The sequence below is a fragment of the Populus alba genome, chromosome 6 (genome assembly GCF_005239225.2).
Source record: "Populus alba chromosome 6, ASM523922v2, whole genome shotgun sequence".
NCBI lineage: Eukaryota > Viridiplantae > Streptophyta > Magnoliopsida > Malpighiales > Salicaceae > Populus > Populus alba.
Window position 1 is genome coordinate 24,008,629 of NC_133289.1, and position 70,441 is coordinate 24,079,069.

The window sequence follows — 70,441 nt, forward strand, 5'->3', positions numbered from 1 at the left end:
CAAGACACTTCCAGCAAGCAAATTGGAATTCCTAAAATAGAAAATTGGAATTTTTAATTCCTGAATCTAGGAGTCCTGTTTTTTCTATTTTGCTATCATCAAATAAATGTTGATCTAGTCTATAGGTATTTTGTTATCATCAAATAAATGTTGAGCTAGTCTACAGGAACAAGTTAGTTGGTTAAGAAATTATTTGCTAATTTGATGCTTTATTATGGCATTTTGATTGTTTGTTTTTCCTATAAATGTAATGAAGTTTTAATGAATAAAATAGTAATTCAAGTCTGTACAACAATAGCATACTATTATCGTAAAATTCTCTCATGTTTTCTTTTCTTTCCTTCCATTTAAAATCATCACCTAGGAAAAATGTCAAAATCATCTTGGAGAAGGGAAAAAGTAATGCCATGGATCTATACAACTTCTACTGAGATCTACTAATGGCTGCAAAGAACATGTTACATTGGTTACAAAACTTTCCTAGCATTTTTTGTACACAAATTTACAGCAGAAATCATGGTAGATATTGTTCCAAGCACTCTTTTATTTTTTGAAAAGTCACGGGCTTTGAAACAAATGAGTCCATGCCATTTGCATAGCATTCCTCTGCACTCTCTGATAATGCATTTGCTGTCATCTGCACATTCACCAGCAGACTCTGTTAGCGTACGCGGACAGAAAAAAATATGACATCTTTCAGTGGTTCTGGCGTAAATCGGCTAGTATAGAAACCAAGACACATTGCTGTGTTTTGATTGATAATAATTAACAAGTAGCTAATAATATTCAGGGTAGTAAGATTACAAGTGAATCAAGGGAGGAAATGGGGTATCAAGATTTTAAGGGTTTTTGATAGTGAAGTGCTTACTGCAATTATAGGAATCCGCTTATGATAATGAATTGAACTCTGACCATCTAGTACTGAAGCTGAAGATGGTGCACATGGCTCTATTCCAGCCTTAAAAGCAGCATCCCAATTGCCAGTTTCTTCGAAAGAACGAATCAATTGTGTAGCTTGAAGGCCATTCATAACAGGCATGCAGACATCCTGCAAAATTTGTATAATACATGGTTACTGCAACTTAAGAATCAAAGTATTTAGCTTAATCGAAATTGCATTCACACCTAAACTCATCGGAAGAAGCATGAACAAAGAAAAGGAGGTGGTGGAAATTATTTGAATCTAGAAATTACCATCAAAATGAGATCATAAGAACAGGACTGAACTGCACGCACTGCTTCTACTCCGTTATTTACGACAACCATGGTGTGGCCTAACTGCTTCATCATTGATTTCGTCACCATTACGTTGATCTTGTTGTCTTCTACTAGAAGGATCTTAGGCTTTGGTTTTGATTCTGGTTCTTGTGGAATGCTGCTAGAAGTGCACTGAGAGCTTGTGGCAGATTTCTCTTGTTCCTGACACGACCCCGGTGGGTCACCCGACACTTCTTTGTGATTATTGCAGTTTTTAGTACCATTAGGGATTTTACTCTTTGTGTCATCTAGACATTGTTTTCTTCTACAAACTACATTCTCGTTGTCACGGTCTGGACTATGACTAAATGAGCTTTCAGGTTCAGATAATGTCTCGGCAACTTCAACCATAGAACAGGCATCCTCAACAGAAGTCGTCTCTTTCAATCTAACGTTACCAGAAGGAAATGAGCAAGAATCCTCAGAGAATCCATTGAGTATAGGGGAATTACTGAAACCAATACTATGTGGCAATAATTTTTGAGTCCTGGTGGATCCATTAGAAGAGAATAGAGAGCCCAAAGTGCGTGGTTGGAACTGAAAGAAGCCAGCAGTTTCATCCTCTAGTGGAGCATCATTATCAGCCATCTCTGAAAGATCATCAGGATCATCGGAAGAATCACAGGTTGATGATACCTTATACGGTAGCACAAACGTAAACGTAGATCCACATTTCACTTTGCTAGACACAGTGAGACGGCCTCCCATCAGCTCAACCTAACCCAAATGCATAGAAATGTAAGAAGGCTGTCTCAAAATCTGTATTCACACGATGTTCTGTTTCCCATCAATTTAAGCTATCAAAGCATGTTTGTATCAAAGTTTCAGAATACAAATTTCAGTTTATTACAGACAAAGTACAGATCACAAATGGCTTGGGTGGTCAGAAAACTCACCAGCTGTTTGCATATCGCAAGGCCTAGCCCTGTCCCGCCATATTTTCGAGCATGATCCGCACTAACTTGCATGTATTTTTTGAATAGAGTAGGTAAAGCATTATCTGACATGAAAAAGAAATGTAATGAGTGCTTCTACAATAGAAATTAACTTGGAATGTAATAGACAGCTAGAGTATTGATAAACAGAGAAAAGAAGAAAAGAAAATACTCAATTCTTCGACTAGGCAGATGATTTTAGAATATAGTTAAGCATATTGATAATGTACCTGGGATTCCAATGCCGGTGTCATAAACATCACAGCAAAGCCACACTGTTGTTCCAGGTACTTCAGGTTCCTCCCCTTGATCTCCGTCCATTGTGTTTCCATTCTTAACCGGTGTTTGAGGTTCATTGCTAGGCAAATGATTAGGATATGGACCTTCACTGTATTTTGTACTGTGGAAGCTTTTCCGATCGCTGCTACTTCGAGACGAGGATGTAGGCTTGCCTTCCTTTGGCTCATTTGTGGTTGACTGATCTGCAGATGACTTCTGATGTTTTCTTTCAGCTTTTCCATAACATGGATCCGATACGACATAAAGTTTTATCCCTACTTTCCCTTCATGAGTAAACTTGATTGCATTGCTTATCAAGTTGGTGAGGATTTGCCGGATCCTAAGAACATCTCCAATGACCTAAAACTAAAGCATGATCAGTATTTTTTAATTTGACACAGTAACAGATGTTACCTTCAGACAGAGCTAAATGGCACAAAAATATTGATATTGCAGATTCAATTTATATAAAAACAATATTCATGAGCAATGCTGCATCTAAAGTTTTTTCTTAAAAGTTAGTCTATCGACTTTGTGTTATGAAACTTTTACCTCAATGGGAACATCATCGGCTACACGTCCTTCCAAGGTCAGAATCTTTTGCAATGATGCCGCAGCAGTCTGCAGCACATGTTTTACTACCTCTCGTGGTCGGAATTTCGTAGCCTCCAACTTCATAACACCTGACTCAACCTTGGAAAGGTCGAGTATGTCATTTATAAGTTGAAGAACCAAATCTCCTGAAGATATCATGACATTCAATAGCTGTCTTTGCTCGCGATCAAGGTTTGTGGTGGAAAGAATCTCAGCCATGCTAACAACTCCAGAGAGAGGTGATCTTATTTCATGAGACATGGTTGCTAGCATTTGTTTTGCACGCATTGTTTCCTCTGCAAAAGTACAGAGGTACAAAGTCAGATTGAACTTCTCAAGTCACCACAACCGAAATTGTCGACGAAAAAACAAACCTGTTATATGGATTGTTTTGTTAAGTTCTGTTTCCTTAGCTTTCTGTACTGCTATCTCTTCTCGAAGCCTTGCCATTTTCTCTCTTTTCCTTACCTGTTTTGCAACCAGGAACATGAATGTCTATTCTTTTGCAAGATCAAGAAGATTCTAAATAACCACGAAAAAGAATGATTTACCTGATCAGTTACATCCATTCCCATATAGTTTATACCGATTGTCTCCCCGGACTTGCTAAAAACGGGTTCTACATAGATCAAAAATGTCTTTGAACCAAATAATTCTGTCTCAAATGTGATTTCCCTCTTTGCAGGCAATCCTTTATCCAAAACTTCTTTCTTGAAATCTTGAGATTCCTTAACTCCTGCGCCTGAAAAAATTTCGACATCTGTTTTTCCTATAATTTCCTGAAAATGGAATGGACAATATAGAATTATAGATAGGTAATTCAGTGACTCGAGCTAGCCAGCAATACTTTGAAGAGGAACAATGAAAATGAAAAAGAAATCCTGCCTCGATCACAATTTCTTACCTCCTCTTGCAAACGCGGAAAATGATTATAGATAAAGCGATATCTTAAATCTTTATCCTGAAAGAAATAATCAACAAATCAGACCTTTTAGCAAGAAATTGGGCGCAGGCAGGCAGAAAGAATAGGATTATGTCTGCTTTACTCATAATACCTGATGGCCTATAACAACAGGAGCATTTTGAAGTACAAAATGTAAGAAATTATCAGCCCTTTTCAGAATCTGTGTCAACTCTTCAACTGGGGAGGATTGCTTTTCCAAGTTCTGTATGCTTTCTTGTAACTTCTCTGTCAGTAACTCCTCTCTGTGGACACTAGCCTCCAACAATTTCTCTAAATGCACTACTCGCTGTTTCCAGTATGCGACAGTGTCGAATTCAGCATCTATGTCTACTCTCTTGCTTTGAACAATGATATCACTTTTTCTCCGAGGAATATCTTGATATATATCAAATATTTCATCCAAAATAGAAATCTGTCGCTTATCACCACTGTATCTTTCTTCCTCAAACCGAAAATCCTCCAATATCTCCAATTTCTTGAGCTCAACTTCCTCTCTTTGTTTGTTTAAGATGTCAAGCTCTTCTCTGAGAAGGCGGACTGCATATGCCTGTTTATACTCCCAATGCTGTACAAGATGTGCCAGCTGAGAAGAGCCCCTATCAGTGTAATTCGTCAGCTCGACAAGATGATGGAAATCAACTATAGTTGGCCCCTCAACTATGGTAACCTCCTCTAACATGTCTTGATCCCCTACCGGCTTCTCTACATATGGCTTTGAACTGTCAATATCTTCAGGCCACATTGAAGAGAGGGCTTCAATGTCCATGTCCTCCATTTGATCATTCTCCATTTCGCAGACCATTAAACCACTTACATCAAATTTATGCGTCCATTATTCAAAGGCTACTGAACCACTGTACTCGCGCCACTCTACGCACCAGAAACAATGAAAAACTTCAACCTTCTTAAACCCTTTATTTGCATAAGAAAATCTTCAAACGGCAGTGGTAGAAAATCCAAAACCATGAAATCTGATGCACTTTGTTTTGACAGGAAAATTGTGCTTTCCTATTGGAACCAACAGAGCAAAAATGAATTACTGGAGAAAACTCACATCCTACACTTCAGAAATGGAGAATCACATATACATTTACAAACATATCATGCATCAAAATCTTGAACATAAGGGAGCAGAAGCAGCAGCAAGAGCAACAAATAACAGCAAAATTGGATTGCAATACAATAAAAGCAGAGTTGATTGGCTATAGTAGTTTTATCTATTAAACAAAATTCTCTGATAAATATTGAACCAATGATTCAAGACTTGAACAGCACTCAGGCTATTTCACTTTGACAATCACAACAAACTTGAAATTAAAGAAAAATAATCATTAAAATTAAAGAAAAAATATTTCAAAAAATGCAAATAGTATGGCCCAATTCAGAATTTTTTCAACAACTTCTGAAAATCGCTTAATTTGCTGAATTATGCAAGGAATAAGAGAGAAGAATACCACTTTCCAGGAAAACAAACAAAGTATAGAACTGAAAAGCTGACACACAAAAGCCAGAACAGCCTATACAAGACAAAATGGCAACAAAAATTTCTACAGAGAAAGGGGGATTCTTTGAGTTAAATCAGTTAACCAAAGCAAAAGAATTTGGTCTACGTTTTCTCATTTATAAGAACATAAAGGACCTCTTGTGTTGCATCATTTTCCACCTCAAACAACATTAAAGGACAAGAAGCGCAAACTCATGCCATTGTCAAAAACTTTTCACGTACAAAGCAAAGGATCCATCAAACAAAACAATTCAAGAAACACTTCCAATCAAACCCAAAACATTGAATTCAAGAAACACAAAGAAACAACTAACCTTGGTGAGTGGTGATTGAATCAAAGCTCATGCAACCAAGAAGCAAAGAAGATCAAGAAAGTAACATGGGCAGACAAGAAAATGAAAGTTTAAGGGGGAAAAACTTTTTCACTGTAGATCTAATGATGAGGAATCTAGATCCTGGTTTTAACTACTGAGTCAATTTTTTTCAATGGATAATTAGCCACTAACAGCGAGAGGGAGAGAGAGGGAGAGAGAGAGCAAGGAGAGCATGTGAAAGGCAAAAAACAAAAACAAAACGTGGAGAGAACAGAAGGTATAATACTAATACTATAGCTAGGCAGCTAGCTACTAACACCAAGAAGCCATGTGCATTAGGAAGTCAAAAATATTAGAAAAATTCTTCAAATTTAGCCTTTTTTTCACTCTTTTTAATTTATATAATATTCTATAAATCTTTTTCTCTCTTTCTGTGTTTTTAAAGTGACATTCGTAGTCTCTTCTCTGCAACAAAAAAAAAAAAAAGATTGGAAATCACCACTTTGGTCTCTTATACTTATGTTTTCTCTGTCTTCATGCTTTTACTACAGAGAAAGAGAGGTTTTTTTTTTAGTATTTTTTAAAAGGGAAAGGAGTTCTCCTGATTTTCCCGCCTTTTATTATTTTTAGGGAAGTGTTTGATTATTGGTTAGAGACAGAATAGATGGAGATAAAAAAAAACAAGATGGAGATATAATTGTGTTCGGATATATAAAATAAAGTAATTGGTTTTAAATCTTGCTTGGTTATGCTAAATAAAATAGAATAAAATATAAAAATATATATTTTATTCTTAATATATATTGTTGTAAAAAATAATTAGATATTATTTGTTTCATTTTAGTTTATATTAAGTATTGAAATTAATAGTATTATAATAACCATAATTCTAAAATTAAGACTGACTTGAGTTTTTGAACTGGTCCGAGTTTAAGAAAAAGATGAATGATTGACTTGACCGGAAAATAAAAAAATCAAGGACTTTAAAAAAAAAAACAATTTGTTAAAAAACAAGGTCGCTTTGATTTTTTTTTTTTTTTTTTGGTTTGTCGGATTGACCCTCTCTACCAGTGACTTGAACCTTGCATCGAGTTAACTCTCAGGTCGAGTTTTAAAACTATAATAATAATCATTTTTATTCATGTATTAACTCAGGTCACCTTATGCTAACCCTCTCGACTTGTGACCTAGGCCTTGCCCTAGTTAACCTTCGAGTTGACCCAGGTCAACCCAAGTTGATCTCAATGATCCGTGACCCAGGCCTTATCCTTGGTTAACCTATGAATCAAGTTTTGAAATTTGATAATAACCATTTTTATTTTATAATGACTCGAGTCAATTCGGATTGACCCTTCTAACACATGACTCGAGCCTTACCTTAAGTCGACTTCTAAGTTGGATTTTTAAATTATAATAATAACTATTTTTATCATTATGTTGATCAGGGTCAATTGTCAACCCCACTTATTACTCAGGTCTTGTCCCAGGTCAACTCCCGAATCAGGTTTCAAATTATAATAACAATCATTTTTATTCTTATGCTAACTTAGATCAACACAACCTATGACTCGAGCATTCGACCAATGACCCGGGCTATGCCTTGAATCGACCCCCCAAGTTGTGTTTAAAAACTGTAATAATAATTATTTTTATCTTTATATGTTTTAGTTGGATAATTTTGAAATTGAGAGCTTTTTACAAGGATATTTTAATAATAAAAAAATAATAAATATTATCTTTGAAAAAATAATTTTTTTTTTTTACCTCCTACTTTGAAAGTATAAAAATTTAGAAACAAATTTAATTTTATGTCTTTATCTCGGATGATAAGTCGTAGTTTTAAAACTCGATATAAAATCAACTTAGAACAAGGTCTAGATCACAAGTTGAGAAGATCGATCCCAAAAATTAATAAAAAAATAATAACAAAAAAATTGTTTTGATAAAAAATCAATAAAAAAAAAGTCAACATGTTTGTCAAGCGAGGTTTTTTCCTTTTTATTTTTATTTTTTTCAATCCAAACCTTATGTTCTGAATTTACTTCACAAGCCAGTCCGATGGATGAGTGTTGAGAATTTACACTGTAATTGGTGCAGGAAGCAGGTGAAAAGTTTTGATTAAGATTAATTAAGTTTTAAAAATAGATCATTTTATCTAATGCATTTAAATTTGGGTTATGCTTAAGATTATGTTCTCTTCAATGCTAAAATTTTTGTGTATGATGGTATGACATGACTGAATAAAACTGAAGTAAATTGATTCAAATATATATTTATTGTTAATAAAAAAAAATTCAGTAATATAATCTCTCGTTACAACACTTACATCATATGTGTAAAAAAATATTTTTTTAATTTTTTTTTTCTTAAAAAAAAGATTTGAACTCGAGATTTCAGAACTTGTAGTCTTTCTTTTTTGTCTCTTTTACAAACTAATGATGATGTATTTTCATCATGGATCTTTTTATTTTCACATATCCCATGTTGACGGGGGTGGTTGATTTATGTTATTCCTCTTTTCTTACAAGCCTTGAGCATGCTATTCCTAAGTAATAAGTATACATTTATATGGGAAAATATGTAAGAAGTCCGACCGATTTATATTATCAGAAAATTAAAAAACATCAATAAAATATTTCTACTGACCAATTTTATTATTGTTTTAATTTTGTGGTAATGACATAAGCAATGGAGCTCATTGCAATTAGGACCCGTTTAGAAATTTGGTTCAAACATCATTCCATCCAAAAAATTTAAAAAAATTAATTTAAATTTTTTTTATATTTTCAGATTTTTTTGATATATTAATGTTAAAAATTATTTAAAAAAAATTATTTTAATATATTTCTAAATAAAAAAAATATTTTACCATATTCTCAAATATGCACATACTTATTTCAGCATTATAGTGCCCGAGTGAAAAAACACTAAAATATACATTAACTTAAAAAATAGTTCGAATAATTTATATGAACAACAGCACATTAAATTCGATTTGTTGGAAGGATATGGTGACAAGTAGGTTTATTCTATAAAAAGGCAATGCCTATATATATATATATAGTTTATGCAACCATAACAACAAAGCCACTTCCTCGTCTCTTCCTTTGGCATTTGGACCTAGCTAGCCTCCATAGCAATTCCTCGTTAATTGATATCCTCCTTGTCGATAAAGGCAGAGAAAATAAAATATGTCATAGCTATTAAACTATTGATCAAAGCGTAAATAGTTATATATATTCATTTTATTAAGAGTATATTGTCCTTGAAGAAGATTAAGAGTAATAATTAGTCCTTCTGTTAGGTTATGTTACTTTTCCTCCATCAAGTTAGGATTAGTATTTATCAAGTGATTAGCATGTGATATAAAAATCACAAGAGAAACACGTGTGTTTAGGGCTATGTAATGAGAGATTACATGCGAGGTGCGTTTCATATTAACAAAGGTACTGTCACATGACAAGTATATATTAACTCCAATTTGGACAGAAACCTAACTTCGTTTAATACAATGATTAATCTTTTAGGAGCCTTGGCACATTTTACTTTTAGTATAAGCTACTTGGAATATTGCATTTTGTGGCAGCAAGTGATCACTAGGTAACCTCAAGGGATGGATATGATTAACAAGGTATGTTATTATTATCAAATAAATAAAGATAATGAAGATTCGAATTCATGACTGCTTGATTATAAGTTATGATATCATGTTAAAGAACCATCTCAACTTAATAGTTTAAATTGTTAGGTAATGTCTCAAAACATTATTTATATTATTCTTTAACATTGCCAAAGAACCATCTCAACCCAATAGCTTAAATTGTTAAGTGAGGTCCCAAAATATAATTTATATTATTCTCTAACATACTCTCTCAAGTGAAAGTCTTTTGGGGTTGAACTTGTACAAGTCAACGCTACCTTGTGCTTAATTTTTATCAAATAAATAGGGATGATGAGATTCAAACTCGTGATTGTTTAATTATTAAAGCTCTGATACTATGTCAAATAATCATCTCAACCTAATACCTTAAGTTGTTAGGTGAAGTTTCAAGATATGATTTATATTATTTTCTAACAAGTTCATCTAAAAAAAAAAAAAAAAAGTTTTGATTGTATATAAGTTCTACCTCTTGCATTAATTTTAGGATAAAATATAATATAATGAACGAATTGAACTATTTTTTTTATGAATAGACATGCAAACAAATGATTAAAAGGTTGGCTAATATTAAGACTCCAAATGTTAAGACTATAATTATCATACTCCACAGTAGAAAAAAGGGTATGATACACAATTAAACAACCATCTAGATTTTATAAATATAACATTGAGTTAGACTTTCTTGTTCTCAGTGCAATTTCTTTATATAGATCTATTATATATAGATCTATTAGTCATTTCTTTTATGTAATTCAAATCCTCATAATCAACTGATGTAGAATGGAGGGCATCATTATCATCCCCATCGCACCATAATTATAGTCCAAGATCAAGTTATAAACGGTGTAGGTAGTTCTTACACTTGTTAAGAAATATAGAGTTATTTTATTTTATTTATTAAAATTAGAATAATATTTTTATTTTCTTTTCAATTTATCATATATATATATATATATATATATATATATATATATATATATATATATCTTTGTATTTAGGTTAAATATGTTCCTTTAGATTATTGTGATCATTCAATATTAATGAAACTTTAGCCTCTTCCTCTCTTATTTTTGTATTTCTATTTATTTATTTGGATTGTTTTACATGGTATTAGAGTATGGTTTCATGGAACGAGACTTATCTCAAACACATCTTTCGTGGATCCAACTTTGAGAAGATATTTGTTCAGTTTCTACAATCTAGTATTTCGTTTTTCTTTGTTTGTTGATTATGGCTATTTAAAGAGATGATTCGCTTCAATCTGTAAGTGTGAGGTTGGATGAAAAGAATTATTCATATTAAAGTTGTGTGATGAGAAATATTTTTAAGGGTAAGAAGATGTGGGGATATATTAGTCTATTAAGGTGCAACAATGAATATTTGGAGCAAAGTAGGCTTTAATAACAGGCTTTGGTTTGGGTGCAATAATTCAACATATTAGGTTATGGTTTTTGCTTCTTCCCTGGATGCTCATTTGTTCTTGTGTCCTTTTTGGTGGATATGGCATCAGAAAAATATTATCTCCTTTAGGGAAGTTTATGATGGCGATGAATGGCTTTTTAGGAACATTTACAACTTCATAGATGATTATAGTTTGACCTAGAAAGTTATCGATGATAATCCGTATACTCCTCTTCAAATTTCATGGAAACATCCAAATGAAGATTTTGTTAAGCTATATATGGATGTTAGTTCCCTAGGTAACCCAAAGAGAACTGTTTTTGGTGGCCTTATTAGTTCGGCAATGGGTTTCTTTATGATAGGGTTTTTTGACTTTGCTGGGATTGAAGGCAATCTTTTGTTAAGTTGATTTTTTTTTTCACAACCATATCATTCGTCTTAAAAAGAAAAATTCATGAACAAGAAATTATGGATATTAGTACTTTTATTTTTTGGTTTAGACAATCTATTAAATCTAGCTTTTTCTTGTAGAAAAAAAAAAAAACTCATTTATCATGGTATTTTTTTAATTTGATCCCACGATAATAATATCAAAAAACATATTCATAATCGAGAACCAAACTTAGGTAACTTTATATTAATGATTTGTATATATATTCTTAATTGAATTAGGAATTAATTAGTTCTACCACATTATGTAACACAAAAAGGAATAACATAAAAAATTGTTTTTTTTAATGAAAATGGACATGTAATTAAAAGAGATCTATTATTTAATCTACATTTGTATAAATGTTTTGCTATTTTATTGAGGTGATTTTCCAAAATTTAGGGTATATAAATAATTAGTTATTTAGTTTTTAAGATGGTGGTTAATCAACATGTCCAAATAATTGGCTTTTTTTCTCTTTATATCAGGGAATTTCAAACCAATAGTGAAAGTTTAAGTATCTACAAAAACAATCTCAATCGGGGGATTTAAAGACTCTCCAATAATAAATTCAGTATTTTTATAGGAAAAATAATAAATGACTTAAAATAGCCTTCAATTTAAGAAATAAAGATATTTGTTATTGAGTTTTAAGATAGTTAATACTCTGAAATATATGTAAGTTTTTTTTAAGTGATAAAAGTTCTGAACTCTTACCTGAATGATTAAGGTGGTATTTATATCCCTTGCACCTTGTCATTGGATTGAAAAGTCATTTGCTTTCAGTGGCATTAATGAGGGATAAATACTCCTCACATATCATTAATGAGATAATAAGTATGGTAGGTCTCTTAATATATCTTGTATACACCTATAAATGTAGGGGAATCATTATCCCAAATATGAATGACTCATATAATTATTCTAGATGAAGAGGCCTGGCAGTTTATCATGTTTAAAATACTTTTAATTTAGGAGATCATCTAGGGTCTGACACATAATTGTAGAACCTATCAGTCTTTGAATCCAAGTGCTTTGGGTTTCATATTTTTGCCAGACACATATTGTCTTGGGTTTGGATAATTGTCAAACCCAAGTATCTTAAGTTTGACATGTTCGCTAGATTCATATTGTCTTGGATTTAACTGATTTTCAAATTCAAGTATCTTGAGTTTGACATGTTTACCAGACCTATATTACTCTAAGTCTGTCACATTCTCTAAACCCATATTATATTGGGTTTAGTTATCAATAAAACTTCAATGCTTTAGATTAAGTATATATTTACGAGACCTATATCATCCTTTTTAATTTATAAATTTTAATTAAAAATTAGTGACTCATTATATTGTACTTTGATTGTACTAATGAATGTCAACTGCTTCCGTATTCGTATTCCGTATAGTTACCATAGCATAGAAGGTTGATTAAAAATTTTCAAATAAATTAAATAGAATTAAGTGAAACCACTTTGCTTAACCATATTTTAATCAAGTTGCTAGCTAGCTAACTTCCTAATTATTTAATAATTAAACCCCTTTTTGATGGAATAAATTAAACAAAACCCTTTACTGGTCATAAAGAACCTTTGGTGAAAGAGAGGGCCACACTGATAGGTTAATTAATTAATCACTTTTAAGAAAAAAATAATTACATGGAAGAGAAAGATGATTGGCTGAGACAGCATCCTCAATACACGGATTAGTTAACTGCTAAAAACTTTCGGCAAGTGTGCTTCAGTCCCTTTCACTAGGTTTACCAAAGATGGCAATAATTATTTAATTAATTTTTAAGAGTTTTGTTTAAATTAATAAATAATGGTATTGATGACTACAGAAAATTAACCACAGAAATAAAGCAATGTGATTGGTTCATAAATATACTTGCCAACGTTGAAGATTATATAAAAAAGAAAGTTCATGTAATTAAGGATTAGTTTGTGATGTTTTTTCCAAGTTCCAAGAGTCGTGTGCTTAATTTGTTATCACATGTTATAATTTTATTTTTATTTTTAGGGTAGAGGAGGAAAGCACATGTTCTCTTGATTTTTCTTCTCATGGTCGGCATCATGTTACCCGTAGTTGACTGTTTAAGATATTAATTGGTAACATGGCTTTGCAAATTAATTAAGATCCCAACGCACAATTAATATTATAACAGCTTGAGTTTTCATAACTTATCATATGGAAATTCGTTTCCACTCATGCATTCTGCATATCATAATCCCTTATTCCACTTTAGAAATTACTTTTGAGAGCATTTGGTTATTTTCTTAAAATAAAAAATGACAAATAATTGATATAGATGGAACATGTCTTTTTGTCCTATATGTGTTTGAAATGATATAAAATTATTTTAAAAATAGATTTATTTTTATATTTCAAGCTTTATCTATTTCACCAAACATTTTTTTGTCTCTTTTATTATAAGACACTAACTAAACACAACATTGAAAAACTAAAACTTCATATATTAGTTTTTTTTTTTTTAAGAAAAAAAAAAGAGAGTATTACACGAAATTCATAAATTAAAATATATAAAGATGCATAGTTTAAATCTTGTGTAACCAATTTGGTGTGTATTGGAGTAATGTGATGCACGAATATTTTTGCAAAATAACTTTTCAATTGATAATGCATTAAAAATATTTTTAAAAATATATATATTTTTTAATATTAATACATCAAAATTATTAAAAAACACCTAAAATATATCAATTTGATATTTTTTTTTAAATGATTTAAAAGGAATTTAAAAAAGCAAATTAAACTGCAAAAATAATCAGTCTTAGTATAATTGCCATTATATCTATTCATGAATAGTTTATGATTTTTTTATTTGCAACATGAGCTGATTTATAATTAGTTGGTGAATGGATAAGTATTATGCATTATTACTAGATAATTACATATACTATTGTTCTTATTATGTGATTAATTCTCTTTATATAGACCATATATATTCATGAAATAACTTCTAATGCATCAAACTAATGGCATATATATTCTACATCAGTTATTGGCAAATAACAATATATAGCTAAAGCCTAAAATGCATTGTTTACCTAAAAGGAAGAATGCAATGAGGGAAAAAATCACCAATCATTTATCAAAAAGAAAACTCCAAAATATTGTAGATAATTGCATGGAAATCATCAAGGGTTTTGTTAGTTCTGACAAGATTCATGTTGGGTCTCCAAGTCTTGTGCAGTACGTGGCAAATTTCAAATGGGTGTACTAAAACCACAGTAGACATCTGCTTGGACTACTGTGCAAGTCCAAACAAAGACTACACTTTTTGCTCACATTCATCATTTGGGATTGGAGCCTTTAATTTTTTCGGTGGAGTAAATAAAAAAAATAAAATTAAGAATTAAGGAAATAGTGATCACGAGGAGGCACAAAAACACTCAACTCATCAGCAGCCAACAGGTGTCTAGTAGTGAACACTTTTTCAATAATCATGGACAGCAAACTCTCCGCCAGAATCTCTCAATAATAGCATACGGATTGCTTGCTTATGCAAAAATTTTATACATATGTTAATTTTTTTATTAACCCTAGAATTCAGGCTGGGTTTAAAAAATAAACGAAACCATGTTTTATCTCCTATAGATTGAGTGATATTCTGATCTTATCCTTATAGTTTAAAACTTTTTGATGCTGATCTTATATTTGACAAAAAAAAAAATGGTATACGTTTTAAATGTTAAATGGATAATGAAAATTTATTACAAAGTAAGAACCGTAATTTTTATGTTTTTTAATTGTTAAGAATTTTTATGAGACATTATGATAAGTATAGAAATCCGGAAAGAATGAAGAGAGAAAACATGAAAAATGAAAAATGAAAAATAAAAAAGAGAGAGAGTAAGAAATCGAGACTTCATTAGGTTTTGTTAAGTATTTAATGGTAATTAGAGATAAGATTGAAGCTTTTTCTAATAAGGAATAATATTGAAAAAATTAAATTGTAGGGATTGTTTTTAAATTGAATTGAATTAACTGATTTCATCCTTTAATATTTAATTTATTAGGTGTTGAGTTCCTGAGTTGAGTTTTGATCAAGAATTTAATGAATTGCAGGTTTGAGAGTTTAACTCGGGTTTATAAGGTTTGCTTCGTCTTGATATCTTTTCTACGATGCAAAAAATGGTTCGCTCTATTATAGTTTCATATTAAATTAAATTTATTGATTGCATCTTTGGCATGTTATTTGAGACAATACTAGAAGAATTTTGTTTTTTAATTATTTTATTTGGAAATTAGTATTTTTTGTTTATTTTCTCTTTTTTTATTATTAAGTTATCTTGGTATTATGTCTTGAATCATGGATTTAACAGGTTTATTAGGTTTGACTCAATTTTATTTTTTTTTAATATTTTTGAATCTCGATTATAATCTTGAATTTAAAAAAATTGTATCACCATGATATTTTTTTGCGATGAAAAAAACAGAAGATGCGGGCCACTTTCTAAATGAAATTACAAGTACTTGATGCCAATCCCCCAAACCCTGGAAGCACCATACCACCTAAGATTGTGATTTTGTCATTTTGACAACTCCATGACAAAGAAAAGAAGGCTTTCCCATGAATCCTACATTTGCACTTCTTGTAGGACATGTTGATTTGATATAGCTTTTCTCAACGTTGTCTTCTTGTAATCTGGTGTTCGTAGCTATGGCTAGTGACATTTCGTGTCCATATAGGATCTCCCAAGAACCCCTTCGCGCCACGGAAGGGTTGATTCATAGTTTTTTTTTGGTTTCCAAAGGACTATCTTTCGTATCCAACAAGTAACAACGCTTGATTCTCTCACGTCTATATGTATTTAGTTTGTGTTTTCCATAAAGATTAATTGAGGTGACATAGGTGCGTGTTAGTTTTTTAGAGTGATGGAATTTTTAAAACTATAAAAAAAAGTAGAGATGATTGATTAGAAATATAGTTTGGAATTGATCCGTTGTAATGTTCTTGTATTTAAGTCGGGATATCAACTTAGATTTATCTTTTTAATCCAAAATGATATTTTCCTTTTAAATCATTAGTTTTGACTTAGTTGAAGATCAATATAAAAGTAATTCAAAATAAAATTTAATCTAGAATTTAATCGATGATAATAAATTCTACCATTGATTCATCGATATAAATTCTACAATTGATTCATCGATATCTCCATGCCACTCAAGCACACCATTGAAGACCCGACTGAATATCAGGAGCTAGAAGGCTCCTGAGCATGATGTTTAGCATTTTAGGGCACATAACATGGGTAGTGGACAACACCACTCCGGGATTTCTTGCCTAGCTCTGTAGTAGGGTCCCCTTTCTAGCATGATAATTAAGTATATATTGCATGCAAATCACTTTCACTATAGATAGGAGGAGCTAGGTCTTGTCTTGGTTCTTACCAGGTAAAGCTAGGAGCTTAGGACAAGAAGATTGCTTACTGATAAAAAGCAGTATAATATCACTATCCTAAGTTGTATGTAGCTAGCCTTCTTTCTGCACCTACTCGAACCAACATGTTAGATTAGACAAAAGATTGCCTAATCATAGAAGCACCACATATCTCTCTTTACATCTCACTTTCCTCAAATCTATCACAGCTTGTTAAGCGCCCCTTTTCCTCCTTTCTCAGCCTACTCACTCCATCACACTCTTCAATGTTTATTATTATTGTTTTTGTTTTTATTAGGATATTTTAAACATGTTTGTAAATCATTTGACATGAAGTTGTTTTTTCTAAATAATTTTAATGACATACATTGTATATGATTTGATGTATTTAGAAGAACATGTAATCTTTTTCTTAAGTTAGATTAAAAAAATATAAAAACACTAGCAAATTTTTGTAAAAACAAGATACCTTTTGAATAATTGAAATAAAAGGGATATGTTCCATTATTTTTTATGTTTTGAAATAACACAAATTCACTTTAAAATTGTTCTATAAATAGATTTGTTTTATACTAATGTTTTTATCTCTCTAATCAAATATATGTGTGTGTGTGTTTTTTTCATCCGAAGAAGCTAACTTCACTAGCAAAATTATTATGAATGGAACAAGGAATATCAAATTAAATATTACCCTAATTAAGAATGGATGTCATCATTTTTATAGACTATGCTACAAAAGCCCATTTGGCTTCAAGCACCTCATTGTCTTCACACGTACACAAATCCTAAAGAAAATATAATAGAATGCGATCTAAGGCAATGAAAATAAGTGTTAGAGAGAGAGGGAGAGAGAGAGCCCATTGCCGGTCTTCGAACATGCTACAATAGCTTGATTGCTTCCCCCCTTCCTAAGAAACAATGCTGGGTTTATTTAAATAAATAAATAAATGCTGGGTTTATTTAAATAAATAAAAAATAAATTTACATACATATATATATTTATATTTTTTATTAAAATATTCAAAAACATTATAGTGTCAACCACATGTTGTGTTCTAATTAAGATAGAATGAAGAATAAATTTACACAGGCTGTCTTAATTATAAATGGAGCAAGTACTTAAGAAACTTGAGAAGTGTACTAGAAATTCTTAAGTAAACGTAGATGTCAAATTGGTCGGTTTATTTGCATGTTCCTTGCATCCACCTAATATCTCATCGGCAACCAACTCTTTGACCTATCAAGAACATAGTTGGTGAATTTGGTTTGATTTAATGGGCTGATCCGAAAAATTCAAGGTTTGAAGTTCGATTGGAGTCAGGTTTTTAATTGAGTTTGATAAAATATTAATCTGATAAAACTTAATTGGGTTAATATTGATTAGTTTTTGTAAATTAAAAAAACAGAGAACAAAAAAAATTTGATCTAGAAACTTACAAGGTTGATGCGGTAAACCGTAAATTAACTTTAGTAATCAAATAATTCAACTATGATACTCTTTTCATGCTGTGAATAACATTACCTATTACCTTAATATGCAAGTGTGAATTGTGATCATGATATCTTCTATATATTTCTAACTGCAAGGGTGTCAAGTGCGTGCAGATTTGATATGGGCCTTGAGAGTGACTTCATTGGTTGGGGGCCTATCGGGCCTCAAAGCCTCTAATTCATGTTTGGAAGCCCAATAGATTAAGTCTTTTCCTTGTTATCCTTTTTTCTGCTTGTCATTGTCCCTGATATATAAAACAGGTTTTTTAATTTCAAAATTATTTTCTTAAGAATAATTTGTTTGACATGCATCTTAGTACCAATGTCCACTTGTAACTTAACTCAAACTAGGTTACTTGGGTAAAAGTTGACATGGTTCAAACACAATCCTTTCAATTTAGTCAAAATCAAATTGATTCTTGATTTAACTTCTTAATTTTTTTAAAAAAATAATATTGTTTTAACTTTAAAAAAAATCTTGAAATGATAATATTATCTCGAGCCTTAAAAGACCGGGTTTTATAAAAGCTTTGACTCGCTAAATGCTATCGATTTGATTGATCTTGTGATGTATATATTTTAGTATTTGAGTGGAGATGCAACTATGGATGGCCCAGAATTTCTTTCTCAATTCTAGCCTAGCAGCTTATCACATGGCTAAAACCCGAGCCATGTCTATTCTGCCTGAGCCGACTACATTTTTCTTCTCCAAATTTCTTCACCTTCTCGAGCCCATCGACTCATGCATCAAAAATATATATAAAAAAAAGCACTTGAGGTCTTGACCCAGCAATTAAAGGGACTTGTTTCATTCCTCTGTATCCTGGGTTCAAACCTTACCGTGCACGTCTGTCACCCCCGCGGTGCCTTACATGCTCACTGGGTTTGCAGGATGTTCAGTGAGCCGTGAGAATTAGTCGTGGTGCGCGTAAACTGGCCCGACACCCATGTAAATCAAAAAAAAAAAAAATATATATATATATATATATATATATATATAAAACAAAAACCCATCTGACAGATTTTAGTTTTCCCAATTTTATGATAGTATTTTGCTATACTCTTGTGAAAACGACATGTTTTTATGAAAGGGATACTGTTCATTTTAAACAATAACATATTTCTTCGGTTTTATTTTTTTTATAATTCGTATTTTCACAGTTTCTGCCCCCAAAACTCTTTATTTTCTACCTTTCTTCTTCCCTTTAAAATAAATTTAAAGTAACTTTTTATATTTTAAAAACATAAAAACACAAGGAAACATGTCTTCTTCTTTTTATCTTATCACAAGACAATAATATATATTCTTTATTGACGACTATATAGTATATATATATATGAAAGAATATGTATTAATATTTAATACATACAAGAAAATGAAATTATCTTGATTTGTTTTTAAGAAAATCCTTTTGTAATTTGCACAGAAAATATATCCAAACCAACAGATCAATCAATCAATCAATTTTGTTGACCCATCTCAGCTGGAACCAGTAGCTCATAAATTTGCAAAGTGGAAGAAATATAACACAATCTATCTTTTCATTACATTATTATCAACCAAACATGATTGTTCAGACAACCTAATAAGTCAACCACATGACTGTTCTTTAATGTACGAGATCATCTTGTTTATGTTCTCATTACATGCATCAAATCCCTTGATAACAAATTCAAGATGTGGTTTTCCCATTTTTACTTTGGGAAAAATTCGAAGCGTCGTCTCTTAAAAAAGTTAAATTACACGAACAGTGTGTCTTTGAAAAGTCAATTGCTTGAAATTTATGTTGATATTTCAATTTATATAAATATTTAATTTAAAAGGTTTGTTTTAAAAAAAAATTTTTTTCTTAAGAGAAAATCGGGTTTTTCAATTTTTATTATTCATTTGTTTTTAATTGAATGATCTTAACAACTAATCTTTGCACACTTAGCAAAACTGATTAGCAAATCTTATCTCATTCAATTTTAATGGATTGTTATCTTAGTATATAGCTAAACTACAAATTGAAAGTTTTTATAGAAATTTGCTTGGAAACAAGAATTGTGGTTTTGTTGGGTTAATCCTAAGTCAATTTAGATTTATAAAAAATTTTATATTTTAAAAAATAATTAAATGATATCATTCCAAATAAAAAAAATATTTAAAATTGATAAAATCAAATCAAATCTAGATTTGATGAGATCAATTAGATTACATGTTAACTCATTGAGCTATCCAAGTTTAATTAATTTATTATCCATTTTAATTTTTTCAAAAATATTTGACAAGGTTGTGAGATCAATGGATCAACGCACCAAACCAACACAATTTAATAACTATGAAATTTTGTAAGGTGTTTTCAAGATTAAAAAGAATAGAGATAGGGTTTTTCAAGTTAATGAGGTTACAAAAATTATTAGGAATATTCTAGGATGAATTATTTCCAGAGATCCTTGCATATCATTCATAATGTGTTATATAACTTTCACTTCAAGACTACACTAATTTCTTTTTTAATTGATCTTCTCTGGGATGTTAATCTCTTTCTGAATAAATACATGCACAAAGTCCCTTAGAGGTGTTGGTGGAAGGCCCTTCAAAGGTCAAGTCAGTGCCAGGTTTTTTTATATAACAAAAGATATTAATTAAAGTATTAACGAGTTTTTACGAAGATAGAGAAGAGAAAGGGGGAGAAGATGTAGAATTCAAAAAGAAAAGGCAGAGAATGTTTATTTTTTTATTTTATTTTTATTTTTTTTTTATCTTGAGTATAAGGTTTTGAACCCATTTCTATATATTCCACTCCTCTTTTATATTATATGGCTTGACCTGGTTTATACAACGTAGGAGGGGTAGAGATATAATCTTATAATAATAAAATAATATTATTGTATTACTTGTAACATCACATCTAATTAAATATAAGGCCATGTTTGTTTTTCCGGAAAGTAGTTTTCCGGGAAATCATTTTCCAAACTTTCATGTGTTTGTTTGCATTAAGAAAGTTGGTTAACGAAAAACACTTTCTAGTCAACGAAAAATATTTCAGTCAAAGAAAAATTTGGCTTGGTTTTCAGGAAAGTGTTTTCCTTTAGTTGTGTTTGTTTTCCGGAAAGTGGTTTCCGGGAAATCACTTTCCAAACTTTCTTGTGTTTGTTTGCCATTAAGAAAGTTGGTCAACGGAAAATACTTTCCAGTAAAAGAAAAATTTGGCTTGATTTTCAGAAAAGTGTTTTCCTGAAAAATTTCAGCGAAAAACACTTTTCCGGAGTTGTGAAAAATTTAGAAATGTCATTATTTGCTGATTATATCAAATTTGATCCTTAAACTTTTAATTGCTATATATATTTTGTTTTGAATATTTATTTTTCAATCTCATCTCTTAAAATTTTATTTTTATATTAACTTTGGTCCTTATTTTTATAATTGTTATTTGCTTTTTTCTTATCATTTTTTTATTAAAATTTTTTATCTATCAAATTTGGTCCTCATTCTTTTGATTGTTACTTATTTTATTTGAAATAATTTATGAAATGTTGATTATTATTATTTTAATTTCTTCATCTTTTATTTTTTTTTTTAATTTTTTAGATTTGATCTCTATTATTTTGATTATTATTTATTTTATTTGAAATAATTTATGAAATTATATATTTTTTTTCAATTTTATTCTCATTTAACTTTTTAATTTGTAAGATTTGTTCCTCATTATTTTAATAAACTTGAGAAAAATAAAATATTAATAAGTTATTTTCTAGCTCATTTTCCATGACATAATCAAACACTGGAAAGTGTTTTCCAACTTATTTTCCATTACACTATCAAATATCGGAAAATACCTTCCCGAAATTCACTTTCCAAAAGAAAATTACTTTCCAGCAAACAAACGGGGTCTAAGTATAGATTGCTTGCTCATATTTAATAGGATGTGATAAATATCATAATTACTAATTCAGACCTAGAATATGTGATGCTCAGTGTGGAATTGTCTTTCAGCCATACACTCAACTTTAGGGATGTTGAACTCAATTCACACTCGAAGCCAAGAAAATAGAGCACGAATGCATCCAAGTCCAACATGTGGTTAGGCATGGACGCATCTAGATCCAACGTTGAGTTAGAAATGGTCACATTCAGGTCCAACATGGAGCAGCTGGCCACAAATCAGCCCCCCTCCCCGTAACTTTGAGAAGTGAAACCATGACCCATTACAAGTTAAAAAACACATTAAATTACTATAGCAAGCACAAGCTCAACTACGAACGATAGTTTTCTCTTAGTGATTAAACTATAACATAAAAAACCAGCTAATCAACCTCTCTAGCACACATAATTAGCAATTCCAAACAAACATGGAAGTGAAACAAAGAAGCACGACTCCGAGAAGGATAATGGAATAATTCCTCATGCTTGCCAGGCAAGGATGCTTTCCCAGAACCTCCTCCTCCTCTCAAGATGCAGCACGTGACCAGTCACGGTCCCAGGTAGAACAAAGCAATTGAAAACATGGATGGAAGAAGAAGGAAAAAAAAAAAGAGCAAAAAAATCAATACTAATTTTCTTCTTTCCAGCTAAGAAACTTCTAGCTACAGACGAAGATATAAGAGAGATAATATTTATCTAAAATTATTTTATAAATAATGATAATTATATTGCATGATTTATTTAACTTTGTGACATTCTTACTATACATTTATTAATTCTTATATTTTACAATGATATTATTCTTTTTTATTTTATGATTAGGGATTTCTTAAATCGTTTTTTTACACTTCAAGAACAAATTCGACTTTTCAATTAAATAAATAAAAATTATCTATAGAATCCATTTCAATATCCATAACCATTTTAATATATCTAAAAGGGACAAGATAAAATAAATAAATAAAAAAAACGTAAGTACATAAACACTTTCCCATCATTAAATTCTTATGGTTGGTAATCATATTAATAATAATAACAATTAACCACTAATCTTAATTACCCTACTAATCAACCCCACCCTATTTCCATACAATAAATAAATAAAATAAACAAATCTTTCCCCAAATCACCATCCCAATTCCCACACACCAAAAAAATAAAAACCCTAACAAAACACTATTCACAAACTCTCCTCTCAAAATCCCTAATTTACATGTAAAAAAGGGGAGAAAAACACGCAAAAAATCCTTTGATTAATGCATGCAAACAACAACAAGTGTAGATGCATGTCGGTGGAATAACAGTGGATCTGAATTGGTTACTACAATTTATATTCACTGTTTTTGTAATTGGTTTGGGGTTGTTACACCTGGTTAAGAATACGGCGTCCAAGTATTTCGAAGTCGGCGCTAATTTCGAAGCAGCTGAGAGTAGCCACACTGCTATTGATCCAAATATTATTAATCAAGCCGTGGAAGCTGAAGAGGACTCTAGTATCTGTGGAAATTGTGGCGGTTTTGGGACTAAAAAGTGTTCTCGTTGCAAATCCGTGAGATATTGGTAAGTTTTTGGTGATTTCTTTGGGTTATTGATTATTGGGTTCTGGTCAAAATTTAATCTTTTTTGGGTTCTTTTGATGTTGGGAATCAATGGGTTTTTGTTATTTTTTTGGTTTTGCAGCTAAATTAGTGATTTGGAAGGTAATTTCAATGTGTTTTTGTGTAGCTTAATTGTAGTTACGGCTCCTTTTGGTGGTTTTTGAGGTTTTGTGTTTTCTTGGTTTTGTAGCTAAGTTAGTGATTTGTAGGGTAATTTCTTTATGTTTTTGCGTAGCTTAATTGTAGTTACGGTTCCTTTTAGCAAAATTAGTAATTTTAAGGGTAGTTAATTGTATTAGAATGAATTGAGTTTTTGTTTATATTAGTGATTCGTAGGGTAATGAACTCCGTAGTGATATATGGTTTGGCATAATTATGCATGATCTAGCTTAATTAGTGGTTAATGGGGTAATGAACTAACTAGTGACAGATGGTTTGTTGATAAAAGTGCAGTCTTTTTGTGTTGAAGGTGGCTTGTTAAACTTGGGAATTCTGGGTTTATGCTCTTTTGGTTTTGTGAGCTTATTTTTTTATGGTTTTTTTGGTTAAATAACTTAATTGATTTTGTAGGTAACTGATTGTGTTAAGAGTGCTGTTGGCCTTTCACAAACACACACACATATATTTGTGGGTGGATGGGTGGGGTGGGTTTGGTTAAAAATGTGCTCTTTTGTATTTAAGGTGGTTTCTTAATCTTATAAATCACTGGGCTCATCCTCATTGGTTGGCTTAGTTATGCGTGGTTTAATTGGTTGTTCAAGCTTAAGTAGCGATTGTAGGGTAGAGATAGCATTGCAATGCTATAATAATAGACTATGATATAATGTGCTATTAGTTTTTATTGATTTTATGATGAAGGTTTATTATCTGTTTCATGCTTTTATTTTTCAGATGAAGGGTTTTTTAGTCTAATTTGGAAGTCTTTTTTTTTGGGTTTACCTATCCTTTTAATTGAGTTTAATATGTGGGTTTTAGGTGCAGATTTCTTAAGTTTCTTTTTTTAGCATAAATCATATGATTGTTCTTGTTTTCATTTCCCCAGCTCACAGAGATGCCAAGAAGCAGACTGGAAGGCTGGCCATAAGTTAAAATGCAAGGATTTCAAATTAAATTCTTCACAAACAGTAAGATCAAACTTTGGTTTTAAACCTTCAGGTGGTGGGAGTAGAAGCTTTTCTAACGCTGCACTTGTTCCTGCCAATGGAGTTTCTAACTCTAAGCCTATAAAGAAGCCAGGAAAGGTATATGTTTTAACCTTTTCTCATTTTGTTGTTCATTTAGATTATTTAGTGAATTCTTGTTCTGCATAGTGAAAACTTCAACACACTTAAATCTCAGGTTCTTTTCCCGTATGATGAGTTCATTAAACTTTACAACTCAGACAAGCCCGAATTCTCTCCCTGTGGGCTCTTAAATTGTGGAAACAGGTAAATGTTTGCAACCCCCGTACACCTTTATTTGTTCATTTGAGCATAAACTACGCATGGGCAGACACAAACATTTGCTAGTTGTGTTATGTTTTTCATTTGAGCATGTGCCATTTTTTATTCAATTATCCCCTCTCTCTTTTTTTTTCCTTCACAGTTGCTTTGCCAATGTGGTTCTACAATGCCTCACATACACAAGGCCACTTGTTGCATATTTGTTGAAGAAAGGCCATCAAACAGAATGTAAGCTCATAAATTGGAATTTTATGTAGCCTTTTTGTTCTGCTTTTTTGGGGTGGTTTGGACAATTCTTCCCTCACAACTTTTCATATTTGTTTCAGGCAGACATAATGATTGGTGTTTTCTTTGTGAATTCCAATCCCATGTTGAAAGAGCAAGCCAAAGCACACTTCCCTTTTCACCAATAAATATTCTTTCTCGGTTACCTAATATTGGTGGTAATCTTGGCTATGGAAGACAGGAGGATGCTCATGAGTTCATGAGGTTCTTATTACTGGCCTTATCTGGTTTGCATATTCTGAGATAAACATCCCCCATCAGAAGAAAAGACACGACACACACCAAATATAATAAAATAAAAGAATCAGTTGAGGAAGTGATTGACTAGAGAAGAAATTTTGGTTGTCTTCGATGCTATGCCCAGTTCAATACCATAAACCTTTCGTGTCTTTTCTGTAGGCTTGCTATTGATACTATGCAATCAGTATGCCTTGATGAATTTGGTGGAGAAAAGGCTGTTGAACCTGCCTCTCAAGAGACTACAATAATTCAACACATATTTGGGGGTCGCCTCCAATCTCAGGTCATGCATCCTGTTATACTGAAGCTGTTTGATTTTGTTCTTGTTTGTGAAAGCTTCCTTTCTCAGCATGCATTAACTGTATTGAATTCCACTTTTATGCCATTATCCAGAGCTTCTCATCCTTTTCTCTGTTATTAGTCATTACAAATAGGGAAAAAATAGAATTTGATGGACTCTTGGACTGAGCTGTTTCTGAGAAGTCTGATATCTGGTGCTGGATGCCATGTTACCATATCGTATTGGAAACGTAAAAAATCCCTGGATGATGTACCAAAGCCTTATAAACCTGTTCCCAAACCCCAAATAATCTCTCAATTGATTAGAGGGCTCCTATCTCTAGTTTGGGATGCTGTCCTGACATGCTTTATCTTCGTTAGGTGATATGCACAAGATGCAATAAGATTTCAAATCAGTTTGAGAACATGATGGATTTAACTGTTGAGATTCATGGTGATGCTGCATCCTTGGAGGAATGCCTCGATCAATTCACAGACAAAGAGTGGCTTCATGGAGAAAATCTGTACAAATGTGACAGGTATGGCTGCTTAATCCTGTGATTTCTGAATCCCAAAAGCTTAAATCATTTACTTCATTGATACCATTTCTTCATCTCTTTTGTTTCGTTATGCACACAATCTTTAATTTTAATATTTATTTTTTAATCTTCAACCTTTTATTTTAAGCAACTACTAGAAATTCAATCCTCTTGGATTCTTCCACCCTTGCTATGACTGTATGAGCAATTTTAAATTATGATGGAGGTAGTTGCATTTTAAATTCAAATATTGATATGCTTTAGAACTGAATGGAGGAAGCAGATACATGTATCTTGCTCCAGCTAGTTTGGGATATGAATCTTGAGTTGGTTTTATTTTTATCCCTGGATGGTGACTGGGGTTTGTTGGTTTCAGCAAATCTTTTTCACCTAGCATTTTGAGCTAGGATAGGCAGATGGATGGTAGATGTTGAATACGGACTATTGGTGCATTATTTACTGTCCAATTCTTCCTTCTCTAGTCATTCCTTGGTCCGGGACTTGGAATATTCTCTTAAAGAGGAAAAATATGTGCATATTGGTTATTGAATTTTCATTTTTACCATAGCATATTTAACATGAACAATATAATTGCCTCACTGAATATTCAACATATTCTTCTCGCTGTGGCCAAATATGGCTTCCATGAACTTGTGGACTGAAAATTACTTCTAGTTCTAAGTATGTGGTCTCTAAATATCTGCTTAAAATATGGCCGCAGATCAGACAGAATAAAATGATGAGTTGTCCAGCCAACTCCAACTAGTTTGGCATGATGCCTTGATGGTTTAATATTTGAAAGTGAAATATGTCTTACCATGAACTTTATCTTTTTTTCATACTAGTTTGTCAATATAATTGGAGCCCAGCAGGTTCTAATAGAACAAGGCTACCAATAAAATGGATCACAAGCCTGCATTTAATATCTTTTGATGTCTGCATCTGTTCTGATTTAAAGTACAATTTTAAACTTTGTATAGGTGCAATGACTATGTCAAGGCATGGAAGCGTCTTACCATTCAACGAGCTCCAAATGTTCTTACAATCGCTTTAAAGAGATTCCAGGTCTGATTTGTTTACATGCTATGGATATCTCTGCTGCTGTATTACCTTTCTGAATCTAAACTACCTTTTCTGTGAAAATCAATTATTTTGCTATATTCTAGTTCTAGAGGTTTTGATAACTTCTGAAATCATGTGGACATAACTTTTCAGAGTGGGAGGTTTGGTAAACTTAACAAAAGGGTAACTTTTCCTGAGATGTTAGATCTGAGCCCCTACATGAGTGAAGGAGGAGATGGCACTGATGTGTACAAGCTTTATGCAGTTGTTGTCCATGTGGATATGCTAAATGCATCATTTTTTGGTCATTACATCTGCTACACCAAGGATTTCCATGGAAACTGGCACAGAATTGATGACTGCAAGGTAGGACACCCCCCCTCCCCAAAAAAAAAAAAAAAAAAAAAATCCATGTGCACTTCTAAACAGATCTACCATCTACAGCTTGTGAGGATTGGTGGCCTTATCTTTTTAAAATCATAATGTGAAACGTGTTTTTTTTTTTTTTTTAAATTTAAATCTAGTGTAAGAAATGATTTTCTGCTTTGGAAAATTGCTATGCCAGAATACTATGTCCCATCATTATTACATCAAATGAAAACAGCTCAATTGTCACGCTCAATCTACATGGACTCATTTTTCTCTAACTGCAGTTCTGCCTTCTCCCAGGTTTCTAGTGTTGAATTAGACGAGGTGCTTTCTCAGGGCGCATATATGCTTGTGTACAGCAGGTATACAGACTAATGCCTGATGGTGGATATTGACTACCATCCAATCTCAATTTTATCTATGACCCTCACAACATTTGCTTTGCTTATATACAGTTACAGTATTTAGCATGCTATAACCAAGTTGCAGGCAAATTAGATACTTCAACATTCATTGCATACATTTCAATGGGATGGCTTAAAAACTTGATGGTATGAGAACTTGAGGAAAATATAAGCATAAAATTATGGATTTTATTTTCTTATTTTATGTTTAAGCAATATTGAAATTTCTGGTTTCCTTGTTAGAAACATTTATATAAGCAGGATGCACATGTCAGAACACTTATACAGCAGAATGAGACTTTGAATTTGTTTATCTGAATTGGGGCATACAAGCATCGTCTGTTCAACTGCAGTGTGTGTGTGTGTGTGTGTGTGTGTATTAAGTTCTTTCTGGCTCTGCTCTGAAGATTGTATTTGCCTGATGTTGGGCAGGGTTTCTGTTCGACCATCATGTCTCAGAACCATTGAGCCTTCAAAGGAGCAGCAATCAATCGTGAAAGTAGAACTAGATTCTTGCACAGAGAACCCAGTTGAACACCTTTCACCAATAGAGTCGATGGATGCCACAAATTCTGGGTTCCCAGCACCTGAAAATGAAAATTCTGAAGTTGGAAGTGAACATCACGAGTCAGGGACTGGTAATGAAGATCCTGATGATATGATTGGAGTTGATTACTGCTCAAGTTTATCCATTCCAGTGGGGGTTTCTGGCCTCAAGAAGGATTCCGCTGCTGCACTTGATTCAGAAGCTGTTGTGATAGAGCACTCCTTGGACTATACAGATACAGTCATGTCTGAATCAGATTCTGCCGTTGCGAAGGATATCAAAGTAAATGGCAGTATTTATTCATTCTCGAGTGAAGAGATTTCAACATAACCTAATAATTTGAAACGTCAACCACCACTCCACGATTTGGACAGCGAGGACACGGCGCAACTGAAGCTAAAAGAGCAATAGTAGATATTTATTGATGATAATGATGCTTTATCAATCACTAATTGATCTATCATATTTTTTAAACAATCCCCAAATCATCAAAGGAAAATTTGAGTTGGGCATTTTTATCCGGGGTTTCATTATTTGCAGAAATCTCAGATTCTATTTGTAACGGTTCTAGATGGGAAGAAGCCTCACCTTCCTTCAAATGACACAGTACGAGGATGTCATTGCTTCATGAGCAGGAATGTTTCGTCTATAGTCTACTCCATAATGTAAGTTGCCAAGAAATTCTAGTCCAAGGAAAGCAAGTGATAGGTTGTTTAATTTGTTAGTGTACCACTACAGCATAACATCCTACTCTAGGAATATAAATTTTCTGGCTGTGTCAAGAACAAGCCAAAAGGGTCACTGTGATTGATTAATAGCTTGTGCATGTATAGAACCTGAACCGGTCTGGAGCTGCAGAGAATGCTGGAATGTGAACAGTGGAGATTCTTACATTGATTGATTGATGGGGCTTTGCTACTTGTTATTGTGAGATTTTTTTTTTTAATTTATATGGATGTCTTTAATGAATTTATGTATATCTAGATTAATCTTTGATTCTTACATCTATTAAGGCTATCTTTTGACTTGTACTGTTCAAATCTCCTCGCATTTAGGGTGGTTAAAAAGTGTGAGAAATAGGTTTTTTTTTTTTTTTAATTTCTAACTGAATCTGATCAATTCGAAGTAAGTGATTTGGCCCGACTCAAAATTCTGTTCTCAAGTTTATTGGGTTAGCTTAAATCAAATTCGAATGTCTGTGTTATAGATTAGGTAAACTTGGATTAAACTTGAAATAATATTGTTTTATTTATTTTTAAATAAAATAATATTGTTTTAAATAAATTTTTTTAAAAATAAAACAATGTAGTTTTTCAAACAAAATTTTTTTTCTTGAATTTAACCTGACAAAACCAAGTTTAATAACTATATTTTATATTCATAATGATGAATCAAGTCTAATAATTTGAGCCCAAATTTTTTGATAAAAATATATATTTTTAAATTATTTTAATATGTAAATATCAAAAATAATTTTTTAAAAAATAAAAAAAATTATTTTAATTTATTTTTAAGTAAAAAATACTTTAAATTTGCAATTCCTGTCACAATTCTAAACTGATTTTTAATAGGATATGTATAGTAAAAATTTATAATATATATATAAAAAATAATTTTTTTTTTATTATCTTCATTAACACCGTAATCCTAAAATTTCGAAGTCTTATAAGTACGAACCTCTTTTTTACTGGATTAAAAAAAGACATTTTACTCCCAATCCAAGAAAGTGGGTCCAAAATTACTAAATAGTAATCATGATAACGGTAAAGGGATTATTTAGAGTAGAACCAATAGTTATGTGAAGTGGTTAACATCTTAGACCGTTTATCTTGAAAATAGTAGAGCCAAAAGTGGAAAAACAGGAGCCAGCAAGCAAGCAAAGCCATTGCTCATCTGATGGCGATTTCTCTCGCGGTGTTGCCAGCTGTTTATCTTTACCCTTGTTGTATTATTATTATTATTATTTCTCGCTCTATCTTCCTCCTCTTTTTTTTCTTCTATATTTTTTACTACAGCAAAACCACTCACAAAAACCTCTTTCACTTGATCCAAGAACCCATAAAAAAAGGATTCTTTTTTGTTACTATAATGTAAAGGGAGTTTGTTTTTAGCAAGGTAATTGATTTTTAATGATGTCCCAGATTCCAGTTATGTTTTCTATTTATTCTTGCTTCCAAAGTTTGATGCTTTTTATTTGATTAGTTTGTAGGGCTTTGTTTTGTTTCTGATTTTGGGAAATTGTTGGGATTTGTTTGACTCAATTGACAGCAATGGAAAATCGCAGTGAAGCAGAAGCAAGTCCTTATAAGAGGTACTTGTGTTATATTATTGAGTTCTTAATCCAAAACCTATTAATGCATGCATGTAATACTTATTCACATTTCGTTATCTGATTGATTTGTTTGAAGGCATTTTAATGAATTTGATGATTGTATGTGAATGAATGAATGTAGTTTGGTTGCGGCCGTGTCATATGGAATTGCTTCAATGGCTATGGTTTTTATCAATAAGGCCATTTTGATGCAATATGGTCACTCAATGACCCTTCTCACTTTGCAGGTATTGAATTTTTTGACTTTGAAAACAAATAAAACCCTTTTCTTGTTTAATTGTATTGTTATTTGGAAAAATATTTCATGTTGTGTTGTCAATCCCACTTGATGATGAGTTTTGAAGATTTTTAGACTTGTTTTTCTAATATGTGTGTTTTCGGTGATTATGATTACGATTACTGATAAAGGATGTTGTTATTGTTTGATTCTTGTTGGTTGGTTGGTTGGATTAGCAATTGGCGACGGCATTGCTTATACATTTTGGTAGACGAACAGGGTATACGAGAGCAAGGGGAGTCAATATGCAAACAGCTAAAAGACTTCTCCCAGTTTCGCTGTTCTACAATGCTAATGTGGCTTTTGCTTTGGCTAGCTTGAAAGGAGTTAATATTCCTATGTATATTGCAATAAAGAGACTCACACCGCTTGCGGTACTTATAGCTGGAATTTTCTCAGGAAAGGGAAAGCCTACAACACAGGTCTGTGCTGCCACTTATTGAGCTAGTTTTCACTGAATGCTTACCCTTTTTGTTTGTAACATATATAAGATATACATGGGACTCTGCTTTGCCAGTGTTTTATTTTACGTTAGTGTGTGTGTAATTGGACTGGTAAAATTAATGGTATTGACAGAATGATCAATAATTCACATTCCCGATTCTTGAATTTTGAGATTTCATAAATGAAGGAGAAGCTTGCTGTTCAATTAACAGATAGATGTTACTAAAAGACCAAATTTTATTTATATGCCCATAATCTAGTTATCAACCCTTTGAATCCTTGAAGGCATCTCCTTGACTAGTATCTTGAGTATAGGATGCTCCTTCACTATGACACTTTTGCATTGTATTTCAGGTTTCTCTTTCCGTGCTATTGATTGCTGCTGGAGTTATTATAGCAGCACTTGGAGATTTTTCATTTGACCTTTTGGGATACGGCATGGCCCTTACTTCTGTTTTCTTTCAGGTTGGCTATTAATTCCATAATTTCCAATGAATGTGAATAATACAGCGTGATGATGCTTGCTTGTTTACTAATAGTAGTTGTGATTTGAAAGTGCAGACGATGTACCTTGTGTTAGTTGAAAGATCTGGTGCAGAGGATGGCCTCTCTTCAGTTGAGATAATGTTCTACAACAGCTTTTTGTCTCTTCCATTCTTGATATTTCTCATCATAATTACAGGGGAATTTCCAAACTCTTTAGCATTATTGTTTGCAAAGGTCAGAATCTTAACCCTTCATATTTAGACTCAAATTATTGATTGTGATAGAAACAAATGGCGTGCTGAAGTTCTGAAGCCTGTTCAGAGCAAGCTAGAATGCTATTCTTGTTTACTTGTGTAGGCTCTTCTCATAATTGTTTACAAATGGAGCTTTGAATTAATAGTTGATGGTCAAAACCTTTTTATGTAGCACCAAAAACGTTTTCTATGACTTCAAAGTTTTCTATCAGAGTCTGAATTTTACAGTTAGGCAGTTAACATCATTGAAGTTCAGTCTAATTTATGTTGCTGTAGGAGCTTGTACCTTACCAGGAGAATCTTGTATTCCACTTCAGATTTTCATGTCAATGGTAGAACACCATTGATCAAATATGTTTCAGTGTGCAGTCAGTTATTTGAGTTTTATTATTTTCTTATTTGAGTTTTTATTATTTTCCTTTTAATTGGTATCCCAACTGAAGTATCAAATAGGTTTAGGTCATGTTATATTGGTATCCCGCATTTCATATTTTTCCATTTGGGATTGTTGATTGATGCCTTTTGGAATAGTCTGGTTCCTGAAATCAGGAAAGTGCAATACTTGGCCATTTCAGAATGATCTTAACATCCTGAACATCTAAAACCTCGTTTTTTTTGTAGGGCAGGGCAAGGGTATCGATTATGTATTAGGGAAACTAGGTCTGGTTTTTGTAGAGGGGTGGGGTGAGGGTGTTGATAGCGTATTGGAATGCAAAGTTTGATTCATGCTATAGACACCCTCTTGAGACCATGACCTCTCCAACTTGTGATAAATTTAAGTGACAGTTTTAGTTGTCATATTATCATTTATATTCCCTCACAATTTATGAACAGTATCGGGCTACTGACCTTATTATGTTGAATATCAAGTGCTGTTCTATCACGAATGCAGTCCGAGCAAGGAGATGCCTCGGAAAACTGCATAGTTGCTGCAACTTTGATACTGTCTGGTCCATCCTGGACTATTCTATCATTAGACTTTTCTCATTGCTTCAAGTTGATGTTTTCTGGTGTATCCATAAAACTCAATGCCTCCACATGCATGTGCCTTGGTTTAAGTCTGAATTATTGTCTTGCCTCTTCATATGGTATTGGTCTTGGTCAATCTTTTTAACCAGATCATGTAATTTGTTTTGAAAAAATTGTGGCAATCAAAAAGATTTCCATAAAGTGCAGTGATGATTCAAACTTCATTTTTCCTCTACAAAGTGCTGCATTTTGCCCTTCATGATTTCTAACTGGAAATCTGTTTTTTATTGCAGAGTAATTCCTTATCATTTTTGGTGATCCTTGTTATTTCATTAATAATGGGCATAGTTCTCAACTTCACCATGTTCTTATGTACCATAGTCAACTCAGCTCTAACAACAACCATTGTGGGAGTCCTCAAAGGTGTTGGGTCCACGGTATGTGCATATAACCCTTATAGTCTATTATAGAGAATCTTGGAGTTTTATCATTTAAACAAATTGTTTGTGGGTTTTTTCAGTTACCCTCATCTTTTTCAGACCATTAGTCATGTTTTGCTAAATGTTCAAGAGCATTAAGTTTAAGTTTCCTTTTCCTTTTCTGCTCAGACCCTTGGTTTTGTCCTCCTGGGTGGTGTGGAAGTGCATGCTTTGAACGTGACTGGATTGGTTATCAACACAGCGGGTGGTTTGTGGTACTCATATGCCAAATACCAGCAAAAGATGAGTAAACCTCCAAAGAGAATATCAGATGTAGAGGCTCGTAGCAAATAAGTCTGCTTTTGAGGATCACTACTGGTGATGAGTTGCTGCTTCAGCCGGTTCTTTATCTGATTTCTTGTCAATTTGCCTACACTGTATAATTCACAATGATCTCATAGTAACAACCAAAAGGGGTGGAAAATGAAGTATAGCGATAACTTTTTGTTCTTAAAGAATATTCAACTCTATAGCATAACCTTGCTTGGAACACTCTTGATTTCGTTCGGAGAAGATGTCGAAGTCTAGATGTTGGACTTGTGCTCGAAACTGATGCTTAAGCCACAGAATGTTGTTCAAAACGTTTTAATCCTGTGAAATCAAAAGCTTCTCTTAGCTCATTTTCTTTCTACTTTATGATTGCATCATGCATATGATTCTCAGCTGTGATGGTTCTCGTCAGAGTCGGTGAAAATGATTGATCTATCCACTTCTGTGCTTGTCTGGAGACAAGATTAGTTCTGATAATGCAAACCCTAGAGCTAAACTGGGACTCCTGAAATCCTCAACACGCATCCCGTGCTAAAGATCTATCCACTTAACTTGAATGATCTCCCCTCTTACCACCACCCCTTAGAAAGGCACAATAAATGGGAAATTAGGTGAATGATCATGACAGAAAGTAAGAGTTTAACTGCTGCAATAGGCAAGATGAATCCTCTCAAGTTCAAGAAAACATCCTATCATTAGTCAAATCAAGTGTGAATCATTGTTCATACCAGTTTTCTCTTAACTTGATGCATTGCTCGCTGGTACAAGACTATAAGCTGTCTCCACTCTCAAATGTCTCTTTCATGGATAATTAATCTTTCAAGTCTAAAGTTGTTTTCATTTTCTTCCAGCACGGGGGGTACTACGATACCCCAGCTAGCTTAAAGCATACCATTCAAATTAGGATTCACAAGAATTTAAGGATTGATATCATTAATGTTTTCCATTTTTAAAAACTAAATTTAAAAATATAAACAAAAAACTTTATTTTTTTGTTGTTTATTACAAAAATATAAAAAACCAATAACTAGTTGTCAAAAAATTTCAAAATCAAACAAATTTGGTTTTAAAAAATTATGACAATGGATGATTTTGCTTTTTGTTTTTCAACATAAAAATTCAAAATAATCAAGTTCTTAAAAATAGAAACCGCAAATGATATCAATGTTTAATTAATGTCTCGAAACAAAAGAGACAAAAATAATAAATGACAGAAAAGACATGTCCCCTTGTATTTTATTTTTTAAAATGATAAAATTTCACTTTAAAATTATTCTAAAATATATTTATTTTATATCTCTATCTCCGTTTGATTTGCTTTTTTTTTTTTAATATAAAATTTCAAAATAATCAAGTTCTTAAAAATAAAAACTGCAAATGACATCATTATTTGATTATTGTCTCAAGATAAAATAAATAAAAATAATAGAGATAGAAAGGAAATGTCCCTTTTACTTTCTATTTCAAATTAAAAATATGATTTCACTTCAAAACTGCTTTAAAAATATATTTATTTTACGTTTTGTTTATGTCCAACTAAGTATGTTTTTGTTCTTTTTTACATATATCATTTATGTCCTAAAACATTAAACAAACGCAAACCAACCCGAATTGTTAAAAAAGTTGTTGTTGTTCTTGTTGTTAATTTGATATTGCATCATCATCTGAAAAATACAAGATATGCAATGGAATGTGGGTGGGCCATACAATGGCCACAGACCATCGAAGGACAAACATGGTTTGGTCTTAACTCTTCTGCCTAATGCTTGCTTGTAGTTATGTTGAAAATGAAAGCTGGCCATAGCTTGCTGATAAGCAGTAGCATAATATTTCATGGATGGTTTAGAGAAGAAGTGGCCCTTCTGTTGTAGGAGGTTCCTCAACATTGAATAGCTTACCAAACATGACTTTAAAATTTGTGCTTCAAAATGTCTTGCTATAATTACTACCCATTTTCTTTTCTTTTTAGGTTGATTTACATTGAATAATGACAATGAATTCCTTTTCTTTTTCAGGCTTAAGTATTGAAATCAAGAAAATCATTGCTCCTAAAATCTCAAGTAATTTATGACCATGAATCCCTTCTCTTTTTATGGCTTGAAGAAAGGATCTTTTATGAGAGTTTATTAGTTTCAATCCACCATCCCAAAATATCAAAAAAGGAAAAGAAGTGAATTCCATTTTCTTTAGGCGTGGAAGGAGAAAAATATTGAAATCTAGAATATTATTCCTTGTACCTAAGAAATAAAAATATATTTTAATCTAAAAATTTAAATAATTAAGTAAAGAGTTGCTTAACTAGTGTAAGTGAGAGTCTTGCTAGACGAGCATTGTTCAACAACGAAGACATTGTAAATTGATTCACAAGCATCGTAGTAATTATTATATCCTACTATAATTGCTGCGACAATCTTTAACAAGTTAGAACAATTGTTTATTACCAGATTTGCTCATTACAAGATATAATTTATATTTTTTTCATTAAAAAATTTCAAGTAGTTTCTTGTAATGAACAAATCAAGACAAATTAGTATCTATACTCTAATTTTATTTATAAAACAAATTGACAAAAAATTTCATGACTGATTAAGACAAATTAGTATCTACACTCTAATTAGTATCAAGCATGAACTTTGCATAAAAAATTTATATTTGTACTCTAATTTTTTATGAAAAAAAAGAGACAAAGTTCATGCTTCTAGTTCAATTCAAGACAAATTATGCACATTGTGACTAAAAGAAATTCAAAAATATTCTACTTTTCACAACTTAAACCTAGGAGACAATAAGGAAGCATGTCATATGAGAGCAACTCCCTCATATGCCTCCTAGATAATGATTCTACTAAAGTATAAGCACATGGTATTGCTCCTTTGTCTTGCTCCTTTGTCTTGATGAAACCAATATGTCATAGTCCTGCATGCTGAGATGCATAATATTATAGAGAGGACCTAATGTCTCATTAACAACAATCCCACGTCCTGGAAATCAGTTGAGATCAATTAATTCAATGAGAGGCCTGAAGTAGATTGGTTCTTGATCCACTTTTAAATGTCAATTTTGGCCGACGAAAAATGTGGCCTTGTGGGGCAATTGCTGTGTGTTGTTTGTCCCCTGATCACTTCTAGGGTTCCAAATCTCTCTCTTCTTGAAATTCATGGGTTTCAAAACTGTGATTCAGTTATGATTACTAGCTACTAGCTAGTTAAGAATGGCAATTCCATCCTATTTAATTGGATTTGATTTTTTCCAATTAAACCGAGAGTGGAAAAGAGCGAAGGATTCACTCATTATCACCTTTTTTTTTTTTTTTTTATCTTATGATTAGTATAGAATTCTTATGGTTTTATATATGGATTTTAAGTTTACACTCTATTTTATAATTTATGATTCGAAGAAGAAGATTATATTATTTTAAAAACTAGATTTTATTTTTGTAAAACTATTTTTTTTATTAAAAAAACCTGAACTCGAATACAGTAATAACAAATATTTTTTTTTTGTTTAACGTGGGTGTCCGGGTCAGCTTATGCGCACCTCGACTAATCTCACGGACCCTGAAGTTAACGACCATGTAAGCCTCCAATGGTTATCATATGAGCAACCACAAGGCTCGAACCTGAGACCACAAAGAGAGCAAACCTTTTGGTTCCAAGTTCTTATTACTGGACCATCATCTAGATGGTTCAAATAAAATTTTCTACTCAACCTGATCCGATCAAATTGAAATAGGATAATTGATGTATTTCGAATGGAGAATAGGGGTTGATGAAAACCTGGCATTGACCCGATCTATTACCATCTTTATTAGTAGCAAAATGTGAATCATCAACTACTCGAAGCACTTGGGTTTCATAAACCAAATCGTTGTAACCAGATATATACCCCAATGCCACTTTCTCCTTTACTTTGTCCTTCATCCACACAATGGAGGTTGTCTTTTTACAAGTGCAATCAATTCACAGAAATCCTGTGGTCTTTCCATGGATAGCTAGTCTGCCTTTAACTTTATCATAAATGTAATACTGTTTTTGGTCATCCAAAAATCTAAACAAAGAGTTGTTTACGTTGTAAAGTGGGGGAAAAAAAGGAATTCTTACAAATTTTGCCTTGTAAATTTAGGATGATACTGTCGATGAGATCAAGTTTCTTTCGAAAGACAAAATAATTCTGTCTAAAGAAAGTCTTGAAAGGGTTAGATTCGTTGTCAAAATGGAAAAAAGTCACCATCACAACAGGAAAAAAAAAAATTACTTTTCTGATTTGTAACATAGAAAATAGGGTTAGAAAGCAACATATCCCCAGCACATTATGTAATCGAAGCAATCATGTAGGTCTCTCTTTTTTTTCACAATTAGAGTATTTTTCCAACCAAACTTCATATATTAATATTAAGTTGATATATATCATCCAAGTTCAACTTGATATATTCAAGAAAAGTTATAGATATAATACACTAAACAATGCATATATATATATATATATATATATATATATATATATATATATATATATATATATTAACTGATAGGTCAATAAGCTTAAAATCTTAAAAAAAAAAAAAAAAGATAGAGAAGATCAAACAACAAATTGTGATAAACCTCAACCCAAAACAAACAAATTAAACAACAAAGTTGTCGGGTCAAGTTTAAGAAGTCTTGGTTCAAAGAACAAACTAGACAGCAAAGCTATATTAGGTCAAGTTTGATGGGTCTGTTAAGAGCTTGGACCCAACACAACCCTAGCATGGTGATATGCCCGCTCAAACTCTCTGATCCACGTGCTCTCACATGCACTTCTTCATTTTAGAGTTTTGGTGATGCATATCTCCGTATATATTTGGATAGTGGTTATGGTTTAAAATTTTTTTAATTTAAAAATATATTAAAATAATATTTTTTTTATTTTTAAAATTAACATATTAAAATAATCTAAAAACATAAAAAAAAAATTAAAAAATGTTTCCAACATGTTATAAATCTCCATTGTAGAGCTATCAATGTGGTGCTTTATGAACAGATGAATTGTTGTTACAACAATACTTACCTATTTGGTCAATGGTACCTTATTAATGTAATTTTAAGGGATGTAGCTCAACTGATAAGGCTCTATATTTATTTTCTAGAGGTCACTAGTTCGAGTCCTATAAATCTCAGAGCAACTGGAGACTTACAAGGTCGCTAACTTTAAGGCCCGTGAGATTAGTCAAAATATGCGAAAACTAGCCCGAATATCTATTTTAATAATAAAAAAAAATAGTTATCATCCATATATATTTTAGGAGGTAATCTTGTATGAAAGCCATAAGGGAATAAAATACAACAAATCACAACACACTACAATAATAATATATACCCTTGACGCTTTTCATTCTCGCTCTCTTTATTATTTTTCTCTTATGATTTATTAACTTAAATATCAGAGGAAAAATCCTTTTATTTCAATAAAAAACTTGTTTTACATGAGTTTGTCAACAGTACAATTTAATAAAAAAAAATTCAAAGCCCATCTCGCTGGTCCTAAAATGACATGATCTAATTTGATTTTTTTTTTTTTTACTTTGTCATTAACCAACCTAAATATCTAATGATGATACTAGCTATACAACCCCCTATATGCCTTGCTAAAAATCCGTAATGATATAAAAAATGTGTGAAAATTGATTCCAGATAGCCTTGAAAAAATCATTGGATTTTTCTTTTACAAGATCCCCAAGGTCAAAGACAAGAGGGATTTTTTATTTTATTTTGTATTTTAGTTTATTCTTATCTTGAAATGAGATGAGTGATTATTTTCGGTTTAAATTTTATTAAAAAAAATAATTAAATCAAATTTTTTAAAAAAAATCAAAAATCGAATCGAAACATGTTCAACCGATAGATTTTAATTTGGTTCAGTTCAGTTTTTTAGAAAAAAAACCGGTTCAAACCAGTTTAGCTCGGGTTTTTCAATTTGGCTCAGTTTTGGCTTTATTTCTTCTTCTTTTTTTTTTCAGTTTGACTTAGTTTTTTTCCGGGTTTTTTTTGGTTCGAGTTCGATTCGATTTTTTTAGTTTTAGGCTTATAAAACCGAACTGAACCGGTCAGTTTGAGAAAAATTTTAATCGATTTAATTGATTTTTTTTTTTCAGTTTTTTTTTCTCACAATTAATAGCAATGGCTCCAGATCTTCAACCTTGTAGTTGTCAAATCTTTGTGGTTGCATATATTGTATCAAATCGCCATTCATTCACGTGTTTATGTGTTGTGATGGTTCCTTCATGATGGCCACCTTGTCATTAGATTTGCTTTCCATGATTAAGATTTGAGATCTTGGATTACAGAAATCCAATAATCAATCACATGTTATTAATTACACAATAGGGGGGGGGGGTTCTCCGTATATGTATGTAATTAGGGTGAAGGAGGCAACATTTTAATCTTGTTTGCATATAGTTCAGAAAACTTGCCTGCTTTAGTCCCACATAAATGCTACTTTTAGCCTTGAAATGAGTTATTATATATAGTTCAATAATAATCATTTGCATCTTTAAACTCTTTAGATACTATAGATATATAAGAGTATCTCAAAAGATAGAAATATCAAATAAATTTATTTATATAATTGTTTTAAAGTAAATCTTTTCTTTTTAAAATATAAATTATAAAGGGTTCTCTTACAATAATAAAATGTTATCTAAATTCCAACTTTTAATCAAGGTATAAAAAAATATTCATGAATCTTCAAATCTCAACATAAATGGTTATTTTTTGCTTGATTATAAAAATAAATCTAATTTTTTTCACTGAAACTAGTTCAAAATAACATTTAATTATACAACCAACATGTGTTTGTGCGCGCGTAATTTTGATGGAGTTGAAGATCGATGGAGAGAGAGTTCCAAACATAGCACTTTCAAATATCCGAACTCTGACAATGATAATAATATATATGTATATCTAAAAATATTAACTCTAATAATATTGGTATCTCCCATGATAATAATAATAATAATAATAATAATAATAAATATGTATTAATAATAATATGATCCATGCTCATCCAGTGGTCTCTTTATTCTGTGATCCTAATGTAACGCTGCTCGACAGAGCCAGTCTTTGCTTCATTAATTTCCTTGGGCATGCAGTGGGTGGCAACCTGGCAATAGAAAAACAAATAATTTTGCATATATATATATATATATATGCATAGAGAGGAACATGCCCTGGTGCCAATCAGATAGCATTCGGTCTCAAATAAAATAAAAATTAACCATAAGAACATCAATTTAATTAAGATCAATTTTCTCTCAGAAAGTCTTAAAAGTGTAAACCTGAAAAATAAAAAAATATAACCTTGACCAGTAAGCTAACCCTTAAGAGTAAAATAAACAAATAAACATAATAATTAAATATAACTTATTACATTAGCCAATATTTATAGTTTTTTATACACTATATATATAGAAGGTTACAGTAGTGAGTGAGTGTTTGTGCGTTTTAGAAAGAGAGAGGACCCTCCTTTGCTTCTCCAGCTCACTGTGCTCAATAAATAATTTTAAAAAGCTAGTTTAAAATACCTTTACCATTAAGAAAAAAGAAGACATAATTCTCATTATACTTTATCAAATTTCAATAAAGAAGACTATATAAAGTACATAAGCTAATGTCCAATTGCTTATCAATGTGCCAAGAAAGTAAGGCAAAATGATGATGGCATTTTGGATCATGCACTAAAGGCAAAAAAATATATATTAAAAGAGTGGAACAAATGGCATTTTGTTCTTTTATTCGCATAGAAGCCACAAGCAAGAAAGGGCAGTATATATTGCTGGCATCAGTGAATCTCCTAAAGGCCAAAGTTCTTCAAAAAAAAAAAAAAAAAAAGATTTGAGAAAAGGAGAGGAAGAAGTGTCAAAATTAGCATAAATCCATAACCTTCTCTATAAGCAAAGTTGATGAATAGTTGTTTTACCCCTGAACATTTGTCCACTTGCCAAGTTTAGCATAAATTAAATACTGTGATTTATTAATTTTGTAGACCAGCATGAAGATCTTATAAATTGAACCCTACGGATTTTTCATGATAAAAATAATATATATCCTTTTCATTTTACTATTTAGGTTATTTTTATTGATTACGACTTCACCCTACCACCTAGTTGAAGTTGGATTTAAAAAAAAAATTAAGTGGGAATCAATGTAATTAAATAAATAATTTGGGTTGACTCGATCAAATTAAATTCAGTTTGATTTTTTTAAAAAAATTAAATAGTATTATTGTAAGTTTTTTAAAAATTATAAAAAAGTTGAAGAAGTGTCAAAAATAGAATAATTCCACGACCTTCTCTATAAGCAAGGTTGATATGTATTTGTTTTACCCCTAATCATTTGTCCATTTGGCAAGTTTAGCATAAAGTACTGTGATTTATTAATTTTGTAAACCGGTATGAAAATCTTATAAAATCTACTTGAACTACAAATTTGATTAATTAATTAGATCAAGTCTAAATCTAAGCTAATTTTCTCCTCACAAATAAAAAAAAAAACATACTTTGTTTTACCCTTTAAGTAATTATTATTAAATATGGCTCAATAATTAATCAAAAACTTCGCTGGATCGAATTTTTTTTTAAATAAAACTTAATATAAATTAACCTCATTGACCTAATTAAATTCCAGTTTATATATTTTAAAAAAAAAAATTAAAATGATTTTGTTGTGAATTTTTTTTAAAATATATTAAAATAATATTATTTTAACTAATCTTTAACAACATGTTCAATTTGCTAGCCAAACTTTGGATCAAATAACACGTGGAGCTAAGTTTAATAAATTTACTTTAGCTACGCAAAACTAAATTAACTAAGCATTTTCCAATTAAAATTATCCATTCTTATAATAAGTTTATAGTATATTTATTTTTTGAACCATAAGTATACTCCTTGTAAGGTATCATCAGCAGTCTTCAAAGATGTCATCTGCCACACCTAAAAGGCACTTCATCGTAACATTTGCCAATAAAGAAAGTGATTGCAAATTTCTTTTACTGACAGAAAAAAGGACCATGCAATTAATGATTATTAATTAATAAAAATAAATGCCAAACATGGCTCTCCAAGAGAGAAATAAAAAATTAACCTCCCAAGATTCCTCACATTGGCTGCCTTGCTTTTCATTTTATTATGTTAGTGTTTCTATTGTTAACTCTCCATTAATTCTTGCACTTATTGCATTATTTAATCTCAGCCAAGACCCAAAATAAAAAAAATAAAAAAATAACCCACTTTAATTAGCATAATCATGTTTTAATAAACTATTATTTCATCTAATTTCTGTAATTTAAAATTCCCTAAAATGAGAAGAATTCTCCAGAAATAAATATGGGCAAAAGGGGTGGACGACCTCGTTTCTTGGAGCTGGGAGCTGGAGTGGTGCTGAAAAGACATTCCTGCCCCTTAAGAGCAAGCTTTTAGGTTGTTGTGAAGGGTAATATTGATATCTTACTAGTGTTCCAATCCACTTGTGTCTTCTCTTTTGATTTTATTCACTTTAATTACTTGTATTTTTGAAAAACAAAATAGTTCGGGGACCAAACAAAATGTTAGAACAGAAGAAGAATATTCTTCTCTCCCAGTTCTCACATAACCGACATGTTCTTACTATCATTCTTGGGTAACTATGATTAACTCAAGTTAGTTTAATGAGCTTTGGTAAAAAAATCGAAAGTTTTGATAACCTATCATTTTAAAATTTAATTTGTATCGGATTTAATTTTAAATTTTATTGGTGTTGAACTAGTCAAATTTTACTGATTAATTAGTCAATTATGATTCAGTTAAAACAATGACAAGACTTGATTTAACTTTTTTATTTTATTTTTTTAAACAACAACATTTTAATTATTTAAAAAAATGAAATCTTTTTACATTAAGGTAGATCAATCCAAATTAATCTATCCAACCAATACTTTAATCATATTAAATTTTATAATTATGATTTAATAAGAAATTTAGAGTAATTATGTTTTACCTTTTTTTTCTAAAATTAATTTTCTTACTACTAGATTTGTAGGAGTTTTTTTTTTAAACCCACTCATATGATGTATGTGAATTTTTTAATGCATTAAATATTTTTACATAAATTTTTATATCAAATGGACATTTTAAAAAAAAAAAACTCTTTTAAAAGTTGGTTTTAAAATTAAAACTTGAAAATTTAAAGAAAAAATTAAACTTTTTTAACCATTGGATAATCGTAACATAACCTCATTTTATTTTATGTAATTACTAATTTAATACCATGTAATCCAACTATTCAAACAAGTAGCAATTAAAATTTAAATAACATGTCTCCATCCAGTATAAAAATTAAATTAAAATAAAAAGAAACTTCCTATTGAAACAAATGTCTGTGATTAGTGAACATGCTTGTTGCTTAATTAGGTGTGGGAATTTCCATGTGGTTACCTCATAATTTAGTCAACACAACGTCATAAGAACATGAGACCATTACCTAGATGTTCACATTCAGAACTGTTTACTTCCAAGTCAACTGATGTTTACTTCTAAGTCCATGTTGCCATGTCTTTAATCCATGTTTCACATAATGTTTTGAAAAAATAATACATATGGGAGTAAAAAAATTTGGACAGGTAAAGAGTAAGGTTTATTATGGGCTGTGTTTTTGGAATATTAGACAAATTCACATGGTGTAAGGGTTCTTACAGCTGCAACAACAGATACCTTACCTCATAGTATTTCTTTGCCATGTTGGATCTCTTGGTAGTGTCTTTGAGTGAAGAGAGTACAAAGAACATCTCTTTCACTTCTCTTCTTTTGCTTTTTCTCGCCACATTGTACTTTAGCATGAGTGGGTAGCCTTAAAGTTGTGTTCTTTGATTGAGGGAGGGGAGGGATCTAGATTTCTAGGTTTAATATGGTTGGTTCTAAAATGGGGGTCTCTTGTTTCTTGGTTTTGGGATCTGGGTTTTGATTTTTTGTTGAAAAGATTGGAACTTTGAGTATTTTGGTTTCTTGGGTTTTTTTTTTTTTTTTTTTTTTTTATGTTGTTTGTCAAGTTGTGTTGAAGATAGAGAGGAAAAATGGCTCCAAGATTGGATTTTTCAGATTGGTGGGGAAAAGATAGCAAGGAGGGAACACCTGTTGTAGTGAAAATGGAGAATCCTAACTATTCTGTCGTGGAAATCAATGGTCCAGATTCTGCATTTAGGCCAGTTGAGAAGAGTAGAGGCAAGAATGCAAAGCAAGTCACATGGGTTTTGCTCCTCAAGGCTCATAGAGCTGTTGGTTGTGTTGCTTGGTTAGCTACTGTCTTTTGGGCCTTGCTAGGGACTATAAAGAAGAGGTTGATCTTTAGACAAGGTGTTGCTGTGGCTACTGAGAAGTTAGGCAAAGGGAAATTGGTACTTAAAATCATTAGAGTGTTTTTGGTTGCTTCTTTGGCAATTTTGGCTTTTGAAGTGGTTGCCTATCTGAAAGGTTGGCGTTATTTTGAGAGTGCTAATTTGCATATCCCAAGGACCTTGGATTTGCAAGGCTGGCTTCACGTGGTTTATGTTGCTTGGTTAACATTCAGGGGTGATTACATTGCGCCCTTAATTCAAGCTCTCTCTCAATTCTGTGTTGTTTTGTTCCTTATTCAATCTGTAGATCGTTTGATACTTTGTTTGGGTTGCTTTTGGATTAAATACAAGAAGATTAAGCCAAGGATTGAAGTGGATCCATTCAAGTCAGATGATGTTGAGGCATCAGGCTACGAGTATCCCATGGTTCTTGTTCAAATCCCAATGTGTAATGAAAGAGAGGTAATGCACTGAACTTTATCTCCTTTTTTTTTTTTTACGTTCTTGTGCTTGCCTTACATTGACGTGTGTTGCTTTTCACTTGTGGCTAAATCTGAGACAAAGATTTAGAGGACAGTTGTTTGATTCAAGCAGTTGAAATGACAGAGATAGCGAAATTTTGAGAGATTTAATGAATTATATGATTAAGTTAGGTGCCGTTAAATAATAATTTTTGGATTGTATTTAGCACTTATTCAGAAAAAAAAATTATGTCATGATGTTTGGATATGTTATTTAGATCAATATCAAACCAGGAAGTCTCAAATCTTAGATGACTAGGGAATTAATATAAAATATAAATGGCAGCATTGTCAAGTTTTGTACAGAATCCTTGATGTTGATATTTTCTTTGTATGCAGGTGTATGAGCAGTCTATCTCTGCAGTTTGCCAAATGGATTGGCCAAAGGATCGTATACTGATTCAAGTTCTTGATGATTCTAATGATGAGAGCATCCAATGGTTAATCAAGGCAGAGGTTGCTAAGTGGAACCAAAAGGGTGTCAACATAATCTATAGGCATCGTTTGATTAGAACTGGTTACAAGGCTGGAAATCTCAAGTCTGCAATGGGCTGCGATTATGTAAAGGATTATGAGTTTGTTACAATTTTTGATGCTGATTTCCAGCCCAATCCAGACTTCCTTAAGCTGACAGTGCCGCATTTCAAGGTAGATAAAAACAAAAGAATCTCAGTTCAATAATTTTCTGTCAAAAATGTTTTTGGGGTTTAATCCACACCTCTCTTACCTCATGTTGCAGGGAAATCCTGAACTGGGGTTGGTTCAGGCAAGATGGGCATTTGTGAACAAGGATGAGAATTTGTTGACTCGTCTCCAAAACATTAATTTGTGTTTTCACTTTGAGGTGGAACAGCAAGTTAATGGAACATTCCTAAATTTCTTTGGTTTCAATGGAACTGCTGGTGTTTGGAGAATCAAAGCCCTTGAAGAGTCTGGTGGATGGCTTGAAAGGACAACTGTAGAGGACATGGACATAGCTGTCCGTGCACATCTGAATGGTTGGAAATTCATCTTCCTTAATGATGTGAAGGTACTCTTTTGCTCTCATGAGTCTAAATCCATCACTTCCATTGCATCAGTATATGTAGTTTGGTAGGATCAAGATGAACAAATAGAGAGTTGTTTTCAGGATCATTCCATTTCATTTGAAGCATTCTAGAATTTTAGCAGACAACAAGAAAAACAGGTGCATACTTTCCTTTCTCACAAATTTGGAACAAGCCCTGACAACATGAATTTCATGTGTAACCATTTAGGTCCTCTGTGAAGTTCCTGAGTCCTATGAAGCTTACAGGAAGCAGCAACATCGTTGGCATTCCGGTCCTATGCAACTTTTCCGCTTGTGTCTGCCAGCAATTATAACCTCTAAGGTGCCTTTGATACCTGTTTGTGCTTCCTGTAATTTAACTTCCACTGATTTACTTTTCTAAGGGCTTTCCATGTTTTCGATCTTGCAGATGGCATTTTGGAAGAAAGCAAACTTAATATTCCTGTTCTTTCTATTGAGAAAACTTATCCTTCCTTTCTATTCCTTCACATTGTTCTGCATAATTCTTCCTTTAACAATGTTTGTCCCTGAGGCTGAGCTTCCTATGTGGGTTATTTGCTATGTGCCTGTCTTGATGTCATTCCTCAATATTCTTCCTACCCCAAAATCCATCCCTTTTATTGTTCCTTACCTTCTCTTTGAAAACACCATGTCAGTTACCAAATTCAACGCCATGGTATCTGGTTTATTCCAGTTGGGTAGCTCATACGAGTGGGTTGTCACCAAGAAGGCTGGTAGGTCATCAGAATCTGACTTACTGGCTGCAGCTGAGAGGGACTCAAAGACAATGAACCAAGCCCAGATATGCAGAGGAGCTTCTGAGACCGAGCTTGAGCTGTTAAACCAATTAAAGGAACAAAAAGAAGCAAATCCTACACCTGTTAAGAAAGTGAACAAGCTATACAGGAAGGAGCTCGCTCTAGCATTCCTCCTACTCACAGCTTCTGTCAGGAGCTTGTTATCGGCCCAGGGAGTCCACTTTTACTTCCTTCTCTTCCAAGGTGTGACCTTCCTTGTCGTTGGTCTTGATCTGATTGGAGAGCAAATAAGCTAAGCGTAAACTAAAGCAAGATAGAGTACAGAGTTCAGTAACCTGCAAATATCCATATCTGGATCGATGATGCACTTAAAGGAAGTTCGGTCCTTTCTTTCCTTTGCAAATGATGGTGAAGAATAGCCTTCAATTCAATAAAATGAAGTCATTTTCAACCTGTGAGTTGAAAGCTCTATAGAAGTTTCTCCATTCAGAAATCCCTCTCCATACTGTGGTCATACTTCCTCTTATTATTGTTATTTTTTTCACATAGGATATCAGATCATCGTTAGTTTTCCTCGGGCATTGATTTGTTGCTGGTTGTCATGGGTAGGATATTAGGTTTCAATTTTTTTACAGTTGACTTGTATTCATGTTTGGACGTGTGATTTAGCAGCATTCAAGGTTCAAGCCATATTTTCTCATGTAAAGTCCAACAGGTTTGAGTGAAGTCAAAGCATAAGCTTGCTTAATGCTGTCTGGTTTCCAGATTTTATCCTTATAATGTGTAACATGTAAAAGAACTACTATATGTACATTTTCACATGTTCTGTTTTATCTAAGGTGACAAGTAATCCCTCTCTCCACATTCTTTTTGCTCTTCTGCTATTTGCCCCTCTGAATGTGCTTGCATGTGCACATGTATGGCTTGATCTCATATTTTAACAAGAGAAGGTCAAAAGAAAGTGTCGGCAGGCAAAAATGACTAAACAAGTTGAGTTTTGTAGCAGGTTTGAGATGGCTAAGGTACTGGGGTTTTGGTTTCACATACACATCACTCATTACACATCATGGAGTGTCCAAAATGTTGGGGGGCCAAGTGATCTTTCCTGGGAAAATACTGATTCTGGATTTTGTATATGATGCTCATGGTGAGAAGCATAGTTAGGACAAACTCACTAGTTTCTCTGGTCCACCACATTAAAAAATTTGTCATGGGAAACCAATCAAGAAAAAATCTTGATTTGACTACCTACCTGTTTCATGGCATTTAGCTTTCTTTTTTTGATATCTCATCTGTAGCTGGCAATGCTGGGTTACAAGTGGGCTTGGTTTTAGTAACACTGAGGTAGGTCAAGTTTTCTGCTTGACCCAGCATGTTTTGGATATGAACAAGTCCAATCTACTAGGTCATGTCTGCCAGCAGTTGAAGGATGCCAGGACTTCAAAACTCAAGTACCTGGTTAATGGTTTTTGTTTTTAGGTTTGAAAATGCTTCTGCTTATACCCAATTGTTGGAGATTTTGTGTTGAACATCACGATAAAATTTAGTCCTGTAGCAATCTTTAGTCTTTAGCATGAGATTATTAAGTGTGTTTGTTCATAAGTTGTAGGTGTTTTGTAAAAGTGCATTTGGATTAATTTAATGTTTTTTTAAGATTTTTTTTTAATATATTTTCTACATTTTTGTATCAAAACTATCCAAAAGTATTAAAAACAAATATTAAATGTTTTTTTACAGTCAAAAAGTATTTTGAAAAACACTTTCAAACACATTAACTAATACATCCTAATTAGTCTCAACCGTATCAAGGACCATTTATCCTCTTGAATAAAACTAGCTATTTCGACCCGTGCTTTGTCATGGGTTGAATAATTTTTCCAATAAAAAAATTAAATATGCAAGCTTTTCTAATGTTTTTTTTTTTCATAAAAAAGATTTTGAGTGTAAATCAAAAGGTTTATGCACTCATTTAACTAAACAAATCGAGAACAGTCTGTGTAAATAAATTAGAGAAAAACAAAATCATTGATGATAACTAAAAACAAAATTAAAAAAAAATTAAGAGATAGATATAGATCAAAATATTTGATCTTGCAACACATGTCATTCACTCGGTTTATGTTTAATAACTTTATTTATTGAAATTAATTTTTTATTCAATCAAACAATAATAGAAATAAACACACACATCAAATTAATTAAATTAAATAAAAAAAAAGATAGTCTGCAAGGTTACACATATTATAAATATTATCTAAAAATAAATATCTTTTTATTTCTAAAAAAAAAGTTCATCTATATAAAACATAAAATAAATCATAGATGAATCATAATAATATCTTCAAAAATTAAACATATACAAAATAGTTTGATAAAAGCCTCTATTTAAAAAAGGCTAAATAAAAAAATCATAGAGCAGGGATAATAATTAAAAACACAAATTAAAAATAATTTTAAAAAGAAAAGGAAAAAAAGGAATCAATTACAAAGAAATAGCAATTAGAATAAAAAAAAGGGTACAATAATCCATGTGTCATAAACACTTTAAAAGAAATAAAGAAAGACAAATGAATCGGGTCATAGCACCGATCATGTTTAATAAGTTAATTTTATTTTAATTACATAATAAAAAAAATAGACAACGATAATAAACAAACAATTTTGTTTTAAAAAAGATCATGATAACTTGAAAAAAAAAACCTTTTAAAGTACATAATTTGATAAAAAAAAAAACAAACAAAAAAAATCAGCTCTAGTCAACTTGAAGGTAACATGATAAACAAATAGCCTGAGTAATAAAAGACAAGCCAACCTAAGTTAACCCACAAAACTCAGGGGCCAGATCATAATATCGGGAAAACCTGATTAAAAAAATTTAAAAAACAAACCACAAAACCAATTTTTTTTTTTTAAAAAAAAAAAAAACTTTCGAACAATGAAATATGAAAAGAAAATAAGCAAAAAAAAAAAAAAAGTCAACTAGCATTAATTTTTCAAACCCATGACCCAAGTCATTAGACTAGAAACACCAAACATGTAGAAACCATGAAGCCCAATCCCCAACAAATCAAACGCTGAAAGATGAAATTAGAGGGGAATCGATTACACAAAATCATCCAAGACAAAAAAAAAAAGTAGCAATTAAAATAATGAGGGTGAAAATCAAAATAAAAAATAAATTAGAGGTCAAACCAAGTTTTATTTATTGGAAGGTTAAATTAAAAAGAAAAATAACCTTAACAAAAGAAAAAATATCAAAAGAATGAGGAAAAAATGAAAAGAAAAAAAAAACACGATAAACTTGATTTAAGAATTGAAAACCAATAAAATATTTATAAAAAGGCCAAGAAAAAAACTAGAAACAAAAAAAATAAGGAAAAAATTGAGAAAAAACAATACATGATAAATTTGAATTAAATAACTAAATCTAAAATAAATAAAACTTTTACAAAAGGATCAAGAATAAAAATTAAAAATCAAAAGAATAAGTACTAGAATTAAAATACCAAATGATTAAGTTGCTTTGTTTTACAGGAAGAGAGATAAAAAAAAAAAAAAAAAAAGCTCGTGGACGGCAAACCACCCCACCAATGATGACAAGAGTCATTTTATAAGGAAGGAAAATCGACAATGCTTCCAACAATTTGGCAAAAGGGAAGGTTTGAACACTGGAAGACTCTGCATGCACATCCAATAAAACACATATACCTTTTATTTGTTGGTGCTAACACGCATATAACATGTGGATCAAGAATAAAAATTAAAAATAAAAAGAATAAGTACTAGAATTAAAATACCAAAAACAAAGATGATTAAGTTGCTTTGTTTTATAGGAGGAGAGATTAAAAAAAAAAAAAAAAGCTCGTGGGCGGCAAACCACCCCACCAACGATGACAAGAGTCATTTTATAAGGAAGGAAAATCGACAATGCTTCCAACAATTTGGCAAAAGGGAAGGTTTGAACACTGAAAGACTCTACATGCACTGCCTATAAAACACAAATACCTTTTATTTGTTGGCGCTAACACGCATATAATATATGCTAACAACTTTTTAAATTTTAATATTAATTAAATTAACTTGAAAAGATAAAATAACCTCCAATGATTATGAGATTTATAAAGGAAAAAACCTAGGTAAAAAGATCAAAAGACTCTTATATGCTTGTTTTATTATTATTTTTATTTAACGGGAAAATCTATTTTTTTTGCAATATATTAAAAATTAAAAAGATGTAAATAGGTTGGGGGGTGTTTAAAAATTTTAAATGTGAAGGATAATAAAATCATTTGAGTGTTCATGAAATTTGAAAAAATCACATGTAACCCCAGTCAATAATTAATGGCGAAGAAAGCATGCGAAAAGACCGAACTAACACCCGACTTATAGGCCTCTGATTTTTTATTAGAAGGGCATAATAGTCATTGAAGTATAGCAATGAATAGTAAATTCGATGCGTGTCCACAGATGCTACGTGGTTTAGAGCTTCTGTTAATTATCATGGAGCTCAGTGCCATTTCAACAAGAAAATCCGAGGCAATAATGTGTTAATCTCACCCGATTGACTGTAACAAAACTCAACTTTAATCAAGACTTGCTACATGTATACCTATAAACTAATGGATATTAGAGAAATCACTAGCAGCTTGCCCCTTTTACATCCACTTGCTTCCTTCCAGCTACCTAAAAATTAATGGAGTCATCCCTGGGTGCTTAAAGCACCAGCAATGGCGTGGGGGATTTTAATTAATATCCTTTCAGGATTGGATCATTTGGCTTCCATTAAAGCTTTTCCACATTGGTAGTTGGCTGTTGGATGAGAACCGGGGTCAAACTAGTCATCATCTAGTTCTGTACAGAAGTCTGGCTCTTCAGGTTTTGCAACTTGAGCATTTCAACATCCTTGGAGCCCCTCTCCTTGTGTTTGCAGCAAATCTTGAGGTCTAAACTGATTGGCGACGGACTTGAGGTCTTCCGCTCGCAATGCAGTGCTTCCACTTCTTCTAGTGCTCTTACTGTCCTTGATGAAAGAAGGTAAGTTGAGAGTAGATTTTGGAAGCAATGCTCAGGCAAGCAGCTCTTCACTGCAAAAGTCACCAGGTCTCAAAGTAATTGACATGAAGAAACATGTTCCCCCTCCATTTGGAGTTGAGCTCTCTTGCTTTACCCTGATACTAAAAAGCATCTCCATAACCGGATCACCTTCTCGAACTATATAGTTTCCTTGAGTACTCAAACAGGACACTAAGCGCTTACGTTTTGCATCAAGTAGCTGATCATCCATCTGCGAGAAAAGAGGAACCTCCAAATAGGAAAAACATTAGCTAAAGCTGCATGAGATTTTATCCCGAATGAATATTTATGGTGAATTTCAATGAAGTCATACCTCAAGTTCTGCAAGCCCCACCATAAACAATACAAGTACTTTTCAAGAAACTCTAAGGAAAGTACTTTCTGCTGCAATGCATTTGCGAATATGCCATAATCGAAAAAGGAAGTGTCATCCGGATTACATCTGGCACACAAAACAGTAGTGTTTTCCCAGGACTTGCGATCAGGAAATTCTAAAGAATCGCAATCGAAGTAACAGGGGTTGCATGGTATAGGGCTCAATTCATGTTTGCAAGAAGATTTCCAGCATGTTGCCTTGACGCTGGATCGACAACAAATACAATGATGCCCCCAACACCTACAAGATCAGATGCCTAATCAGTGTAAAGCAGCAAAATGACCAACACAACAGCAATAGCTGGTGTTTTGTGAGAGCAGCAAGTAGTATAGCCTAAAAAAGGCAAGTATTTTCTGATTCAAGGAGGCATTACATACATGACTAGCCAGCATGTATAGAAGGCGATTATACGCAGCCCCTGCCCAGGCAGTCTTTGTGACTATTCCAGTGGCTTTAATGATCTCAGAACTTAATGGAAAAATCAAATATAATCTGGGAATATATTGGAGCAGAACAATCAGTACTAGGGCATTATTGGTATGATCAGCAAGCGAGCTTCTAATTGCTGTTATAATAAACTACATCACAATCTGCCAAAGGGAACAATTTGATGTCATCTTCTTTAGCTTCAAAGGACAGATTGCAATAGCGAAAAGGCACTAAAAGTCAAAGAAATAAGAAAAATTTCATTTGCAAGTAATGGATGCTTAAAAAATCAAACACACTGCCATATGTGCCATTTTTCAATCCAAAAGAGCAGGCATAATAGCATATTCTTAGTCACAAAGTTAAGACTTAAACTCGAGACCTTTCCCCCTCTTTGCAGAGGTGAATGCCCCTGGGTGAAACACGGATTTGTAACTTCAGCTCAACCTCAACAAGTGAAAGAAATGCCTGGAATTTTGAGGCAAAAGAGAAGCTGAAAATTGCAGTAGCAACTTCAACTTCATCAACTAAATGAAAATTTCAGGTTCATTCTCATATTTTACAAGTAGCTGTAATTTCTATGCAAAAAAGAGAAAAAAATGAAATCACAGGCTAAAATTCTACATTCAAATCAAATAAACAAAAACAGAAACAAAGATAGGAATGTATGAACCTGAGGAAGAGGTAATGCTGCAACAAGATCTAAAAGGCAAAGTGGGGTGTTCAGTATGGTTGACTTCCATTAAAAGCCCAACAGAAAACTAACAGTGAATGAAAAAAATAAACACAGCTCAGATATTCATTTGCTTTCTTCTTTTATTTATACTTTATATTGATTATTCTCTAATATCCTCGTACGAACTTTTATATTGAAGTTAATCTTTCTCTGATAAGATCTTGAACATTATCATTCACATTTGAATTATTGTATTCATGAAAAATTTCATTTTCATATGTTTTTGGATTGGAACTATGAAGAATAACATAGAGAGTAAACCTGCAGGCTAAAAATCCAAAAATTCAGGTACTTTTATATATGATTTATCGCAATAACTTGTAAGAAAATGGACCTGAATTTTAGAGAGATAGGGGACATGAATAGCATGACCAAAAATAAATAAATTAAACAAACAGTACGTGTGTATCAGAGACCAAGAAGTTTTATTAGCAGATCCCTCGGGCAAAATATATTCAGTTTTGTGTTTCTTTTTTTATGTATAGTTTTTGTACTAGTGTCATTGTTCAGATGTTGACAAGATTGAACAAAAAATTAACTTACAAGTTGAGGAAAAATTAAATAATATTTTCCACATGAATTTGCGGCATGGAGAAATTTACATCACCTTTTCACCTTAACCAACTTCACTTAACCTGGTCCTTGCATCTGCAACAAAACCTCTGTCTCTCATTTCTCCAATAAGTTGCACTGCCCTTGATTCATCCTTGTGCTGGAGAAATCCTCGAATAATAACTTGATAACAAATTTCATCTGGAGGGCAGCCATCCTCTTCCATATCTCGGAAAGCTTCCAATGCTTCATCTAACAATCCTTCTTTACAAAGTCCAAATATTATAGTAGTGTATATCTGAACATTAGGCTGCAACCCTTGGACAAAGAGTTCTGAAAACAGTTTCCTTGCATCTTTAAGATTACCGGATTTGCACATGGCATGAACCAGGATGGTATACATCACCAGATTAGGCTTCAAGTGAGTACTTTGCATTGCTTGAAACAGTCTGAATGCCTTACCAAGATACCCTTGCTTGCAAAAGCCATCAAGCAATATTGAGTAAGTACGTAAATTTGGGAGGTTTCCATTAGTGCGCATATTCCTAAAAAGATCTTGTGCTTCCCTAAGTCTGCCTAATTGGCACAAGCCATGAATAAGAGTGTTGTAAGTAACTTTGTTCGGAGTTAAGCCTTGATGAATCATTTCATTAAAAAGTTGCTTGGCTTCATCTATCCTTTTGGCCTTGCAATATCCATTAATTAAGATGTTATAACTAAAAACAACAGGTTTAAAACCCTTGGTTATCATGACATCGAAAAGCTTTCTAGCTTCAACAACTTTTGTACACAAGGAATATCCATACATCAATGAATTGTAAGTAACAACGTTAGGGTCCACACCCATTTCAGTCATTGTTTTTAACACACCTAGAGCCTCTGAAACCTTGCCTTCTTTACAAAAAGTATCAACTAGCACGTTGAAGGTGACAATATCTGGCATGATATTCAAACTCGTCATTTCATTTAGCAATGCCGAAGCCTCCTTCCATCGGCTGAAATTGCATAAGCCCTGGATCAAAGAGGTGTAAGTGAAAATATCTGGGGAAATGTCTTTAGCCTTCATATAAGAGAAGATATCTAAAGCCTCATTCACCAGCCTATCTTTGCAAAGACTGTCAATGAGTGTACTGTATGTCACCACGTCCGGCTGGCAGCCTGACTCTTCCATTTTCTTAAACAATCCAGCAGCCTCAACAGCTTCCCCAGTCTTACATAAGCCATTGATAATCGTAGTATAAGTGTAGACATTAGGTTGACACCCTCTTGCCACCATGTCATCAAATAATTCCACGGCTTGGGCAAATTCACCCACTTTACAGAGCCCATTGATTAAGGTGTTAAATGTGACAATAGTGGGTTGAAGACCAAGTTTAATGACTTTGGCCAAGACAGAGAACCCAAGATCAACACGTTGCAACTGGCAGAAGCAATTCATCAAGATATGAAGGGCATAAGTATTAGAAGAGAGCCCAGCTAAACCCATTTGTTTGGAAAGAGAAATCACAACATCGTAATACTGTCCCATTTTGACAATTGCAGACAATAATTTGGTGAATTGGATAATACATGGCAGGGGTTTCCTATGAATCATGTGATTGAAAGAAGCAAGGGCATCATCAATGTTTCTAAAAGAAGAAGAAGAAGCATCATTTTTGTGTTTGTATCTACTGCTACTGCTACTGCTACTGATACTGCTCCTGCTAGAAGAAGAAATGGAGTTGGAGTGTTTGCTAGACAAAAGTGATGGAAGAATCATACCCGTTATTTTCATTAGGCATCGCTGAACTTGGGACCCAATGAAAAAGGCTTCTGAAGCTCCTCGTCTCACTGCCGCCGCCACCATCATCAACCTTCCTCTGTGCTATTCCTTCTCCTCGTGGTCTTGTTTCTTTATTGACCAAAACGACAGAGACACTTTGTACAAATCTGGAAGATTGAAGAAAGTGATTTGGGGAAGCAGGAGCGTCTCTCTCACATACACAAGGAATGCAAGGTTGCTCTTTTGTGATTACTGTTTAAACAGTTAATTATTTTTCTTTTTCTCTCTCTTTTTTTTTTCAAATTTGTTCTTGACATTGCATTTAATTGGAATGATTTGCCTGATTTTGCTTTTTATAGTGATATAATGATGTCAAGATAATATCATTTGATTATATATATATAAAAAAATAGTTTAAATGCTAGCAAAAAATAATTTTTTAGGGACCAAGGGTAAAATTATTTTTAGTTTAACGAGTTAATATTTTATCCCAAACTTCATTTTTAATATATTCTAGTCCTTGAAATTGTAAGAAAAAAGAAAAAAAAAATGCTAGATTACATTTTCATATAAAAAAAAATTATTACATTGATTACAGTAACTAAAAAAGTTAAATTAATCTTACTATAAACAATTTATTTTAATAAAAGAAAATCCACTAAGTTTTTTTAGTTTTTATATTACCTGAAAAAATAGAGTAAAGTTGGAGAAGTTTTTTAATTATTTTTTGTTTTTTAAACTAATGTTTTAGGTGATTTTAGATAATAAATAATTTTATTTAGATTTGTAAAGTGTTTTATAAGTGTTTTTATATTTAAAATAATTAAAAATATATTTTTGATATTTATTTATAATTTTCATACCACACATAAAAATTATTTCAAATAGTAAAATATCATACTTAGTATATACAAACATTAAAATTATTTTAAAATACAAAAAAAATACATAATTTAAATATATTTTAAAAAATACTTTCAAACATAATGTAAGCGGAATGTTAGCATCTAATAATAATTATTTTTGAAAGTATTTTTGTATGCAAAAATATATTTAAATAATATTATTTTATTTTGAAAATTTTATTTTTAATATTAACATATTAAAATAAATTAAAAAAATATTATTATTAGAAGGTATTGCTAAAACTCATAGTTTTCAAACCCGATCCGGTCCGGTGGGTCGATCCCGGACCCGACTGATCTAGGGCTGGAACCAGGCTTGATTGAAAAAAAATAGAGGAAAGAAAAACCCGGTGTGACCCGGCCAAAAACCCTGTTGCAACCCGTTGACTTTTATTTTTTTACTAAAACGACGTTGTTTTGATTTGAAAAAAAATTGATCCGGAAAACTTGGCGACCCGGTCAAAACCCGGAACCCGAACCTTGGATTGAGCCGGGTGTGAAAACTACGCAGAAACTGGTCTGGTTGCTCATCAACAGAAACTGAGAAGGACTCTGACATGCTCAGGCTCTTTGCCATCATCCTCTTCTTGTGTCGACGCCAAGCAGCCTGAATAAAGCAGGCAGCCCAGGTTCTCCAATGGTAAGAGTAGAAACGGAAGGTATGCTGTAGTTTCTTGCTATGGAGACTTCTAAACTGATTGGCAACGAACTTGAGGTCTTCTGCTCATCAACAGAAACTGAGAAGGACTCTGACATGCTCAGGCTCTTTGCCATCATCCTCTTCTTGTGTCGACGCCAAGCAGCCTGAATAAAGCAGGCAGCCCAGGTTCTCCAATGGTAAGAGTAGAAACGGAAGGTATGCTGTAGTTTCTTGATATGGAGACGTCTAAACTGATTGGCAACGAACTTGAGGTCTTCTGCTCGCAATGCAAATGCTTCCACTTCTTCTAGTGCTCTCACTGTCCTTGTGGAAGAAGGTAAGTTGAGAGTAGATTTTGGAAGCAATGCCCAGGCAAGCAGCTCTTCACCGCAAAAGTCACCAGGTCTCGAAGTAATTGAATTGAAGAAACCTGTTTCGCCCTCCATTTGTAGTTGAGCTCTCTAGCTTTCCCCTGATAATAAAAAGCATCTCCGTAACCGGATCACCTTCTCCAACTATATATAGTTTCCTTGAGTACTCAAACAGGACACTAGGCGCCCACAAATGGCATCAAGTAGCTGATCATCAATCTGCGAGAAAAAAGGAAACTGCAAATAGGAAAAACATTAGCTAGAGTTGCATGACAGAAGAAGATAGATTTTAAAATGCTTGATCGTGAATGATTTACTCGTCTAACAAGGTCCAGGCATAGGTGACGCTGGATGTCTCGACAAAGATCTGTAGGTATGAACGAAAGATTGATTCGTCATCAACCCCTCTAGTTGCAAGCCACTTGTATTGAACAAATCTTCTGACAAGTTCTCGCAAACTTTAGGGGGGTTGAAGATGTCTCATCCACTCTTTTGTTTCTCGTCGCTTGAGCCTCCACTCCCCAAGCCTCATAGTGATAGACTGCAAGTATGTCTATTCAAGAGAGAGCATGTTAAACACTACAGAGTTCTAGAATTCAGAAGAAATTTATCATAGAAACTGTAACGGAACGAAATCTTATAAAGCAATTTTATATTTCAAATGATTACATTATTGTAAAATACACTGAATTTTTTTTTTTGAAAAAAAAAAAATCAGCATATTTTCCCTACACAAAAAGAGAGTACACCACGATTATGATCACCCTTAGAGTAAAACTCATGTCGTTCTTTGGGTTATGCTGGAGGGATTCATCAATCTTTGGGTAATGGCACTTTAGGAAATCCCACAATAGAGAATGAACTTCATAGGAAAAGCTCTATTCAATGCCATTCTCCTGCTGTATGTTTTATGGATAAGGTGTCTATAAACCTCTCATAGCAGGAGTTTAAGTTTAAATCAAACGGAGACTAATGGTCCAGGATTGCCACACTAAAATCTTATTAATAAATTCAAGATTTAACTTAGATCTTTGTGTGTTGCAGAACACCAAATATGTAAGGTTGTAACACCTGTAAGCTTAGGGTTTAACTCAGATTTTTGTGTTGCAGAACGTCAAATATCTTCATCTTCTTCAACGAGGCTGGTTTCACCTTTTGGTTATCGTGGTAAAAAAGTACTCTTCATGTGCCCACTTTAAATATACTTTACCCCGCTTAACATTTCCTCTATAGAAGCATGGGAGCTGGGAGTATAGAGGAGAATTGTGGCTGGTGGCGAGGAGTAGTTCAAGCACTGTCCTTACAATGAACTTGAAGCTCGATGCTGCTCCTCCCGATGAATTAGTTTTGATTGCTAAAAATCAAATGAAGAGGACAATAATAAGGAGAACATAGAGACAACGTCAGCTTGATAGAGAGGTTGTCCTGCAGAATGTCTCAACTTGCCAGGAAGATTCATCCACTTCATTCCCAAATGTAAGGCTGCTGTCTGCATCTTACATGAGCTCTCTATCCTTTCGTCTGTCTCATGAAATCAATACAGGGAGAGGTTGCGGTCTGTTTCTTCTCGTGAACATATATTCCTCTACCCAAAATACAAGAGGGACGATAAAGACAGGGAGAGGGTGTGAGTTAATCAAAGGATTTTCTGTCTGTTTTCATCGCCTCTTTTGCAGCGCAATTCAAGCGGAGAGTTTATTTTTAGCCTTGTTTGATGACAACTACAAAGTCCAATGAAGCTCAGTTCATTGATAACGTCGACTTCTGTTTTCATCTTCATCATCCTGGAAATTAGAGTTTTGCTCCTCCCTTGTGCAGCGGTGCCATGGTGGTATAATATGACCAGACAGATGAAGGATTCGAACGCCCACATTGTTCAATGGCTGTCGTTTAAAAGTGGTATAGCTAAATTATTGTATCCCATTGATCTATCCGCAATAAATTTAGCAAAAAGTTTGAGTTCATCCATAAAAATAGATAATAAATCAAACTTGTCTTGGAGGATATAAACAAAAAAAAATCTACAATCAAATTTCACCTTGTATCATTTATTTTATTTTATTTTTTTAAGAATAAAATAAATAACATAAAAAATAAATAAAACTTAGTATTCTTCAAGATATAAAATTTTCCCCAATAAAAACACTTCAAACTTCAAGCAAAGAAGTTCTCTCAAAAACTTTCAATCCTCTTTCACCTACACTTAAATATATAAAAAACAAAATTCTATTGGATCAAGTCTATTTGTCCTATAAAAATTCTTCGACAACATTTGAAAGATAAATCAAATGTTCTTTTTCAAAAGCATCAAATCATCAAATCTTACTTTCAATATATACTCAAATTCACGCATTTCTTGTAAAACATAAATCTTGGTTTAACTTCACAAATAAATCAAGTCACCACATATCAAATCCAAAAAAAAATTAAGAGAATTGTTTATTCTTTTTATAAGAATATTTTAAATAAAAATTATACTCCATCATATATTTTAATAAAATTCAAATATTTGTACATACATCCTTATCTAATTTTGGATGCTCGAAATTGTGTCTCATTTGTGGTGAATTTCAATGAAGTCATACCTCAAGTTCTGCAAGCCCCACCATAAACAATATAAGTACTTTATCAAGAAACTCAGAGGAAATTACTTTCTGCTGCAATGCATTTGCGAATATGCCATAATCGAAAAAGGAAGTGTCATCCGGATTACATCTGGCAAACAAAACAGTAGTGTTTTCCCAGGACTTGCGATCAGGAAATTCCAAAGTATCGCAATCCAAGTAACAGGGGTTGCATGGTATCGGGCTCAATTCATGTTTGCAAGCAGATTTCCAGCATGTTCAATGACGCTCGATCGACAACAAATACCATGATGCCCCCAGGACCTACAAGATCAGAGGCCTAATCAGTATAAAACAGCACTAAATGACCAACAGCAACAACAATAGCATTTTGAGAGAACAGCAAGTAGTATCACCTAAAACGACACGTATTTTCCCATCCAAGAAAGCATTGCTCACATGACTAGCCAGCATGTATAGCAGGAGATTATATGAAGCTCCAGCCATGCGGTCTTTGTGACTACTCCAGTGGCCTTAATGATCTCAGAACTTAATGGAAAAATCAAATATAATCTGGGAAAATGGAGCAGAACAGTCAGCACTGGGACATTGATGGTATGATCAGCATGCGAGCTTCTAATTACTGGTAAAACAAACCATATCAGTCTACCAAAACCATAATTGCATATTTTTAGTCACAAAGTTAAGACTCAAACTTGAGACCTTATCCCCCGCTTTGAGGAGGTGAATGCCACTGGGTGAAATGCGGATTTGTAACTTCAGCTCAACCTCAACAAGTGAAAGAAATTCCTGGAATTTTGAGGCAAAAGGGCAGCTGAAAATTGCAGTAGCAACTTCAACCTCATCAACTAAATGAAAATTTCAAGTTCGTTCTCATATTTTACAAGTAGCTGTGATTTCTATGCAAAAAATGAAAAAAAATGAAATCACAGGCTAAAATTCTACATTCGAATCAAATAAACAAAAGCAGAAACAAAGATAGGAATGTATGTACCTTAGGAAGAGGTAATGCTGCAACAACATCTATGAAGAAATCTGATCTCAAATATCTCCTTGCGATCAACTTAGGATCCATAACAAGTTCACCTCTCCCAAAAACTCTTGAACTAGGTGAGACATAAGCTGTCCTAAACTTTATTACAATATGATCTATGTAAAATATATCAGCAACTGTTCTAAAACATGTCACAGTAATTCCTAAATTCAAATCAGTATCCATACAAGATGACTTTTCCTTGTTGCTTGCTGATGAAAGGAAAAAAAAACAATGGATCAACAAAGAGTGCTGTCAAGCATAAGAAGAGGAAAATCCTGTTCCATTTCAAGATAACATCACTTCATGGATCATGAATGTTCTCTCTCCAAATGATTATTCGCTGTAAACACCTTAAACCTTCATAATTTAGGATCCTTGTTACTTGTGCTTCTGTCACTATTAATACCACCTCCTTCAGTTTTAAACAATGGAGCTGATGTTTTATGTACAGGCAATGTCTTGTCCAGGTTTTGTCTACCATTAAACCTGTAAATTTTGAGAACGCCATTTAACCAAATCATCCAAGAAAGTAAATGGGAATCATAAAGGAGAGGAAATACAGGCAAACAGACTAACCTTACCAGCTTCTCTTTCTTGAACTCCATGACATTAGGTAATCCTCTAACATACTATGCATCCGAGAAAGGGATACAAAAGAGGATTTTGTCTTCAAAAAGTTTCACTGAATTTTTCATTTCTGATTTGAAAGTAAATCTTTCTTTCAAGAAATGGACCTTGAGTTCCAAGCTGAATAAAATAAAAGGAGATTTTGCAGAAAGAGGAAAAGAGAGGCTTTAGGTGGTGAAAAGGCAAAGTGAGGTGTTCAATGTGGTTGACTTCCATTAAAAGCCCAACAGAAAACTAATAGTGAAAGAAAAAAATAAACACAGCTCAGATATTCATTTGCTTTCTTCTTTAATTTATTCTTTATAATGATTATTCTCTGTCAAAAAACCAAGATATAATTTATATTATTCTCTAACATACTCGGACCAGCTTTTATATAAAAGTTAATCTTTCTCCGATAAGATCTTAAACATTATCATTCCCATTCGAATTATTGTATTCATGAAAATTTTCATTTTCATATTATTTTGGATTGGAACCGTGAAGAATAACACAGAGAGTAAACCTGCAGGCTAAACATAAAAAAATTCAGGTACTTTTATATATGTTTTACAACACTAACTTGTAAGAAAGTGGACTTGAAGAGCATGCCAAAAATAAAAAAAAATTGAAAAAACAGTACATGTATACAAGAGACCAAGAATTTTTGTTAGCAGATCTCTCGGGCAAAAAATATTCTATTTTGTGTTTCTTTTTGATGTATAGTGTTTTTACTAGTGTCATTGTTCAGATGTTGACAAGATTGAACTAAAAATTTAACTTACATGTTGCGGAAAAATTACTTAATATTTGCTACAAGAATTTTCAGCATGGAGAAATAAAAGTTTACATCACCTTTTTACCTTGGCAAACTTCACTTAAGCATGGTCTCACGTCTGCAACGAAACCTCTGTCTCTCATTTCTCCAACAAGTAGCAACGCCCTTGATTCATCCTTATGCTGGAGAAGTCCTCGAATAATAACATTATAAGAAATTTCATCTGGAGGGCAGCCATCCGCTTCCATATTTCGGAAAGCTTCCAATGCTTCATCGAACAATCCTTCTTTACAAAGTCCATTTATTATTGTAGTGTATAGCTGAACATGAGGCTGCAGCCCTTGGACAAAGAGTTCTGAAAACAATTTCCTTGCATCTTTATGATTCCCATATTTGCACATGGCATGAACCAGGATGGTATACATCACCAGATTAGGCTTCAAGTAAGTACTTTGCATTGCTCGAAACAGTCTGAATGCCTTACCAAGATACCCTTGTTTGCAAAAGCCATCAAGCAATATTGAGTAAGTAAATAAATCCGGGAGGTTGCCATTAGTGCACATATTCCTGAAAAGATCTTGTGCTTCCCTAAGCTTGCCTAATTGGCAAAAGCCATGAATAAGAGTGTTGTAACTAACATTGTTCGGAGTTAAGCCTTGAAGAATCATTTCATTAAAAAGCTGCATGGCCTCGTCTATCCTTCTGGCCTTACAATATCCATTAATTAAGATGTTATAACTAAAAATATTAGGTTTACAACCCTTGGTTATCATGACATGAAACAGCTTTCTAGCTTCAACAACATCCGTCCACAAGGAATATCCATACATCAACGAACTGTAAGTAACAACGTTAGGCTCCACACCCATTTCAGTCATTGTTTTTAAAACACCTAGAGCCTCTGAAACCTTGCCTTCTTTACAAAAAGTATCAACTAGCACGTTGAAGGTGACAATATCTGGCATGATATTCAAACTCGTCATTTCATTTAGCAATGCCGAAGCCTCCTTCCATCGGCTGAATTTACATAAGCCCTGGATCAAAGAGGTGTAAGTGAAAATATCTGGGTAAATGCCTTTAGCCTTCATATAAGAGAAGATATCTAAAGCCTCATTCACCAGCCTATCTCTGCAAAGACTGTCAATGAGTGTACTGTATGTCACCATGTTCGGCTGGCAGCCTGCCTCTTCCATTTTCTTAAGCAATCCAGCAGCCTCAGCAGTTTCCCCAGTCTTACATAAGCCATTGATAATCGTATTATAAGTGTAGACATCAGGTTGACACCCTCTTGCCACCATGTCATCAAATAATTCCACGGCTTGGGCAAATTCACCCACTTTACAGAGCCCATTGATTAAGGTGGTAAATGTGACAATAGTGGGTTGAAGACCAAGTTTAATGACTTTGGCCAAGACAGAGAACCCAAGATCAACACGTTGCAACTGGCAGAAGCAATTCATAAAGATACTAAGCGTATAAGTATTAGGAGAGAGCCCAACTAATTCCATTTGTTTGGAAAGAGAAATCACAACATCGTAATACTGTCCCATTTTGACAATTGCAGACAATAATTTGGCGAATTGGATAATACAAGGCAGGGGTTTCCTATGAAGCATGTGATTGAAAGAAGCAAGGGCATCATCAATGTTTCTAAAAGAAGAAGAAGCGTCATTTTTGTGTTGATATCTACTGCTACAGCTACTGCTAGAAGAAGAAATGGAGTTGGAGTGGTTGATAGACAACATTGATGAAGTGGTTGGAGATAGAAGAATCATACCAATCATTTTCATTTGGCATCGCTGAAAATGGGACCCAATGAAAAAGGCTTCTGAACCTCCTCGTCTCACTGCCGCCGCCGCCATCATCGTCGACCTTCCTAGGTGTTTTTCCTTCTCCCTGTGGTCTGGTTTTTTATTGACCCAAATGACAGAGACACTTTGTAACAAATCCAGAAGATTGAAGAAAGGGATTTGTGGAAGCAGAACCCTCTCTCTCTCTCTCTCTGACAAGGAATGCAGAAGTTTGGGGAAGTAAATTAGTTGGGAATGAACGGATTAGAAAGCAAATCATACACATTCAAAAAAAAAAAAATTCAACCCGTATGAAATAAAAAAAATAATAATCAGAATTAATCCAGTTTAATGCGGTTAAACTAGCTATTTGACTTAGATAAATTTATAAAAACTAAATTTAAAAAATAAGCATGATTTTTTAATAAATATAATATTTTGAAGTGGAGAAAAAAAAATAAAAAAATAGAAAACATAATTCCTAAAATTAAAAAAAAAAACTAAAAAAAAATATTAAATTGCTATAAAGTGAAATTGAAAAAAAAAAAACAAATCAACTAGAAAAACTAACAAAAAAAAAATCTTGTCACCATATATTAACTTGTTAAACTTAGTTTCTAAATCATGAAATCAGTTAAAATTCATAAAAAATAAATAAAAAAAATATTATAAATTTTACTTTCAATAAATCTAATATTAAAATGTAAAAATTAAAAAAATTAAATTCATGATATTGATATATGACTCAATTAAAAAAATTAAAAAAATTGTAAATAATTGAAATATGAAATTAAATAAGGGTTTTAAAAAAAACTCATGAAACACCATTCAGATAAATATTATTTTGAGTATGGTTACAGTGATTCAGCTGCATCATTTAAATATTTTTTTGTTAATTTTAATATAAATAATATGACAATTCTTAAATTATTAATTAATAATAAATATACAAAATTAAATATTTATAGAAAATTAAAAATATTAATGATTTCACTATACATAACATTTTCCATCTCAGTGCTTATATGTTTTATTTTGCTTGGAAACTTTATTGAATGGTGAAAAAGAAGAAAAGAAAACGAAAAAAAAGAAAGTGATTCATCAAACTTTTTTTTAATTAAAAAATCATCGATTTAACCACGAGGCAAGCATTATAGGTTGAAATAATTCACCTTCTTTTATCCTTTTAATTGTTTTCTAATTTAATCAGTAATTTTTTTTTAATTCATCTTTTAATACTTTATAATTTATTTTTATTTATTTTATGTATAATTATTATGATATAAAAACAATTCAACATTAAAATGATTTTTAAATTTAATCAAAATATAGTTTGATTTTTAAAAAATTCAAAATAAATTTTTATTAATAATAAAATAATAAATGAACTCAGGCTTTACGAATTATTTCATCATTCATAGAACCTAGATCATGAACTTTTCATTGTGTTTATTCTTTGTAAAACAAAAAATTACTTTTTATTTAGTAATATAATAACAAAAATCAACATTTGTTTTTGAAAAATTATATTTGAGTAGACATGACATGTATTTGTTTAAAAATATATTTGGAACAATTTAATGTTTTTTCCAAATTTGATTCAGCATATTAAAATTATCTTAAAATATAAAAAAAGACTAATTTAATAATATTACAATTTAAAGCGCTTTACGAAATACAGCCTCACTAGTCGCAACTGCATCAAGGCCATTCATCCTCTTGAATAAGATTATCTTGCTGAAATTTATCACGGAGCTCAGAGCCATTTCAGCAAGAAAATCCAAGGCAATAATGTGTTAATCTCACCTGATTGACTGTGACAAAACTCTAATCAAGACTGCCTACATGTGATAAATCACAAGCAACCCGCACCTCTTACATCCACTTGGCTTCCAGCAACCTAAAAAGTGATGGAGTCATCCATGGGTGCTTATAGCACTAGTAATGGCGTGGAGGATTTTAATTAATATCCCTTCAGGATTGGATCGTTTGCCTTCCATATTAGCTTTCTCCCATTGGTAGTTGGCTGTTGGGTGAGAACAGGGGTCGAGCTAGTCATCATCTGGTTCTGTAGAGAAGTCTGGCTCTTCAGGTTTTTGCAACTTGAGCATTTCAACGTTCTTGACTTTCTGTGCCCCTCTCCTTGTGTTCGCAGCAAATCTTGAAGCTGATTTGCTTGAGAATTTGAAGGTGCTGTTTTGTAACACACCAAGGTGCTGTTTTGCTTGAGAATTTGAAGGTGCAAAACTTGGTTCATCCTCCTCTAGTGTTGTTTCATCACAAACTGTTTGCTCATCAACAGAAACTGAGAAGGACTCTGACATGCTCAGGCTCTTTGCCATCACCCTCTTCTTGTGTTGACGCCAAGCAGCCTGAATAAAGCAGGCAGCCCATGTTCTCCAATGGTAAGAGTAGAAACGGAAGGTATGCTGTAGTTTCTTGCTATGGAGACGTCTAAACTGATTGGCAACGAACTTCCACTTCTTCTAGTGCTCTCACTGTCCTTGTGGAAGAAGGTAAGTTGAGAGTAGATTTTGGAAGCAATGCCCAGGCAAGCAGCTCTTCACCGCAAAAGTCACCAGGTCTCGAAGTAATTGAATTGAAGAAACCAGTTTGCCCTCCATTTGGAGTTGAGCTCCCCAGCTTTCCCCTGATAATAAAAAGCATCTCCGTAACCGGATCACCTTCTCGAACTATGTAGTTTCCTTGAGTACTCAAACAGGACACTAAGTGCTCACATATGGCATCCAGTAGCTGATCATCCATCTGCGAGAAAAAAGGAACCTGCAAATAGGAAAAACATTAGCTAAAGCTGCATGAGATTTTAAAATGCCTGAAAGTAACACTAGGGAGTCCCTTACTGGTCTAACAAGGTCCAAGCATAGGTGACGCTGGATGTCTCGACGAAGATTCGTAGGTAATGCACGCAGAATTGATTCTTCATCAACCCCTCTCGTTGCAAGCCACTTGTATTGAACAAATCTTCTGACACGTTCTCGCAAACTTTGGGGCAGTTGACGATGTCTCATCCACTCTTCTGTGTTTCCTCGCTTGAGCCTCCACTCCTCAAGCCTCACAGTGATAGATTGCAAGTAGGTCTATTCAAGAGAGAGTATGTTGAATACTGCAGAGTTTTGTATCTCAGAAGAAAATTATCATGAAAACTATAAGGGAAATACTCTCTTGAGAATGAGAACATTTCCAAGTTTTTTCCAAGAAAACAGACTTCAATATTTTTGTTGCAGGGGAAGGTTTCAATTGCAACAGATGCCAAAAACAGCCTAAGGTTATGTCATGTGTCCACATTAGTCATTACCTGCACAATCCCAATCAAATGGGCAAATAAAACCAGGCCCAAGATGGCAATGAGTATGGCAAATGCAGTTTCCCCAATGAATGTGCTTGTAGACAAAGACTGGCCATAGGAACTGAAAAATACAGCAAGCAGAAAAGATATGTTAGAAGTTCCTATAAAAACCTCTTTGAGTTATGGAGACAATTAGATGGGATCTATGTATCTGCGGATAATAATATCACAGCAACTGCATACAGAAAAAAGAAAATTCTCTGCTTCAACACCATGCATCGATTCAAACAGCTAATGAAACTGAAAATGCAATCAGATGCTATCATTATCTTGAATGAAAATTTATGGTGAATTTCAATGTAGTCATACCTCAAGTTCTGTAAGCCCCACCATAAACAATATAATTACTTTTCAAGAAACTCAGAGGAAAGTACTTTCTGCTGCAATGCATTTGCGAATATGCCATAATCGAAAAAAGGAAGTGTCGTCTGGATTACATCTGGCAAACAAAACAGTAGTGTTTTCCCAGGACTTGCGATCAGGAAATTCAAAAGCATCGCAATTCAAGTAACGGGGGTTGCATGTTATAGGGCTTAATTCATGTTTGCAAGCAGATTTCCAGCATGTTGCATGAAGCTCGATTGACAACAAATACGATGATGCCCCCAACACCTACAAGATCAGAGGCCTAATCAGTGTAAAGCCGCACTAAATGACCGACACAACAGCAATGGCAAGCATTTTGTGAGAGCAGCAAGTAGTATAGCCTATAAAGGCAAGTATTTTCTGATTCAAGGAGGCATTACATTACGTACATGACTAGCCAGCATGTATAGCAGGAGATTATACGCAGCCCCCGCCCAGGCAGTCTTTGTAACTACTCCAGTGGCTTCAATGATCTCAGAACTTAATGGAAAAATCAAATACAATCTGGGAATATATTGGAGCAGAACAATCAGTACTAGGGCATTATTGGTATGATCAGCACGCGAACTTCTAATTGTTGGTATAATAAACCATATCACAATCTGCCAAAGGGAACAATTTGATGTCATTTCTTCTTTAGCTTCAAAGGACAGATTGCAATAACAAAAAGGCACTAAAAATCAAAGAAATAAGAAAATTTTCATTTGCAAGTAATGGGTGCTTAAAATATCAAATACAGTGCCATATGTGTCATATTTCAATCCAAAAGAGCAGGCACAATCGCATATTCTTAGTCACAAAGTTAAGACTCAAACTCGAGACCTCTCCCCCTCTTTGCAGAGGTGAACGCCACCGGGCGAAACGCGGATTTGTAACTTCAGCTCAACCTCAAAAAGTGAAAGAAATTCCTGGAATTTTGAGGCCAAAGGGAAGATGAAAATTGCAGTAGCAACTTCAACCTCATCAACTAAATGAAAATTTCAAGTTCG

The 70,441-nt window shown here is 32.8% G+C and overlaps 7 protein-coding genes and 2 pseudogenes across 23 annotated transcripts in view; 3 read left to right on the forward strand and 6 right to left on the reverse strand.

The window, feature by feature from the left end:
* Window positions 1-305: 305 nt before the first annotated feature.
* On the reverse strand, window positions 306-6,117 carry LOC118042130 (histidine kinase 5). The gene is made up of 11 exons (XM_035049697.2): window positions 5,848-6,117; window positions 4,121-5,037; window positions 3,970-4,026; window positions 3,617-3,844; window positions 3,440-3,533; window positions 3,024-3,361; window positions 2,423-2,831; window positions 2,154-2,257; window positions 1,195-1,974; window positions 869-1,048; window positions 306-637 (listed from the first exon to the last, which is right to left on the reverse strand). Exons 2-11 carry the CDS (start codon window positions 4,829-4,831, stop codon window positions 515-517), a joined length of 3,024 nt encoding a protein of 1,007 aa, XP_034905588.1. The 5' UTR covers window positions 4,832-5,037; window positions 5,848-6,117; the 3' UTR covers window positions 306-514.
* A 17,130-nt stretch (window positions 6,118-23,247) lies between these two features.
* LOC118042126 (ubiquitin carboxyl-terminal hydrolase 18) lies at window positions 23,248-29,929 on the forward strand. The gene is made up of 11 exons (XM_035049692.2): window positions 23,248-23,697; window positions 24,778-24,976; window positions 25,074-25,162; window positions 25,320-25,405; window positions 25,504-25,666; window positions 25,862-25,985; window positions 26,363-26,520; window positions 27,501-27,585; window positions 27,736-27,948; window positions 28,252-28,313; window positions 28,788-29,929. The coding sequence occupies exons 1-11, from the start codon at window positions 23,420-23,422 to the stop codon at window positions 29,230-29,232; spliced, it is 1,902 nt and encodes a 633-aa protein (XP_034905583.1). The 5' UTR covers window positions 23,248-23,419; the 3' UTR covers window positions 29,233-29,929.
* Window positions 29,930-30,707: 778 nt separating this feature from the next.
* LOC118042127 (UDP-galactose/UDP-glucose transporter 7) lies at window positions 30,708-34,763 on the forward strand. 3 transcript variants are annotated; one of them, XM_035049695.2, is made up of 8 exons: window positions 30,708-31,017; window positions 31,171-31,213; window positions 31,356-31,461; window positions 31,688-31,933; window positions 32,310-32,420; window positions 32,517-32,675; window positions 33,958-34,101; window positions 34,273-34,763. In XM_035049695.2, the coding sequence occupies exons 2-8, from the start codon at window positions 31,173-31,175 to the stop codon at window positions 34,435-34,437; spliced, it is 972 nt and encodes a 323-aa protein (XP_034905586.1). In that variant the 5' UTR covers window positions 30,708-31,017; window positions 31,171-31,172; the 3' UTR covers window positions 34,438-34,763. The 3 variants fall into 3 exon arrangements, with proteins under 3 accessions (XP_034905586.1, XP_034905584.1, XP_034905585.1); XM_035049693.2 differs by having other exon boundaries at window positions 30,709-31,017; window positions 31,105-31,213; XM_035049694.2 differs by having other exon boundaries at window positions 30,709-31,017; window positions 31,112-31,213.
* A 10,231-nt stretch (window positions 34,764-44,994) lies between these two features.
* Window positions 44,995-48,401, forward strand: LOC118042136 (probable xyloglucan glycosyltransferase 5). Its single transcript, XM_035049713.2, has 5 exons — window positions 44,995-46,218; window positions 46,617-46,925; window positions 47,017-47,307; window positions 47,534-47,647; window positions 47,735-48,401. The coding sequence occupies exons 1-5, from the start codon at window positions 45,496-45,498 to the stop codon at window positions 48,377-48,379; spliced, it is 2,082 nt and encodes a 693-aa protein (XP_034905604.1). The 5' UTR covers window positions 44,995-45,495; the 3' UTR covers window positions 48,380-48,401.
* A 4,573-nt stretch (window positions 48,402-52,974) lies between these two features.
* Window positions 52,975-57,341, reverse strand: LOC118042135 (uncharacterized). 8 transcript variants are annotated; one of them, XM_035049712.2, is made up of 4 exons: window positions 57,008-57,341; window positions 53,910-56,666; window positions 53,470-53,772; window positions 52,975-53,367 (listed from the first exon to the last, which is right to left on the reverse strand). In XM_035049712.2, exon 2 carries the CDS (start codon window positions 56,520-56,522, stop codon window positions 55,311-55,313), a length of 1,212 nt encoding a protein of 403 aa, XP_034905603.1. In that variant the 5' UTR covers window positions 56,523-56,666; window positions 57,008-57,341; the 3' UTR covers window positions 52,975-53,367; window positions 53,470-53,772; window positions 53,910-55,310. The 8 variants fall into 8 exon arrangements, with proteins under 8 accessions (XP_034905603.1, XP_034905600.1, XP_034905599.1 ...); XM_035049709.2 differs by having other exon boundaries at window positions 53,910-54,024; window positions 55,302-57,341; XM_035049708.2 differs by having other exon boundaries at window positions 53,910-54,122; window positions 55,302-57,341.
* A 1,148-nt stretch (window positions 57,342-58,489) lies between these two features.
* LOC140955710 (probable cyclic nucleotide-gated ion channel 14) lies at window positions 58,490-63,150 on the reverse strand (annotated as a pseudogene).
* LOC118042134 (putative disease resistance protein RGA4) overlaps window positions 61,384-70,441 on the reverse strand; it is a 94,164-nt gene continuing 85,106 nt past the window's right edge. For 2 of the 8 annotated variants that reach the window (XM_073409763.1, XM_073409765.1), the window contains exons 4-6: window positions 62,504-63,031; window positions 61,905-62,323; window positions 61,384-61,812 (exon numbers count right to left, since the gene is read on the reverse strand). The gene's annotated coding sequence lies outside the window, so the exon portion shown is untranslated. The remainder of the gene's footprint in view (window positions 61,813-61,904; window positions 62,324-62,503; window positions 63,032-70,441) is intronic. The other 6 variants (XM_073409770.1, XM_073409768.1, XM_073409769.1 and 3 more) reach the window with 6 other exon arrangements.
* LOC140954142 (uncharacterized) lies at window positions 63,133-65,967 on the reverse strand. The gene is made up of 2 exons (XM_073409771.1): window positions 64,015-65,967; window positions 63,133-63,292 (listed from the first exon to the last, which is right to left on the reverse strand). The coding sequence occupies exons 1-2, from the start codon at window positions 65,792-65,794 to the stop codon at window positions 63,267-63,269; spliced, it is 1,806 nt and encodes a 601-aa protein (XP_073265872.1). The 5' UTR covers window positions 65,795-65,967; the 3' UTR covers window positions 63,133-63,266.
* LOC118042133 (probable cyclic nucleotide-gated ion channel 14) overlaps window positions 67,268-70,441 on the reverse strand; it is a 93,670-nt pseudogene continuing 90,496 nt past the window's right edge.

What these genes read in the sequence shown, in the direction of transcription:
- LOC118042126 (XM_035049692.2), top strand. Translation starts at nt 23,420, where the DNA reads ATGCATGTCGGTGGAATAACAGTGGATCTGAATTGGTTACTACAATTT. An exon ending in GATGCTCATGAGTTCATGAG is followed by an intron (nt 25,667 to 25,861) that starts GTTCTTATTACT and finishes TCTTTTCTGTAG; the next exon opens with GCTTGCTATTGATACTATGC. An exon ending in GGGGTCGCCTCCAATCTCAG is followed by an intron (nt 25,986 to 26,362) that starts GTCATGCATCCT and finishes TATCTTCGTTAG; the next exon opens with GTGATATGCACAAGATGCAA.
- LOC140954142 (XM_073409771.1), bottom strand. Translation starts at nt 65,794, where the DNA reads ATGATGGCGGCGGCGGCAGTGAGACGAGGAGGTTCAGAAGCCTTTTTC. An exon ending in CTTAAGTGAAGTTTGCCAAG is followed by an intron (nt 63,293 to 64,014) that starts GTAAAAAGGTGA and finishes TATTTTATTCAG; the next exon opens with CTTGGAACTCAAGGTCCATT.
- LOC118042135 (XM_035049710.2), bottom strand. Translation starts at nt 57,095, where the DNA reads ATGATGGTGGCGGCGGCAGTGAGACGAGGAGCTTCAGAAGCCTTTTTC.
- LOC118042127 (XM_035049695.2), top strand. Translation starts at nt 31,173, where the DNA reads ATGGAAAATCGCAGTGAAGCAGAAGCAAGTCCTTATAAGAG. An exon ending in GAAGCAAGTCCTTATAAGAG is followed by an intron (nt 31,214 to 31,355) that starts GTACTTGTGTTA and finishes GAATGAATGTAG; the next exon opens with TTTGGTTGCGGCCGTGTCAT. An exon ending in TTACTTCTGTTTTCTTTCAG is followed by an intron (nt 32,421 to 32,516) that starts GTTGGCTATTAA and finishes TTGAAAGTGCAG; the next exon opens with ACGATGTACCTTGTGTTAGT.
- LOC118042136 (XM_035049713.2), top strand. Translation starts at nt 45,496, where the DNA reads ATGGCTCCAAGATTGGATTTTTCAGATTGGTGGGGAAAAGATAGCAAG. An exon ending in TCTTCCTTAATGATGTGAAG is followed by an intron (nt 47,308 to 47,533) that starts GTACTCTTTTGC and finishes GTAACCATTTAG; the next exon opens with GTCCTCTGTGAAGTTCCTGA. An exon ending in CAGCAATTATAACCTCTAAG is followed by an intron (nt 47,648 to 47,734) that starts GTGCCTTTGATA and finishes TCGATCTTGCAG; the next exon opens with ATGGCATTTTGGAAGAAAGC.
- LOC118042130 (XM_035049697.2), bottom strand. Translation starts at nt 4,831, where the DNA reads ATGGTCTGCGAAATGGAGAATGATCAAATGGAGGACATGGACATTGAA. An exon ending in CACCGGCATTGGAATCCCAG is followed by an intron (nt 2,258 to 2,422) that starts GTACATTATCAA and finishes TTTTCATGTCAG; the next exon opens with ATAATGCTTTACCTACTCTA. An exon ending in AGCGGATTCCTATAATTGCA is followed by an intron (nt 638 to 868) that starts GTAAGCACTTCA and finishes GTGAATGTGCAG; the next exon opens with ATGACAGCAAATGCATTATC.